At 42.7% G+C, this 72089-nt stretch overlaps 1 long non-coding RNA gene across 1 annotated transcript; it reads left to right on the forward strand.

Moving 5' to 3' along the window:
- Positions 1-1686: 1686 nt before the first annotated feature.
- On the forward strand, positions 1687-52924 carry LOC123287957 (uncharacterized). The gene is made up of 3 exons (XR_006531399.2): positions 1687-1853; positions 48751-48848; positions 50229-52924. It is a non-coding gene; the product is annotated as an uncharacterized lncRNA (long non-coding RNA).
- The last annotated feature ends 19165 nt before the right edge of the window (positions 52925-72089 follow it).

Below are 72089 nucleotides of genomic sequence, written 5' to 3' on the forward strand. Positions count from 1 at the left end.
GGACACTTTGGGAGGTTGGGAGCTGGTCGGGGATGGGTGCTGGCAAATGTCAGACTGGAGGGTTACGTACGTGGCTGACGTCGCTGATCGACGGAGGTGGTTAGGTCAGTGAATCTGTATGCATATAAGGACACATAATTTCACTCCTAAGACATTAATTCCAGGTCTATCTCATCTTTTCTTTTTATTATTTTCAGAAAATATAAAAATATATCAAGAAGAAAAAAAATCCCCCTGACCTCACCAATCAGAGACGGCTACTGTTAGGATTTTTGTATATTTCCGGTGTCTCTGTTTTTTTCCCCTAAGGTAAACACATTTTTTAAAAAGAGAAACGCTGGGATTATAAAGTTTGTACAATTTTATATGCTGCTTTTTTCACTTATTACAATTAGGACATTTTTTCATGTTAGTAATTACTTACTGAAAGTATAAATATCTAATGGTTATATCATAATTTATTCAACCTTTCTCTTGTTGCTGAATATTTAGGTTGTTTTCATTTTTTCTTGCTTATATATAATGAACATTCTTGAACATAAATCCATGTTAATAGCTGTGACAAATTGCTCCAGATACTTATTCTTGATCCCTTTCTTTCCCTCAGAGAGGCTTATAGTGACACAAAGTGTGCCCAGGATCCAGATGAGAGACCAAATGGCTTATTTGTAGCAAGAGTGTTTTGGAATCACATTGATCCAATCACATTTGACCAATTAATTACTTCATTTGCTTATTCAATGAGGTTTTGTGAAAGTCATACCTTGTGTTAGGCACTGTGGGGAGACTGCAAAAAGACTTTGAGGGCTGCACTGTCTTGTTGGAAAGACATGCTTAGACAACCTTCAAGAAACCCTTGGTTGTGTTTGCTGATGATAACTGCTCACAGTTACATGGAACTTCCTATATGTTGTTCTAGGTGCTGTGTATATATTTACCCAGTTCTCACAACAACTGCTATTATTATCATGAACTCCATTTTACAGTGAGAAAATCAAAGCACAGAGAGACTGAATAATTTGTCCAAGATCACACAGCTAAGTGGTAGAGTGATTTGAATGCAGGCAATTAAGCTCCAGAGCCCATACTCTTCACAACATACATGTATCTTGACTAGACCAATGTAGAGAAAAAGCATTATAGAAGGGTTCTGTCTAGGCAGGCATTTTCTAGAGGTGAGTTTTCTTTTGCGTTGGTTTGTAGACTTTCTGTAATAAAGTGGTTTAGGGTTTTACAGTCAAGGCTATTCTGGTGCCACTTTCCCCAATGTTTAGAATGTTAACGAGCATCACTGACTCTAGAGAAGGAAATTGTCTCATCTGATGTGAGTACGTGAACTGTGTGAAGGTAGAAAAGCCACCATTTCATTTGTCTTGTTCCAGGAAACTCCTGGGGGGAGTGCTGGAAAAATAAGCTTATTTTGTAATAAATCCAATAGGACAATCGATTTGTAATAAATAACTAATTTAAGGGATACCTTGTTCATATTCCTGGATAATAAAGAAAAAGTCCGTTGATTGGATGAATGAACAAGTGAACGAACAATACTTTTGGCTGCAAGGCTGACAGATGAAACAGCACGATGACCCAGGCTCAATGGCGTGCCGGTGCTCGTTCCTACTGGCTCCAATCTCTGTCCAACTTTGTGCTCAGTGACGTGGCGTCGGTAGCTTGAAATCAGCCGTAGTGGGACTATTTAAACTACAGAACTCTGCAGATGCTACCAATCAAGGCTTTTTTGTTTTCTTGGAGAGCTGGTTGTTAAATATTTACCGCACACCGCTATCCAGGCTTGTTAGGAAATTCCTAAGTGAGAAGATATTCTGTGACTCCAGGGGCAGAAAGAGGGAAAGGTAAGGAGAATCGCTATTTGAACCCTTTTCTCCTCCTCAGTCTTGAATCTTTACGTCTGTTGCTTTCTTTTATTGGGTTATTTCAGAGTCTGGGGAGACTTCGTTGAGATAGTGGAGCTATTTAGGTAGTGAAGGGGTGAGTGCTATTGAGGAGGAAAGGCCGTTTGGGGCAGAACAAAAGAATGATAAACAGCTGGAGGGGCCCTGTCGGTTTCAGCAGAGCTCAACTCCCCTTTCCAGTCCTACAGCATTAATGGCACCCATTACTCAAGTGAGGAGTGTTGGGGAACACCCATCTGGGAAGCCCAGGTGGAGAATCATTTGTGTGCGGAAACAAGGAAATAAACATGTTCAAGCTGGAAGAAAATCTTACACGTTATCTGGTCCGATCCCCTCATTGCCCAGATGAGGAAAAAGGGGCCCTAAGAGTGTGGAAGGGAATTTCCAAGGTCATAGGCTAGTTTACAGTAAGGATCTCGATCAGGCTGCCTGGGGTGACTGTCGGCTCCCCACTTCCCTGCTATTTGACATTGGACAGGTTACTTAACCTCTGTGTGTTTTCTCAGCTATAAAAGGAGCACGTTGTGAGGATTAAATAATGCATGTAGTAAGATCTCAATAAATATTAACAACATAGAGCCTTTGCTGTAACACTGGTCTCCTTTATAGCTAGGGAGAGAGAGAGAGAGAGTTCAGAAAAGAAGGATATGTATATAGAAAACCAGCATCCTACTAATTAATGATGTATTAATTCAATGTATTAATATATTGTAAACCAGCATACACAGTAGTAAAACATTAACATTTTGAAATCTCCAATCTAACAATGTTCCCCCAAATCAGGTTGTATAGGTGTTTCAGTGAATGATTCACCATCAGCATTAGTATTCCATTCCTTTCTATTTTTTTTTTAACTTCAAAGGATTTCTAGCTGAAGGAGGAGACAGATAATCTCCAGACAGCTTTAGACTGGCCGATGCTCCCTCGGGCCTTTTCTTGAAGAATGTTGAAAGAAACCCCTCCCCTCACCATTTAGAGGGTAGGGCACACACCCCTTTATTTTGACTGTATCTGGGCCTGTATCTTCCCTCAAGGGCCTCTGCCGCCACCAGTAAAGGTCAGAAGGAGAAGGCCCCAGGACGGGGTGTACCTGCTTCATGGAGCATCAGAGAGGTGCTGCGTCAAGGGCTCACAGTAAGACAGGGGCTGGGAGGGGGCCTAGTTTGGGCCCCTCGTCACTTAGCCGTCTCCCTCCCCAAGCACAGATAACGCTCATAGCTTGTTAGTCAGCCGGGAGGATGTGTGGTGTACAGGTTACAGGGGCTGGGCCTGGAAGCAGACTCTCGGGGTCCCCTTTCCCAGCTCTACCACCTACTCTCTGTTTCCATGGGCAAAGCATTTAACGCCTCTGAGCCTCCACTCCTCATCTGTAAAATGGGAATGATAACAGTACTTGCTTCGTACTGATGAGAGGATCAACTCAAGTAATAAGCAAAAAGCATTTAGAACAGCATCTGGCACATAAGCACTCTGTTTTATGTTATGTTTTTATTTTATTTCTTAGATGTTTATTGCGGTAAAGTCTATATAACATAAAATCTACCATTTCAACCATTTAAAAATATACAATACAGTAGCATTAGGTACATTCACGTTGTTGTGCAACCATCACCCCCATCCATTTCCAAAACTTTTCATCATACCAGACAGAATCTCTGCATCCGTGAAGCAATAACTCCCCATCCTCTTCCCTCCTCTACTTCTGCTAACCTCTATTCTATTCCCTGTCTCTATTAATTTGACTATTCTAGGCACCTCATATGAGTGGAATGGCAATACTTGTCCTTTTGTATCTGGCTTATTTCACTTAGCATAGCTTTGAGCTTCACCCATGTAGTAGCACGTGTCAGAATTTCATTTCTTTTCAAGACTGGATAATGTTACATTGTATGTACATGCCGCGTTTTGTTTATCCATTCACTTGTCAATAGACATTTGGGTTGTTTTCACCTTTTGGCTATTGTGAATAATGCTGATATGAACTGTGGTGTATGAATATCTGTTTGAGTCCCTACTTTCAATTCTTTGGCATATACACCTAGAAGTGGAGGTGCTGGATCATATGGTAAGTCATTGTTTAAATTTTTGAAGAACCACCATCCTGCTTTCCACAGCAGTTGCACCATTTTATAGTCCCACCAATGACGTACAAGAGTTTCAATTTCTCTACACCCTCACAAACACTTGTTATTTTCTTTGCTTTTTTTTGGGATGATAACTATCCTAATGGGTGGATGGTGGTATCTCATTGTGGTTTTGATTTGCATTTCTCTATGATTAGTGATGTTGAGCATCTTTTCATGTGCTTGTTGGCCATTTGTATATCACTTTTGGAGAAGTGTCTATTCAAGTCCTTTACTCATTTTTCGATTGGGTCTTTGTTACTGTTGTTGAGTTGAGGAAGTTCTTTAAATATTATGGATACTAATCTCTTATCAGATATATGATTGCGAACATTTTCTCCCATTCTGTGGGTTGCCTTTTCATTCTCTTGATAGTCTCCTTTGATGGACAAAAGTTTTAAATTTTAATCAATCTAGTTTTTCTTTTGTTACCTGTTCTTTTGGTGTCATAAGCAAGAAGTCATTGCCAAATTCAATGCCATGAAACTTCTTCCCTATTTTTTCTTCTAGGAGTTTTACAGTTTTAGTGCTTATATTTAGATCTTTATCCATCTGGAGTTAGTTTTTGTATATGGTATAATGTCAGCATCCAACATCATTCTTTTCATGTGGATATCCAGGTTTCTTAGCATGGTTTGTTGGAAAGGCTTTCCTTTCCACATTGAACGGTCTTGGCACTCTTTCTGAAAATCATTTGACTGCATATGAGAGGGTTTATTTCTGGACTCTTTATTCTATTCCATTGGTCTATGTGCCAGTATTGTACTGTTTTCATTGCTGTAGCTTTGTAATAACTTTTGAAATCAGGCAGTGTGAGTCTTCTAACTTTGTTCTTCTATTTCAAGATTGGTCTGGCTTTTCAGAGTCCCTTGAGATTCCACATGAATTTTAGAATGAATTTTTATATTTCTGAAAAAAAAAATCTTGTTGGGATTTTGATAGGGATTGCCTTGAATTTGTAGATCACTTTGGGAATAAGTGACATCTTAACAATTCTAAGTCTTCCAATTCATGAACATAGGATGTCTTTCCATTTTTTTACATCCTTTTTAATTTCTTTTAGCAGTGTTTTGTAGTTTTCAGTATACAGGTCTTTTATCTCTTTGGTTAAGTTTATCCCTATTTTATTTCTGACACTAAAATAGTGCTTAACTTGTGCTTAGCACTGTACCAAAAATTTTACAAATTTTAACTTTTTCAATCTTTATAACAACTTTCTGCAGATGAGAGAAATTGAGATAGGGATATCCAAACAAAAGGATATTAAAAAGGCAAATAAAGTAGTGTGATGAATAATATGATAGGAGAAATATGTTTGTCAATACATACAAATATTTATGTATGTGGGCAAGACAAAACGAGGTAAACAGGTATGCGTGTACGTGTGTGTACATGTGTGAGTGTGAGTGTGAGTGTGTATGATGATTTTTACACCCATGTTTTTGGGGTTAAAGGGGTGGCACATACCAGGGTGATGTGAATTGGTTTATGTATTTTCTTATACTGTAGATGAATAATTTCCACACTTTGAAATTCTCCTATCCTGTCATTATTTTCTTCTTGTAACATTCTCACTCCTACACCCTGCCTCCTCAAAGTGCCACAAAGCATATATTTAATTTTTAACATAAAGTAAATTAAGACTGTTTTGTCCATTGGGGTCTGAGTGTTTTGCAATACCTTTTGAGGTAACTGGAAACACCCAAGGGTATCAGAAAACCAGGGTTTTGCAACTGTTAGACTGAAACCTGGCTGGTTGATAATAAAGTTGACTAGTGAAAAATATTTGCTTACTAAGGGCTTCAGAACAACTCAAAGATAAATATCTTCGGGAAACTGTCCTTTGGTTCTCACCCTCGTGCTGTGAGATTGGGTTGGAAAAGCCAGTCTGGGGCGTGGGGCCCTGAGTTTCACAATATTTCTGAAGCAGGTGGGGTGATGGGCTAAAGCCATCTGCTTGGGGAGGCCTTGCTTGGGTTGATGATAGGACTCCAGCCTGAACGACACACTCCAAGAGGGCCAAGCTCTGTCCCTAAGACACCAAATCCAGGGCCTCCCAACCATGGCCTCTCTGGGATTCTGGTCATGAATCAGATAAAAAGAGAGTCTCACTTGCCAGCCTGGCTCCTAAACAACTTCCAAGCACTGGTGGAAGTTATTCACGCGTGCGTGAAGAGGCACATTCAACACGCACCTATTGAACTTTTCGCCAGGCAAAGTACAGCAATGATGTCTATGCCAGTCTCAAGGAATAGGTAGAAGTTTATCAGATGGACAAGGGAGGTGTATCAATCTGCGTCTAATCGGAGAGCAAACTACAGTATAATTTGAACAGGGGAAGCTTCCTATGAGGAATTATTGACTATAACAGGGATTGGAGTAACAAGGTACTGGCTAGTAAGAAGTGAAGAGAATGCTAAAGAATAGAAGAATAGCAGATATAAGGAGCAGCCACCATCTCCAGGGCTGAAATCCAGACCTTGTTAGAGGGCATGGCTCCAGCTTACTGATTCACAGAGAAGATGTTGTGGTGCCAGTGGAACTTGCTGGCAATTTACCATCTGGAACTTGCTAGAAACCCCACTCCTACTCCAGAGTGTCAGGGGAAAGCTGTTTACAGTAAAGTGTCTCCCGGGAGGCACTCTGCTTCAAAACTGCCTGAAGCAGAGGGATGCCGGGGGAAAGCTATCAGCCGCTATGCAATGCTGGATCTGGACACTGGGGAAGCCCACTGAGCAGGTGCTTGGGAACCAGGATGCAAACCCCTCTTCCTCCTGCAGTGTCTCTCCAGCACCCTCTACTGACAAAACTTAACATGGTGCCAGCTGGCAAAGAAACAGTAATTAAAGGGCCCAGATCCATTTTCACAGAGAAGGCAAAAAGTATGAATTTGGAGCCAAGAGGCAATAAATTGATAACCAACCCAAGAGGGGAGGGAATACCAGGTGGAGGGAACCCCACAGGCAAAGGTAACGAGGCCTGAGACAGTTTACCATGTTCTGGGAAGGGCAGGGTTTTTAAAATTTTGATAATTATAGCAGGGTCGCCCACATCTACCTATATATCTATCTCTGATCTTTGCAACCACAGTGCACGTTCCTGAGGGGGTCAGTGAAGGTGGAGGTATAACCCTGCGTATAAAACCTCAGCACAGTCAGGCTGAATAACTGTTTATTAATTGATTGGCTGATTGTTGCAACACTTGGGATTATTCTATTTGACAAGTTCCATAGGAGCCATAGCCATCAGGACATGCTACCTGTCTTCTTAAAAGTTCAGAGTTCAGAACACAGGAGGTAGCCTTCTCTACTACATACGGAATATCGTATCCGTTCAAAAATCCCCACCTAATTAAGGTTACTGAAAGCCAAAGCAAAAAAGCAACAACAAAAGATGAAGTGCTCACGAGGGCCAAGTGTTTAGAAACCTTGTGCCAGAAACAGTTGCATCCTGCTTTGCCTCACAACGCCTGGCCACTCCCTATTTTCCCTATTCTGTGCCTGTCCCCAAAAGGCTCTTTCCCATTCTCTTGTCACACTGTACACATCTGCTGCCTGCCTTCCTGCACACCCATGTCTTCAACGGCCGCCCACGGCCCTGTGACTCACACTCCTGTATCTCCAGCCCGGATCGCTCTGCTGAGCTCTGATACCACTTGCTCATCGTCTTCCCTTGGTGTCCCACACACACCACAGACTCAACATGTGCAAAGCTGCACTCACCAGCTCCTTGCTCCTCACCTGGTTTTTCTTGTCTGTTGTCTGTCTTCTTTGTCACAGTATTGCTGTCCAGTCAAACCAGAAAAAATGGACTTGATTTCCCTGTCTTATACACCGACACCCAAGTCTTCTTGAGTCAGTATTTTTCGTACCTCTCCAGTGAGTCCACTTCTTGCCATTCCACTGCTACTCCCTGAGGTAAGGCCATGGGCATCTCTCCTCTGGCTCTCATGACAGCCTCCTCATGGACATCCTTGTCTCCAGTCTTGTCCCTTTCAAATCACTTCTGCACAAAGCAGTTAAGGACATCTTTCTAAAACTGAAATAGTGTTATATCATTCCCCTGCTTAAAACTCTTTAGCATGACCTACATTGTCCTTCGCATTGCCTCTCCAGCATTATCTCTCATTACACTCCCACTCCACCACTCCCTCACAAAAAAAAACCTCTCCAGCAATGCCATTGGGCCTTTGCACATACTGTTTCCAATGCCTGGAATACCCTCTCATTCTCTCCCTCCTCACTACATGCTGCTATCTCCTCTGAGTGTCCACTCCAGATTCTCTAACTCTTCCCTTCCATCTAATAAACTTTTTGAAGTCAGAAACTACAAATTACTCATCTTTGCATCCCAAGCACTCAGGATGCTGCCTAGAACCAAGTAGGAACTAAATTAAGTTGAATTGATTTTTTCCTGAGCCTAGAGAAGAAATAATGTGAGAAATCAGAAGGAGAGGAGCACGTGGTTGCTGACTTTGAACAATTAAAACGCTATTGCATATAAGATGGAATTCTGTGTTTCTCACAAAAGAGTAGAAACCAACGTAATGGGGGGGGGGATTGTTAAGGAGATCAATTTGAAGTCCATATAAAGGAGATTTTAGCAATGACTCCTGCCTAATAATGGCAGGGATTGCGTTGAAAAGTAGTGAATGCTCCCTTCTGGAAAGACTCAAGAGCAGGACCCCACGTCCACCTCTCAGCGATCCCTGCTGCAGCAGAGGGCTTGGAGCACATGGGCTCTGAAAACCTTCTGACTCTAAAATCCCAGGATTCTAGATGCAACATTAAGAGAATTATTTTATAGTGATTCAGAATTTGTCCTCTAAGATCTTCTGATTGTCTCACCAAGATGTTTTCTGGTGAACAATGCCTTGAAGAAATGCCTTTGAAAACCAAAGGATAGTTGCCAGTGGGTGGGCATCCCTGGGGATGAATCTGGGATTCATAAAGCTGGAAAGCCCTCAGGCAATGGTGACACTCAGGATGACAGGTGGCCTGTCAGGACTGTGGCAGACCCACGTCAGAGTACAGGTGGGCAAGGGCCTGACCTCGAGGAGTTCCTGTAGGGGAGGGTGTCCTGGCCGTGGTCTTATAAATAGGTAGAGAGGAACATCCTGGGAACCTGGCTACAGGCTAATGACAGACCAGGCTGGCTCTAGAGTGGTTTGGCATTAGGTAGCACTGGGACTGCAGGTTCTAGAATAATTGGCAAAAACAAGTCAGGACAAGGGGATAGGCACAGCACGCTGGCAGGGCTCTGATTGCTGGGGCTGAGGAGGAAGAGGACGGCTAAACATCCTTAATCATTACCAGCCACATCTAAAGATCAGAGTGGGACCACAGTAGGAAGTTGGCTTGGATGCTGAAGCACCAACCTGCTGGTCTAGAACTTTTCCTTCCTCCCTTCTCTCAATGGGAACAGGGTTGGTTTCTCCACTGGGGTAGTTTCAGCTTCTTCTACTTTAGGCTAAGTGGCTGCACCTGTGGAGAGGGGCGAACTGTGGAGACATAAGAGAGTTACGTCTTCATAATTTAGAGATTAATCTCGTAGGTCATTGAGTTGATGGAACCTCAGTTTGAGAAAGAGTTCCCTCTACTGGCTGATCTAAGCCACCATCTGTTGACCCAGGTTCATTGTTGAGGATGTACTTAAGATTAGGAAGTTAAGCTATTGAATCTAAGAAAATCATTGCTAGGTTTTATTTTATTTTTCTGATTCAGTTAATGGGCCTTGGTACCTTATTTTTTTCCTTCAATCAACCTTATTGAGGTATACTTTACATAAAATAAAACACACACATACACACCTGTGTAACCAACACCATCACCCAATCAAGATACGGAATATTTCTGTCCCCCTGAAAAGTTCCATAGTGTTTTTTTTGCAGTGAGTCCCACCCCTGATCGCTCATGTCTCCAGGCAACCACAAATCTGCTTTCTGGCAGTATAGATTGCATTGCCTGTTGTAGAATTTCAAATAAATGGAATCACATACTATGTGCTCTTGTGTCTAAATTCTGTCACTCAGCACAATGTTTTTGAAGTTCATTCATGTTGTATGTGTCAGTAGTTTTAATCTTTTTATTGCTGAGTAGTATTCCACTGCATGAATATATCAAAATTTATTTATCCATCTGCTACTTGATGGGCATATGGGTTGTTTTCAGTTTGAGGTTATTATGAATAAAGTGCCATCAATATTTGTGTACAAGTTTTTTTGTGGGCTTATGTTTTCATTTCTTTTGGCTGATTACCTGGGAGTGGAATGTCCAGGTTTATGATAAGTGTATGGCTAACTTTATGAGAAAGTGCCAAGGTGCTTTTCCAAAGTGGTTGTATATTCCACCAGTGTACATGAGAGTTCTAGTTCCTTCACATCCTTGTCAGCCCTTGATGTTGTTAGTCTTTTTACCTTAGCCATTTTAGGGGATGTATTGAATATATGAAAGTCATTGTTAGATTTTGGTTTGGTTTTGCTGTTCTGATGGTAAGAGGTTCTTGTAGACTTTTTAATTAAGTTTTTTATTTTGAGATAATGGTAGATTCATAATACAACTGTAGATTCACAGTATTCACAATACGACCTGTTGATTCATAGTAATATGAGGGGTCTTACGATCCTTTACCCATTTTCTCCCAATGGTAACATCTTGAAGAACCGCAGCACAATATTGCAGCCTATTGGAGACTTTTTAAAAATATATACCTGTCAAAGTTTAATAAGTAAACAGAAACCAGGAACATCTGATCATGCCTTATGTTAAATCGTCAATAAGACAGGCAGAATATGGAGCATCGGAAGCTGCCCTAACCATAATGTTGGTGAATACTCTGAGGATGACATTTCAGGGACTGGAAGACCCACTGACTTACAATACTGGCAGCATCACCTCTGAGTGCTTCCAATCTGAAAATGCAATACGTGGAATTTCAAATTAGACAGCCCCAATGAGAAAGCAAGACTCAGAGGGGACGGCAAGGAGATAGCTAAAACTATGGCGCAAGATGTATTTACTTAGAGCTCTGCCGGTAGGATCTTCACTTAAGTGTGTCTTTTTTCTCACATAGACATTTTCATCTTTCTGACTTTGGGACTAATTGTGGGTGTAGTTCTATTCAGGGATAATGAAATAACTATGAACTTCAGTTAGCTTCCAATCTCATTTGAGCTAATAGCTTAAAATGTTTGGCTACATCCCACAATAAGTCATAAAATGAACTGATTTGGGTTTTAGCTTTTTGTGCTTCCCCTCCCCACATCTGGGGAAAGATTGATGAGCAATGAAATCGGTAGGATGCAGGGAGTCTGAGGGGGGAGGAAGAGAAAGACCCAGATAATCTTCAGCCTGGATAATTAGCCCCTATGGACTCTAGAGTTGACGGTAATAAGAGGAAGCAAATCCTTGGGATAAAGGCTATAAGATACTCCTAAAGAGAAGTAAAGACAGGGAAGGTTGGAGAACCAAATTTACTGTAATTATAACCGTAATTTAAAAAAGAAAAACCAACGAGAAAGAAAAAGACAAAAATTTGCTTGATGAAAAATGAATGGAGTGAACCTTTCCTCCTTTCCTCTAGCGTCTTCCTTCAGAAGATGACCATTTGAGCACAGTCCCCACACTATTGTGATAAGATAAGTACCTTTTGGAGATCATTTTTGATACGGCAAAGTCAAGGTTATCAGTTGCAAGTTCTTTCAACATCTCTTTCTCCGTCTTAAAATGGCTGCACCATCTCCTCCCCTCTTTCCTTGCTCCTGTCTCTGAAGTGTCGCTCCGCACTCCCAATGTGAGTTTGTCCCCCTGTGCCCTTGGTCCCTCCTGCCTGTCCTAGAATCTCACTGCATCAGGAACACACGCTTTCCTTGTATCTTCCAGTTCTCCTTTCCCAGGACTTGCAAGCATGCTTGCATCCATCTCCCCCATCCTTCAAGAATGTCCCTCAGGCCTGCCACCTCCTTACCTTACTGACCTCCATCTCTTCTTCCTTTCATTACTAAACATTTCTAAATAGCAGTCTACACTCTTCAGTTACTTTCCTCACCACCGACTGTCTCCCTGACCTTGGGCAAACTGGTGGTCACTCTTTACCAACACTGTTTTCTAAGGGCTCTCAGCATCCTCCTAATAACTGGAGTCCCAGCTTTTTCTCCCCTATCATCACTCTAGTCTCATTGGACACTACGGACATGTGCCTCCCACTTGTCACCCTGTGCTTCCTGGGATTCTGAGCTGTTACTCTCTTCCCTTGCTCCTTTTCTAGGATGTCTTTGCCATTTCCTCTGCACCACAGATTTAGGCCTCTGCAGAAGCCCCCTTCTGGACATTTTCCTCTTCTTTTCCTCTAGTCTTTCTCCTAATAACCTCACTTGCTCCCTCGGTTTCAACTAAAGCCTCTAAGCAGATATCTTTAGACTTCATTGGTTGTATCTTTCTAAGGAGACTTTTTCTTACTTGACTCTACGTACCTGTCCAAATTTAGGGTCATGTCAGGCTGAGGGTGGGCTTTTGATTTCCTTTGTATCCCCTAGCATAATGTCCTGAACGTAGTAGAGGCTCAGATGACATTTGTTGAGCAGAGTTATCTTATCTATTGGATGTTGGGAGCCCTCATTTCAATGGTCTGTTGACATCGTGGTGAAGGGAGGGCAATTAAACCCATAACCCCTCCCTTCCAAGATACCGTCCCAAGGAACACTCCTGGCCCAGGACATTTGGTAGACTTCCCCTGCACCGGTTCTCATCAATGACAGGGAAGCTCGCAGGAGAGAAGTCCTGGGAATAATTGAGTCACGATTGGCACCCCCTGTGCTGTTCTGAGCTGACAATGAGCAAGCATGGCATCACATGCCTCTTCCAAGTGGCATCTAATTTCTCGGAGGTGACTTTTATCGCTTTGCAGAGGCTGGCACGCTGATTCGGGATAGCCTACTGGGCATCGCCCCTGAGCCTGGTGCCCGGCTGCGGCAGACAGCTGCCTAGTTAAGGGGAATTTTACAGTCAAATTGCGTTCTGCTTGGGAAGTGGAAATACCGCAGAAGGACAAATGCAAATGAGATCCCAGTTCAGGGAAGGAACTTGTTAAGGGACTGCCCTGCCACAAAACCTGAAGTCTCTCAGGTTTGTCTTCAACTACTGTTTTGGGAAAACTTACAGGCCATTTTCTAAAGGGCTTTTGCAGAGGACAGAGGCGGCTTGGGTGCAATATGAAGAACATGGGCTTTGAGGCGTGACTGCGGCATTGTTATTAGGAGCACAGGCAGAGGCCGCCTGAGTCAAAGGCTGGCACTGCCACTAGGGGCCAGGGAACCTTGGGCAGTTTCCTTTAAATCTCCGAGCCTCGGTTTCTTCATCTGTAAGCTATAAATAATAATACTTACCTTGTTAGGATTAAAAAATATACAGACATAGGAACCTTAGCCCAGCACTTGCATGTAATAAGCCTTCAATCAATGCTAACAATTTCATCATAATTATTACTTAATAATTGTGAGACCTTGGGCAGGTCCCTTAACCTCATGGTGTACTTTTCTCCATCTCTTGAGGTAGTTTTGAGGAATAAGTGAAAAAAGATAGATGAGGTGTTTGGCACAGGATAAGCACAATTAATATTATTATTATAACTAGCCAGATATCAGCAAGCCTGTTTCACTTACCTTAGAACAGTGAGTACCTGCTGGTTAGGACTCTCTGGGGAGCAAAGTACCCTAAAAAGGACAGGAGAAGACAAAGTAAGTGTAGGGTTTAAGAGAAAAGGTTTCAAGTCAGATGGATTTGGCTCCACAACTAATGACTTGATCTCCCTTAAACTTGGCGTCCTTCCCCGAAAAGTGGCGATGATAATAACAGCATTAACGTAGAGGTGCTGTGAGGATTACGTAGACTGGTGCGTGTAGAGGCGCCACCTGCTCGTTGTCAGTCTCCATCAAATCCAGCTGTTGTTACTGAGATGCAGGGATTTAGTGAAGGATTCCTGGGGAAGAGCTGGAGAGAGAGGGAGCGGAGGAGGGCAGGGATGAGGAGAAGGAGGCAGCAGGGAGCACTGAGGGGGAGGAGAGAGAAGTTTGGTTAACAACAGCTAAGGGAGATCCTAACTTAGAGGAGACAGCCCTGAGTGTGGGCTGAGACTGGTTTTACCCTCTTTATGTCCCCTGCGTGCCTGCATGTATCTCCCACGGTACCAAGGGTAACATCTTATGCATAAAAAAGCCATCAACAGATATTTATGGAATTAGAGGTACCCTGGCGAGAGTTTAGCTAATTAGAAATGACCCCAGTGAGAGTAGATGTGTTTGATCATTGCTTCAAGGTTCTGGAGCTCATGCTTGTGGAGGGGCTGTGCCCTTCTAAAAAGCCTGTGTCTGGGGGACATTGAAATGCCAGCCATTCTTTCCCATCTGTCACTGTGGACTGAGAGGAGCTGATAAAGCCCCAAGGGCAATGGTTTGATTCTTTCCCAAAGAGGGTGGCAGGAGCCCGGGAGTGGGTCTTTCGTGAGAGCAACAGTCAACCTCATCCAAAGTTCACATGCAAGATGTCCCCACAGCCCAACAGGTCACAAACTCAAAGGAGGAAGGAAGGGCAGAAAGAAGGAAGCAAGACTTGGCCAGTGCAGTGCTGGCTGAGGCAGCTTCCTCCCAAGCCCCCTGCAAGGAAAGCGAGTGAAACCAGGACAGAGCCAGTCCTGCAGCATCTGTGCATTGGTCAAATTGCAATGGGAAGGAAGGGCTGTTTGTTTTCCTCCCAGAACAGGAATTCTCAGAAAATCGATTCTCCCTCATTGACAATGCATACTAAGTGATTGAAAGGCCATTAAACCCATTAATGGGGTGCTCTTTAAATAAAATAAGTCCCTAAAAGGGATCTTAGACTTGGCAAAGTCAGTAGAGCTGACAGTGTGCTGGGCCTGCCCAGGGATCATAAATATAACGGAACAAATATTGGCTGGGGGGAGGGGGGCGCGGTGGGGCAGGCAAACAGAGGATAAGGGAATCAGGAACAATGAATTGCTTGGTACATAAAGGACAAATGTTGCCAGACAAACTTACTGGCTTTTATTTTATTTTTGACAGCATTTACAAAACGAGTAGATGAAGAGAAGTTTGCATCTTGATTTCAGTTAAACATTTGGCACTGCATCCCACCAAATTTCATGCACAAAATTAATTCAAATTGTCTTGGATGGAAGTGTGGTCACATGGTTGAAAATTGGCTGGCACTCCATGGACAGCAGGGCGAGGAAGAGGGCCCCCAGGGGGCCAGCCTGGTGGTAACGCATCACTCTAATTCCTTTCGGAAGCTGGGGCTCCTTGTCCTCCAGGTCCCCCCTTAACAATAATAATAATAAATCATAATAACGACAACATCGGCTAACATTAATTCGTCACATAGAATGTTCCAGACACTTTTTCTTATTGAGACCCTTTGTTCTTTAAGCCCCTGATGTTTCCCTCTTCACTCTCCATCTTCCCTTTCAAGCAGCTAGTCAGCTGTGCTGATCGCCTCGGGGGACATGTGTGATTAGACTGGAGAGGATACACCATAAAGAAAATGTCTGGGAGATGCAAGAAGAGAGAGGGGCTTCCATCCTCAGACTAGAAACCAATTCTCCTGAGAGGCAACGTGTGTGAGCAGAGAGGCCTGTGGGTCTGAGTGCTGTGGGGCTCTGCATCCGGTTTCCCAGATAGAGCTGCTGCCTGTGTCTCCCACATTCCCCGAGAGGGAGTCTCCCGGGGACAGTCACAGAGGCTGCCTCCACCCACATGGCTCAGAGGCAGAGAGCCATTTGGGCAAGAATGTAGCCCTCTCAGCAGCAAGCTGCAGGGACGGAGGATGATGAGTCAGCTGCCCGCTGTCTCTTCCTTCCCCGAGAAGTAAGGACTCACAATCAGAAAGTGAGATGAGTTACAGGAAAAGTTCTTCCGGCACACTTAAGATTGTGGAGGCATTAGCTCAGTGATTCTTCACAGAAATGCTGTAAAATACAGATCAGGAAACTGAGGCAGAGAGAGGTAAAGTAGTGGAGGCAGATGAGAACTCAGCAGGAGTCCCCCTCTACTGAGATTTTGCCCTCACTGAAGGATGGTAGGAACCGCCTGGTTCTAGTCCAAGTTGCTGTTTCACAGAAGAGAAAGACTGCTTGGAGATTCTGGTGACTGCAAATAAATTTGGGGAAATCAAAGCTCTGCTGGGGACAGCAGCAATATCCACAAAGCTCTGTTTTGTTTTATGGTGCAGCCATAAAACTCATTCATTCATTCATTCATTCATTCATTATTCAGTGTATATTGGGAGCCTACTGTGCGTCAAGCACTGGGTGGACAAGCCTGAGTCAGTCCAGTCTCTGCCCTCCAAGGGCTGGCGCCTGGTGAGGGCACACACACGCAGAGGCAAGTTCTTTCAGGGCTGTTTTTATTTTTACAATGTCCTGAACAACTTCCCCGATTTGATCTGTCTTCAATAGCATTGAACTTAATTTTTTAAATTTACTGGATTCAAAGTTTAATATCTGGTTTTGTCAAAACCAATGAGATAGGTCAACATGTGTTTCATCAGTTGAGTTTTGACAAAGGAACTGAAGCAGTTCAATTGGAAAAGAATAATTTTTTCAATAAGTGATACTGAAACAAATGTATATTTACATGGAAAAAATGAATCTTGACCTTTATCCCACATTATACACAAAAGGTAACGGAAATGACTCATACATCTAAATGTAAAAGCTGGAATTATAAAAGATAGAAGAAAGGAAAGGAGAAAATCTTCATGACTTTTCGTAGGCAAAGTTTTCCCAGGACACAAAAAACAATAATCATGAAAAAAGAGATAAATTCTTGTACCCAGAATGTGTAGACTTCTTACTATTCAGTAATTAATAAAACAACTCTGTTTAAAAAATAGGCAAAAAATATGAACAGAAATTTCACAAAAGAAAATATATAAATGGTCCAAATGCAACAAAAAGTTGTTCAACATCTCTAGTCATCAGGGAAGAGGAACTCAAAGCCGCAATGAGATATCACTACATACCCGTGAGAACAGCCCATATTTAAAAAGACTGACAATACCAAGCGTTGGCGAGTACGTGGATCCACTGGAACTCTCACACACTGTTGCAGGAGTGTAAAATGGTCCAACTGCTTTGGAAAACCGTCTGGCAAGTTCTTATAAAGTTAATTGTATCGTTACCATATTACTTGACAATTCCACCCCTGGGTAATTAGCCAAGAGAAATAAAAACATATATCTCTACAAAAATTTGTGCATCAATGTTCATAGTAGCTTTATTCATAATAGTTAAAAACTGGAAGTGACCCAAATGGTCTTCAACTGTTGAGTGGATAAGCAAATTACAGAACATCCATACAACAGAATAGTACTCGGCATTAAGGAGAAAAGAACGACCGATGCATAAAACGACATGGATGAACCTCAAACACATTGTGCTTTGAGAAAGGAGCTAGATACCAAAGACTACATAACATATGATTTCATTTCTACTTAATCATAGAAAAAGCAAAACTAATCTATAGTGACAGAGAGCAGGGCAGTGGTTTCTTAGGATTGGGGTGGAGGAGACTGTGACTGCATATAAGGTAACTTTTGGGGTGCTGGAAATAGTCTTTTTCTTAATTGGGGTGATTGTTACATGATATGTGTATACATTTGTCAAAACTCACTGAACCACGTACTTAAAGTGGAGGCATTCTATTGTATGTAATTATACCTCAATAAAATCGATTTAAAATGAAAAATTAAAGTCAAACTAATCACAAGCATTTGAATAAGTAATAGCATTTATTTTCACTAAGAGTTTAAAACATACAAACCAATTTCTTAACCAAATTTCCTCATACAATGAAACAGAGAAATATTACATATAAGAAAACCCCCCCATCTTGACTGTGTTCTCACCACAATCTCGGCTCTGGAAAATAATGCTGCCTTCATCCCATAAGAAAGAAAAGGAGAGGAAGAGCTCCTTCGCAGTCCTTGAGGGAATTGTTCCATTCCTACTTATGAGTTTTTTTCCTACTCAGATGACCAGGAGAAGTAGGAAACTGGCCATTTATTTATATAGCACTACAAATTCATAAATACTAAATTTACTTCCTCCTCTCTCCTTCTAGAATTTCCACAGTTGTGCAGAATGTGGAACAGATTGGCCTCCCATTAGAGCCAGGAGAAGGAAACGGAACTTCCACACTGGCTTCGGAAAAGTCCCTGATGTAAATGCAACTTTCCTTTACAGTCTGGTGAAATGGCAAGGAGTTTAGATGGAAACATAACTATATTTTTTTGCTTCAAGCATTATATTTCATTGACAAATAGTGTGCATTTTATAACACAGGCTGCTATCATCTGCTATAAACAAGGCTCTGGAACAGCTTTTGGATACATTCCCCCTCGCCAGAAGCTAGATTTCAATGTCTGAATGCTGTGGGATGGACGCCCATGGTGTGCTCTGGAACACAAATAGACAGCAAAAACTGTGCCCACCAAGTGCCTCCTGGAAGAGGAGTCCTGTAGGTTCTGAAGGAGGAGGAATTCACTGTGAGACTAAGCTAAGTCACCCTTTTGGAATTTGGCAGGGCTGAATTTTCTGGTTTTGTTTTCAAAGCAAATGGCCTCTTGCATGACCCATGTTTTAAACAACAGGGGAAACACCCAGCTGTGGGTCTCCTTGGTATCTTAGATTGTGAAACAACAGATTAGATTCTTCTTTTGAAAGTTTCTTAAACAAAGGATCCCCCCCTTCACCTGGGCTCCTGTCTGGACCCGGGTGAGCAGCATCCATCCGTGATTTGCATGTGGTTCTGGATGAGGGCCCCCACAGATCCATATATTTGCCTTCACTCCTGCCTGTTTGGGGGTAGCAAACAGACCCAGCTGACGCATGGATAGTGGAGTAAAAACACTGCCTTGCATAACCGTTTATTAATATGCTGGGGATGGGTTGTGTGTGGTGAGAGTTAAGGAGAGTTTGCAGTGGAGATATGTTTCTGACCAGATAGTCTCGTGAAAACAGGGGAGCTATTTTTCTCTGATGAAACAATGGGTAAGAGAAGCCTCAAAGAAGCTCAAGGTCACCTTCTGTGGCCACCACCTGGGCAAGCAGGGCTTCTCCTCAGGATTGCATCTGCTTTTGTTTTTCTTCATACTGCCTTCAAAGTATAGACAGTTTCCAAAGATCTTTCCTAGGCCCTTGTCTCTGCTCTCAGTGCTCAGCAGTCCCACTTACCGCATGGCTCCACCTTTCATCTTTTCCATCCAGTGCCTGCTCTGGCCTGACAGTGAGTTGGTGAAGGTGACTCTATCCCAGGGGGCCCTCTGGATGCTCACAATTGTACAGGAAGCCCTACCCAGGCCCCTGATTGGGTGGCAAGTGTCTGACAGAAGCATGCTCAGAGTACAGACCCAGTGATGGCATGACAGAGGGTGAGATCCAGGGGGTCAGGGGCAACGATCTTGAAAGACAAATAGGGAGTTGGTCAGGGAGAAATGAGTCGGGAAGCGGAAGGGCATTCCAGGTAGAAGAAATCTTATAAACAAAGGCATCAAATTGCCTTGGGGAATTACAATTATATTGCCTTGATTTATAATATTAATATCAAACTCCCATGTAGCTCTTACAATGTGCAAGGCACTGTCCAAGCTTTTTTCATACTCCTACCTATCCTTCAAAGCCCAGTCCAAATGATACTTCCCCTGAGAATCCTTCCTCGATCTCTCTTCTTGGAAATGATCTCACTGTTCTCTGGACTTTCATAGCATCTGGCCTATGGCATTTATTTCCTTATCCTGTAGCAAAGTTAATGAAGTACATTTGATACCCTGTACTTGGTGATAAGCCCTGAGGGCCTGGAGACAGGCAGCTGCGTGTTCCATCCCTCCCCCATAGCACCCAGCACAATACCTTGTATGTATTTGCTACTAAAAATATTTGCTCTGTCACTGAATGAATGGATGAGCGAATGTCTCTTCAGCCTCTGTGGTGGTAGCTACTAACACTTTTTCCTTCTCAAAACCACTAGTTGAGATTTAAGATTCAAACCCCTTTTCTGAAGTGTAGGACTTCTTTTTAAAGGACAAGATGTTCCTACCCATGTCCAGGGTCATTGCACATCTTTTAAATTGGCCCAGGTTAACCTTGTGAGTCAAGCTGTTTTGGTTATTCTTTACAATCCTAAATTCACCTTCTTTCTGTAAGCCCATTCCTGGAAAAGTGCTTTCTGGAACTTCCCTGTCTTTCTATCTGCTGGCTTCCAGGTTCCCCCTTGATTCCAGGGTGACAACGCCTTTCTTGAAATCAGCTCATCTCAGCTGACGAACTCCCTGAGTTTGCTCAGAGTTGTCTAGACATTCACCCTTCTGGGGCGCAGTGTCTCTCCCCCTTCGTGTGTCGGAACCTAATTCCTTTAAGTGCTCCCTGGCCTTCCCATATCTCTCCATGCCTCCCATCTCTCATTGATCTCACCTTCCCCACTTCCCCTAAGAGTCTCCCGCCATCTTGGTGACACGCATGTCATGTCCATCTCTAGATCTCCTCATCCCCCCCCCCCCCCCCCGCCAGGAAAGCTTTAGCATATCTAAAATCAACTGTTTCTTTCTGTCTTACATTTTCGGTAATCCTGGGCTTTTTTCCATTCCATACATCATGAAAAGCACTTGGCTTAATACTTACATAGTGAGTAAAGTTGTTTTTGCTCAATTCACCTCCACGTCTTTGCTCATATTCTCTCCTATCCCCTCATAGAAACTATTCCCTTAAGCTCCCTGAGATCAATCAAAGCCCAGACTTTCATTTCATGGACATCCATAGTAACTGAGCACACGTTACGTACCAAGCATTGTGGATGGTTTTGTGGGGAAGACAGCTGTGTGGAGAGGACGCTGTGTGTTTAGTGCCCCGGGAACAGGGAGCAGGGGAGGGAGGTGTGTGCTGGGGGAGGTTTCATCCAGGAACTGACACCGGAGTTCAGCCTTGAAGAAGATGGTGATCACCAGCTGCATGGCATGGGATGGCAGAAGGTGGGTGGATAGTGGTGGAAGAGGATGGAAAATTCCAGGCAGAGAGGAGAGAATACAGGACGGGTCTCATTTATGAAACCCTTTCTCTTTCTCTGCATTCCTGCTCTATTGCCTTGGGTATTTACCTTAACGGACATCTGGTCTCCCCAGCTCTATTTTTAAGTATCTTGAGAACAACGATGCTGCCACTTCCTTGGGGTTCTGTGAAATTACTAGAAGTAGCAGGCACTATGAAGAGAAGAGATGCTGGGCAGGTGTTGGAGGAGTGAGTGAAAGGTCCTGCAGGTGTGTGCACCTTTAAAGGGAATGGAAGGTTTTGTTCCCCCGTATAAAGGTAACTCCACTCAGGCCTTGAAATGAAGAGTGAGCAGACGATCAATAGCCTCTCACTTCTCGCCTGGGTGTGGTAACGTCCAGGCCATTAACATGCTGTTGGGCTCTTTCCACCGACATTTGTTTCCCCGAAGCTGCACTGCAGCAGTTCTGAGGTGTTTGGCTTCCTCACCTACCATTTGCACACCCTCGGGGAGGAAGGGCTCTTTCTCCCTCTGTTTATGAACAAGGTAATGTGTGTCAGATTGCCTTGGCTTAACCAGGCAATTGTGCACCTTTAAAAGGTATGGGGAAATATTTCTCTGCGGTCAGATTGGCCCATAATGCACATCTGTTCTCTTGACCAAACTCCAGCAATCTGCCCTCATTGAGCCGCAAATTCCACAGCCTGCTCCTGGCCGGCCGCCCAGGTCCTGCAGGAGAGCCTCCGCGTGGCCAGCCGGCTGCATTTCTGGCTGTCTGGAGGCACTGGTGGTCATAAGACTCAAAATTTAGGGTCCCTACAGCTTCAGGGCATCCCCAGGAAATCTACAAAGAGCTTAGGAGGGACCCAGAGGGAAAGGAGGGGAGAAGTGAAGAGGATTTGCCTAGAGAGAAGGCACGTTCGCTGCTTTGGGAAAGTTAGAATGGAAGCTGAAACCAGTATTTGCATGGTTTTTCCTTTTAGAAGACAACCTACAAAGGGACTGAATTCGGTTAAAAGCCAGACACATTTTTGTCTTTCCCCAAACTCTGGCTTGCCCCAAGTTCTACGCATGAGTTCCACACTTAAGTAAATCCTGGTGAATATTGTGCAGCTGCAACTGGGAACAGGATTAAGCCTGGTCGCCTTCATGGAGGATTTCATTTCCAAAGACAGCCAGCACCCCATGACTTCGCACCACCCCACGACCTCCATTCCTTTCCCAGCCACTGTCACTCACTGTTCACCTGGGTTATCATACCTGGTCTCCTTGCTTCTGCTTTTGCCCCACCAGTCTATTCTTGACACAGGAGCCAGAATTTGCCTCTTAAAGTTAGTGCAGATTGTGTCACGTCTCTGCTCAAAACTCTCCAGTGCCTTCCCACTTGATGCAGAGTACAAGTCAAGATCCTCATATTGGCCATCAAGGCCCTCGGCCACCCCATCTTTTGTTACCTCTCTGATCTCAATTCCTCCTCTCCTTATCACTCACTCTCCTCCAGCCACGCCCACCTCCTTCTGTTCCTTTTGTTGGAATATTTTTCCCTCAGATGTCTTTGGTTCTTTGCTCAACCTCCCCGTGAGGTCACTCCCTCACTGTCTTCAGGTCTTTCCTCAAATGTTGCCTCCTCCACAAGGCCTTCCGGTCAACCCCACGTGAGGTTGCTCCTGTGGCCACCCAGCACTTCCCCTTCCACGTCCCTGTTTTGGTCTTCCCACAGTACTCATCACCCTCTGACATATCATAGATGCTTCTTTTTGGTTTTCTAGTCATCTTCCACTTGAGTTTTGTCTGCTTTTGTTCACTGCTGGATCCCCAGTGCCTAGAACAATGTTGGGTCTCAGTAAAAACTGGTGGAATGAATGGATGGCTGACAGAAAAGTGAATCAGCAGGAGCAGGAGATGAAAGATAAAAATCTTAAGAATCTGAAAAGATACAAACAGTGATGGCTTCTGAGAACAAGAGCACCCTGGACTAACTCTTAGGCTGTGAATCATAACTAGTGCAGGAAATAGTATAGGTGAGGACTGGATGGAGATTGTAATAGCACCAAATTCCACATACTGATCAAAGAAGTTAGATACTGCTTCTTGCTCAATAAGAAAGGGACTCCCCTGTGAGATGTGAGCATGAGTGATAAAAAGCAGAGAGGAAGAGTTAAATGTGAACATTCATCTGCTTTATTAATTGTTATCTGCTCTGTGCGAGTCACTCTAAGTGGGCTATGGAAGACGCCAGAACAAATCAGGCATCTGCCTCTGGCCATACACACATACTCATTTTCAGGGAGATAAGGCAAACACACATTTACAAAAGACCCAAAGCAGAATGTGATAGATGCAGAGGGTGATGCAGAGGGTACTGCAGTTGGGGGTCTGGGAGAATTCTTGGAGAAAGTGGCATCGGACCTGGGCCTTGAAGGCTGTATGTGAGTTAGAGACCAGAATGTGGGAGGTGGGGATTCTGAGCTGAAGGGGAAAACAGTAAAGAGATTCACACCTAAGAAGAGGGACTCATTCACCTGTTAACCCCATTCTCATATCAACCTGAGTCCGTTTCTCAGAGGAAAGTCATTTTCAAAGCTACCACTGAGGAAGAGGTGATGTAGACTAAATTCAGCATGCCCCCTCCCCTGCCCTCATCCCATGGTTTGAAGGTGTGGTCCCTGGGCCAGCAGCATCAGTGTTACTTAGGAGGTTAGAGATGCAAATTCTTGGATGCTACCCCAGACCCACTGATTCAGAAGCCCTGGGGTGGGGCCCAGCAGTCTGTGTTTTAACAAGCACTTCAGGTGATTCAGAGAACTGCTACTGAGGTACATTCCCCATTTACATTCCCCACTCAGCAGACCCAACTCAGGCATTGTGGGGCTCCAATGAAGAAGTCTGGCCCTCGGTAGGAATGCCGAGACCACGCTGCAGGAACCCATCATCACACTGGCCTGTGCCAGAAGATGGGCCCCACGTGTGGTGGGCTGAAGAATGACGCAATGGCTCAGACCATTCCTTCAGAGAAGCAGACTTAGAACCTCCTGGGCTTTGGGCATCCTGGAGACTCACAAAGTGTCCCAGCTGTCCCAGTTTGTTAGCAGTTTCTCTTTCTGTAGCACAGAATTAGAGTTCCACTCTTAGAACTCACCCGTTGAGTTAAGCAGCACATTCTTCAGTTCCTTGTTTAAGGTGTCTGTGTCTCTGGGAGGAGAGCAGTCTTTAATGTCTGAAGCTCTTGTCACGTCATCACCGTTACTGAGAGCTTCGCATCATCATTGCGCAAAACACTGATGGGAAATCTGTGCTGTGTTGGGTACTGTGTTCTGAGAGACTCTTCTCAGATCCCTTTCTTCCAAGGGAGAAGGAAGCCCAAGTGGGAGAGGGAGAGCATGCGTGTTTGGAGGTTCTGGAGGAGAAGAGAGGGATGAGAGGGAGGCAGGGTCTCATAATGACAAAGAGCACAGGCTTTGGAGCAGGCAGAACTGGTGTTTGAATCCGAACTTGGACTCTTAGTAGCTTTTTGATCGTGGGCAAATTGTCTACTTCTCTGACCCTCAGTTTCCTTATATGTAAAAGGTATAATCCAAAATCCTACATGTGGTTGCCATAAACAAAGGGGACTAAAGATTGTGAAAACTCTGGCACAAGGCCTAGCATATATGAAGTGCTCCATTATTGGCAGCTGCCAGAGTGATCAACGTGGAAGGAGAGATGGAGAGACATTGAGACCAACGTTTTCATCTTTCTGATTTTGCCCAGGATGGGCCTGTAAGTTACTCTCCCCTCCAAGTCCCCACCCTTGGACTTGCTTCCTGACAGCAGGGTCAAGAAGATGCTCCCCTTTTAGATCGTTTTTATTGGGATAGTGTTTCCTGAGAGCATTAAATGAGCACTTGCAAGCTACTGCGTGCTATTAGTGGCGCTAGGACAGAAATGTGAAAAATGCATCAGACCCAGTATCTATGCTCAGGGTGTTTATAGCCCAAAAGCCCGAATTCTCTTTGGATGGTGGGATTTTCAGAAAAGTCATTTCACTCCATCTTTCTCAAATCCTTAATGCCCTTCTGCTATAAAGATAAAAGGAAAGCCACTTGGGACTTAAAATTTACATCTTCTCAATTGTGAGAAATTAAGGATGTGAAAATACGTGTTGGGTAGGCTGAAGACTAATGGGGACTGTTGTACACAGCCCGTAAGAGTATAAATTGACACCATCACCGTGGAAAACAGTTTGGACCTGTCTCATAAAGTTAAACATACATAAACCTGACAACCTAGCAATTCCACCTCTGGAGAATCTCTTCACATAGGAACTTGAAGACACATACAAGAATGTTCACAGCAGTGTTAAGTGAAAATAGAAAACAAAACACAACTGGAAACAACCCAAATATTGGGCTGGATAAATAACTGGTGGTATTTGCGTATAGTGGAATATTCTATGGAAATGAGAATAAATAAACTATGACTATATGCAGCCACCTGGCTGAATCTTAGATAAAATAATACTGAGTGAGCAAAACAAGTAGCAGGAAGTTATTTAAGTATGATAATAGTGTTTCAAAGCCCTGAAAGCAAAACTAAACAATATTTTGTTTAGGATAATATTTCTATGATTACGTATGGCATATCTAGCATACCTATAGTTTTATGTATAATTTTATAAATGATAAAATTATTTTTTTTAAATCAAAGAAATGAGAAGCACAGCTCAGGACAGGACGGGAACGCAGAGCGCGGGTGTGTGCGGCACTGTTGGTAACATTCTACCCTTTGGCTTGCGTGGTACACTCAGCAGTATTTGTTCATTTTATTGTTTTGCTTCACAACGTATATTGCATGCATTACATGGCTTCTCGGGAATATATCAAGCATTGTATAAAAGTTCTTTAGAGTCTGGATTTAGAGGCAGGCAAGCAATGGTGTGAATCCCATCTTTCATGTAATCTTGGGTGTGTTTTTCACTTCTCAAACCTATAATAATTACATCTATCATTTCTTGAGAGCTTACTTGATGCTGGCACTGTGCCAAGTGCTTTTCATCCATTTTCTCCATTAATCTTTACAAAATCTTTCTAGTGGGGATAGCTTCATCCCTATTTTATAGGTGATGAACTGAAGCTGTGCAAGGCCTGGTAAACTCACCCGGGGTCCAGGTAATGAAGGGCAGGGCAAGGATTCCAAGGCAGCCTGACTCTTACTAGATGCCCTTTCATGTGTGTGAAATCGGGATCGTTTCACACTGCTGAGTCCTGAGTGTGAGTGAACCTGAGGAGTGTTAGAAACTTAAGACCTGGGGGGTTGATGCTCCTGCAATGGCTCTGCCGACCCCACCCCTTACAGGCTCAGGGGGCGGCATGGAAGTGGGCACTGCGGGGTCAGCACATGTGGCTTTTACCCTGGACTAACTTTCCTGTGGGTATTTTGGTGTCTGTGACCTTAAGGGGCCAGGCCTTGGGTATAGGGATGTAAGTATAGTAAGGAATCTTTGATCCAGGTTGGATCTTAAACACACCCAAACTGGGAACAGGGGCGATGGTTCTGGAGAATACGCAGGTCTTTGCTTTTCCACGCTTGGGAGAAAGCTGGCCTTTCCTGCTGCTCTTGCCAATGCGGTGTGAATGCCTGTGTGGAATCAATGCCAGTTGGGACGGGCACCCACCTGGGCAAGCAGGTGAATAGGCAGGTGGCCCAAGGATTGGCCACTGCAGGCACTTCGATGACCTTTAATTATAGCAGTTTAACTGGCTTCTTTCTCGTTAGAAGTATGGGAACAGCGCCCAATGCCCCCATGGTCCTCTCATCTGCTTGATAAAATCTCCCCATCTGTCTCCAGGAACCGAGTCCCCCAGCTTCTTAAAAGCTCCATCAGAGGCTTTGCCTTAACCAGGAGGGAGCTGGGGTGCGGCAGGTTAAAGGCGGGCGTTTCTGCTGGCTTCAGCAGAGTGGCTTCTGGAACTCAATGGCTTTGGCTTTTTTTTAAAAACAGACTGACTCTGAGGTTAGCTCCCTCTCTAGTTGAATAATCTCTTACGCTTGGCAATTACCTGTATTTAGAAAGTGGGTAGGATTTGCTTCTCCTGGAACAGAACTAATTCGCCATTTGTGATTAAGAACAAAACTCCTGAGACCGGGGTGTGCAAAGCCAGCATGTTTCTCTTTCTTAGATGCCGAATCTTGGCTTGTGATTGTCGCACCAACTGCAGTGAAATTAGAGCAACAGGCTTGTTTATTTTAGATAATTTATCACCATTCTGCCTTTTCTCCTGTCGCCTTAGAGAGGGAAGAGAAAGCCACCGTTTATAGAATGTTCATTATGTTCTAGGCTCTTTATGTGTATCACTTAATTTAATTTAGTTCCCATGACGTCTCTGGAGGAAAGCATTACACTCTCTATTTCGCAGATGGGAAACCCCGCTAAGAAAGTCTCTTGTTCAAGTTTACAATGAGCAGAGGACAGGGGTTTGAACTCGGGTCGCTGGGCCCAAAGCCTTCCACTGTAAACGGTGCTTCCCAGGCTTCCCAGTGTGGGCCAAAATGAGCAAAAAAGGAGGGCTGGAGCAACGGCTTTCGAACACAGCGTGGTGACAGCACGGCCCTAACGGTTGGGAGGTTGAGTGCAGATTTTGTTGCTGCTTTGTGAATAACATCTTTTCTCCTGGAAAGGGCTTCACCTCACTCTCACCGACTTGTATTCGGGGGCTCCTTTGATTGGCAGTAATTGGTAAAAGACTGAGGTAGAAGGCCTGAGTTCCAAACCCAGCTTGACCATTACCCTCCCCACATTGTAAGTTCTTCACCGATAAAATTGGGATAGTAATAGTATCGACTTCTTGGATGCTACGAGTTAAGGAAGGTACCACCATAATGTGTGTGGGTGCAGAGTAAGACTCAATAAATGTTAGCTGTTATCATGGCCAGCCCCTAAGTACACGCCTTCTGGCAGCAGATCAGAAACAGCTCATCATAGTGTACAGACCTTGAAGTGAACAAGAGGGTTTACTTTTCTGGGTCTGTGTCACAATATGTTACTAATAAAACACGGCTCTAAGGTACTCTTGCTCTTTGGAAAGTGATTACCGGCATTGAATTTTATGGTTTTTGTTTGTTTTTCATTATAGAATGTATAACTTGGGAAAAGTATACTTTAAGTTTTCTGTTCTTTGTAACGCCTCTTTCATTTTCTTGCCTGCTGCCAAATATTTATGTAGTATTGGATGTTCATTCATTTGTTCAAGAAATATTGAGCCCCTACTTCATCTTGTTGGGCTTGGACTTGTATCCCCAAGTTGCTGTGCCCAAGGGGGTCAGGTTCTGGTGCCGGGAGTCATCTCCCTACACAGTCATACCGCTCCACATCCCATAGACGAAATATGTTGGAGCTGGGAGGGGAAGCAGCTGTCTGTGTCTGGAGGAAAGGAGGAGAGCAAGGCAGACTTTGACATGGAGGATGGGAGGCAGGTGTCATTCTTCGTCCCAAGACTATAAGTGGTGTGACTGTAACCTAGGAGGTTACATGTGGCAGAGGCAGGAAACAAGCCAAGTGAGACCAACGTAGTCCAGATTATGAAGGCAGTTTCAGGCCGTGCCAAGGATCTGGGGCTTTATATGTCTATACCAAGCAAACTTTATAGGGATTTAAGGGAGTGGCAGCATCAGATTCCCACCATAGGAGGAAAGAGGCTGAGACTGGAGGCAGGAGACTAGTTAATAACAACAGCTCAAGTTTTAACCCACTTAGTCCTCAAAACTACCCTATGCAGTGGGCACTGCCATTACCACCTGATGGATGAAAAAAACTGAAATACAAAGAGGAACTACTTTGGGGTGGGGGGGGGCACTTGGATTTGAACCCTATTGGCACTACTCGAGTCTGGAGAGGAAACACTAGGAAATAGTATTTTCCTAGAAATCTACCATCTAAGAAACTATAATGATAATCCTCATAAAAAACGATGAACACCTGAACCACCTGAGTGGCACTGCAGCTTCAGGATAAGAGACAATTGTCCTCTGAAGCAGAGATTGCTACATGTTCATTGGATATCCATTCTCTCTCTTAAAACTTCCAATTTCTATCTGGGTAGCTGGTCACCTGGAATATAGACTCTATTTCCCAGCTATCCCTTCACTAGGTGTGGCCATGGGACAAAGTTCCAGCAAATGAGATATGTGGGAGTGTTGTATGACAGCTTTTGGAAATTTCCCGAATGATTGGCACATGCCCTTCGCCTCTTTCTTCCTGATCCCTTTCTCCATCCTGCTGCACGGAATGTGGATGTGGTGGCTGCCATCTTGGATCATGACAGCAGGAGCCACTCCTTGGAAGGGACTTGGTGCCTGAAGTCTTCGTGGAGCAAAGCTGCCAGACCAGCCCGAACTGGCTCCCCTGGGATTTTCCCTGAGAGACAAATAAACTTTTATTTATTTTTTATTTTATTTTTTTTAAAGATTTTTATTTTTTTCCTTTTTCTCCCCAAAGCCCCCCAGTACACAGTTGTATATTCTTCGTTGTGGGTCCTTCTAGTTGTGGCATGTGGGACGCTGCCTCAGCGTGGCTTGATGAGCAGTGCCATGTCCGCGCCCAGGATTCGAACCAACGAAACACTGGGCCGCCTGCAGCGGAGCTCGCGAACTTAACCACTCGGCCACGGGGCCAGCCCCAAATAAACTTTTATTTTGCTTAGACAATGTTATTTTGGGTCTCTGTTACTTTCAGCCAAACCTAATTCTCACTAATACGTCCTCCGATTTCCTAGAGGAAAATTATAAATGTTGGAAATATGATAAGATAGAATTACCAAAGCAGATGAAGTCAACACTGCAAGCTGTGAAACATAAAAATCATGGGTCAGTTTATTTTGCAACAGTTTAAAAATCTTAAAACTTTTGTCAAGATAGAAAATAAAAACAAGGAAAATTATGATCCATGGACGTGAGTTCCCAGTGTGTCAGGGTCAGGAGACACAAGTGTGCCAGCATTTCATTGTGTTAGGGTCACGCTATCACACCCAGAAAGAAAATGGCCACCTGTAGTGGATTTGATTATTATTGCAAAATCCCCAACCCTTCCCTGTAATAGGATTATGCGTCCACACCCTTTGCCACAGGACACTGGCAAGGCCTCCTGGCAGAGCAGGCAGATTATATGCCCTCTTGTCATTAATTTTAGGCTTGGCCAGGCTTGGTCTATTGAATGTTAGTGGATACAGGTAGAGGCTTTAAATGTGCTTGGGTGGTTTTGCTTGCTCTCTTACACTTCTGCCATCCACTGTGAGAAGGACATGTCCTTGAATGAAATGCTCATGTATGAAAATACACGAATGCTCCTTTTAACTCAGTACAAAGATGTGAAGATATCAACCCGGAAGCCCTATGACCCAAAACTGTCTCAGTAATCCCTTTATTTGGTAGCAGCATTATTCAGACATAATTCGATACCATACAATTCATTAAAAGTATACGATTCAATGATTCTTTATATATTCACAGATTTGTGCAGCCATCACACGACCAATTTTAGAACATTTTCATCGTCCCAAAGAGAAAGCCCATAACCTTTAGCATTTATCTCCCACTCCCCAACTCCCAGCACACTTCCCTGGGCAACTGCTAATCTACCTCTGTCTCTATGGATTTGTCTATTCTGGACATTTCATGCAAATGGAATCATACAATATGTGATCTTCTGTGACTGGCTTCTTTCACTTAGCATGTTTTCAAAGTTCATTCATGCATGTGTCAGAAATTCATTCCTTTTTATTGGCAAATAATATTCCATTGTGTGGCTATGCCACAGTTTATTTATCCATTCACCAGCTGATGGACTCAGTGGTACTTTTAAGTAACCACAGAAATTCACAGAAGGAAGAAGAGTGGTACAATGTGCTAATGACTTCATGCGACAAATGACTTTATTATAATGTACCTATCAGGTACACATGACTGTTTCATCCATGCAATAGTTCCATTTCTCATAGTAAATAAACAAGTTTGCATATGATTTAACATACCAGTCTCTCTGAGACTTAACATGAAACAGTGTCCCCAGGTGCAATCAACTTGCAGTCATAAACGCAATGACATTTCTATAGAGCTGAGGCCAGTGTTTAGATGGGTGAAGTTTCCAAGGTAAATGCCACCTTCAGTCTAAATAACCAGATGGTCTTTCTGGGTCACAGCTTGTAGTGTTCATTATGTGCTCAAAAAGAAAATTCTACATAGCTCATGGATACTGAAAGTTTCTTTCCTTGAAAGCCAGGTAATTAAGTCATTGCCCCCCTCTAGTCCATTGTGTATAATGATGGCATTAAAATTCTGAGTGTTAATTTCCTCCTTCATGGCCTGGATTCTTGGACATCTTTATTTTACTGAACCAGCAAACTTACCAATGCCCAGATTCAAATATATTTGTCTCTATCACTCCCATTCCACCAAGGAGCTCTGTCATCTCGATCACAATGAGGACACTACAGTGACTAAGGAGCCTTGGAGTCCCACCAGGCCAGAAATGTGACACACTAGACTAGAGCAATTTTCTCTGGAGCAAGACTGTCAACCCTAGGGATGGAATGTCACTATCTCAGGAGTGTGCACTTTGAAAACAGAGCAATTTTTTGTCCCATTGTCTTGATTTATTTTAGTCCCAATATTTAATTCAGATCGAATGTCAATTATTATTGAAGGAGGGCTAGAGGATTTGATCTTATCAAAAGTGTTTGGGGACTTACAACTAGTAGATAAAGAAGTCTTGGAGACCTAATGTACAGCGTAGTGATTGCAGTCAACAATTCTGTATTAAAAACCTCAAAGTTGCTAAGAGACTAGATCTTAACTGTTCTCACCACAAAAAAGAAATAATAATTATGTGACACGATAGAGGTGTTAGCTAACGCTACAGTGGTAATCATACTGCAATAGATCAATGTAGCAAATCAACACGTTGTACACTTTAAACTTAACAAAGTTATATGACAATTATATCTCAACTAAAAAGATAAAACAATCTTTCATGACAAAAAAAGTGCTCAGGGGAACATGAGTTTAGAAAGTTTAAAAACTACTACATGGAAAAAAGTAGTACATGGGTAGTAAACCCCAAAGCCTACAGGACCAGACAGGAAGAGCCAGTAGGGTGGAAGGACTGGAGGGGTCCACATCGAGCTGGAGGATAGAGGTCTGCCACATTCTCTTGTTATAAGCTGATAACACTAGACATGACTAATCAAAGGTGGGTAAAAATATAGTCAGACATGATGAAAGGCACTCTTGAATAACCTTTTGATAAAAGAGAAAATAAGATAAATTATGAAGTATCTAATAAGCAGCGGGAAAGTAGAACACTTCATATGCATCTACGGGACAGAGTAAAAGCTGTGCTCAGAAGGAAAAGTATAGCCTTAAAGGCTTTTATCAGGAGTCAGCAAACGTTTTCCATAAAAGGCCAGAGGTTTGTGGGCCATATGGTCTCCGTCACAAATTTTTTTTTACAATGTTTTTAAAATGTAATAACCATTCTTAGCTCCCACATTGTACAAAAACAGTCTGTATGGGTACCTGCAAAGGTGCTCAACATCGCTAATCATTAGGGAAATGCAAATCAAAACCACAATGAGATATCACTTCATACCTCTTAGAACAGCTATTATCAAAAAGATAAGAAATAGCAAGTATTGGTGAGGACATGAAGAAAAGGGAACCCTTGTGCACTGTTGGTGGGATTGTAAACTGGTGCAGCCACTACGGAAAACAGTATAAAGGTTCCTCAAAAAATTAAAAATAGAACTACCATATGATCCAGCAATTCCACTTCTGGGTATTTATCCAAAGAAAATGAAAACATTGACTCAAAAGATATATGCACTGCCATGTTCATTGCAGCGTTATTCACAATAGCCAAGATATAGACACAAACTGTGTCCATTGATGGATGAATGGATAAAGAAGATATGGTATATATATATATATATATATATATATATATATATATACACAATGGAAAATTATTCAGCCATAAATAAGAATGAAATCTTGCCATTTGTGACAATATGGATGGACCTTGAGGGAATTATGTGTGAAATAAATCAGACAGAGAAAGACAAATACTGTATGATCTCACTTATATGTAGAATCTGAAAAACAAACAAACTTATAGATATAGAGAATATATTAGTGGTTGCCAGAGGCAGGGGGTTAGGGCATGGGCAAAATCGGTGAAGAGGATCAAAAGCTACAAACTTCCAGTTATAAAATAAGTCGTGGGGAGGTAACATACAGTATGGTGGCTATAGTTAATAATACCGTATTATATATTTGAAAGTTGCTGAGAGTAGATGTTAAAAGTTCTCATCACGAAAAAAAATTTGCAAGTATGTACGGCGACAAATGTTCACTAGACCTATTGTGGTGATTATTTCACAATGTACACAAATCAAATCATTATGTTGTACACCTGAAACTAATATGTCAATTATACCTCAATAACAATTTTTTTTTTGTGAGGATACTTGTCCCTGAGCTAACACCTATGCCAATCTTCCTCTTTTTTTATATATATAGGACACCACCACAGCATGGCTTGATGAGCGATGTGTGGGTCCACACCTGGGATCTGAACCTGTGAACCCTGGGCCGCCAAAGCAGAGTACACGAATTTAACCACTATCCCACTGGGCTGGCCCCCCCAAAATGTTTTTTTAAACAGGATGTAGGTCTGATTTGGCTCATGTGCAAGAATCTACTGACTCTGCTTTAATTATTAAAGACTCCTCCCCCCCAAAAAACTAAGCACTAATCTTAAGAAATTAGAAAAAATGACAACAATAAACGAAACTACAAAGAGAAATTAATAAAGACAAAAGCTGAAATAAGTGGTTTAAGAAAAAAAAGAGGATAATACAAACAATGCATAAATCCAAAAGCTGGTTATCAAGACCAACAAAATAGAGAAACACTTCAAAGTTTGACTAAAAAAAAGAGAGAGCAAAAATATACAAGATTAGCGATAAGAAAGGAGCTATAACTACAGATACAGGAGGGATTTAAAAAAACCTAAGAGAATACCACGTGCAACTCAATGGCAATACATTTGAAAAAGCAAAATAAACAATTTCTTAGCAAATATCATCGAAATCAGTCCAAGAAGAAATGAAAACTTGAGTAGACCAATTACTGTAGAAGAAAGTTGATTAAAGACTTACCATTGAAAAAGACACCAGAACCAGATGGGTTCACAAGTGCTCTAAAAAACAAACAATTCTACTGTCTTTTAAAAAACCACCAGAGCAATAGAAAAACATGTAAAGTTCTGTAAATTCCACTTCTTAGAAAGTAAAGAGCTGGGGCCGGCCCCGTTGGAGTGGTTAAGTTCACGAGCTCCACATCGGTGGCCCAGGGTTTCACTGGTTTGGATCCTGGGCACGGATATGGCACCGCTATTCAGGCCATGTTGAGGTGGCGTCCCACATGCCACAACTATAAGGACTCACAACTAAAAAAATATACAACTATGTACTGGGGGGATTTGGGGAGAAAAAGCAATAAAAAAATCAAACAAAAATAATAATAATAAAAAAAGAAAGTAAAGAGCTAAGAGTTCTAGAAAAGGAGCAGCAAATAAGTTTCATCTCGAGTGCCAGCTCAGATCAACAGGGGGTACCTGCTTGGAGGCCCTGTGAAAGAGACTATGAGGCATGGTTGAGATCCAGTGGGGAAAAATTGAGGTTTGATTTGCCATCCCTGATTCAGCCTGGAATATAAAGTCGAATGGATCCTATGAGCTATTTCCCAGCGATTCAGCCAGGAATTACTCTATGATGTCTTATGGATTTCTGGTCAATTTATTTGACAAAACTTACACATTTAGTAAAACATATTCCTCTAATGACCATTCAGTAGCTATATGAAAATCACCCAGATTAAGTTTCCAGACCCAAATCTAACTTTGTGTTAACCATCACTGCTATGGGTGTAGGGAATATATCCGAAGAAACCAACAAACTCATGGGATACTTTTCAGTTTGAGGACCCTCATGGGAAGATCATCTTCCCTGGCTTTGGTACCTTTGCTGATTTGTAGCTGAACAGAAATCTTCCCACAGCGACCTCAGGGCCTTCTCTTCCTAATTCACCAAATGCAGAAGCAACCAGACAACATCTCTTCCATTGCCAAGGGGCAGCTCATTCTGGTGGCTGCCCTGGCCAACCCTGCCTGGGCTCAGCAAGTCTGTCACAGCTCCCCCTGCAGGTAGAAAGAGGGACAAAGGGCCAGACTTCATAGAGAGGAAGAAAGAGGAACTACCACTGCAATGAGTAAATTTTCATTATCACAAAGAAGGGAATCACAGTTTTACTACCCTCCTTTTTATGATGAGGTAAAATAAAATGGAGAAGAAGAGCAAGAGCAATGATTGCTCGGTAAACGGCCTCAAACCTAGCACGTGTTTATTTAAGCGTCTCTGTGCAAACATAACCCTGGGTGTCCGTTAAATCAGCAGGCATGTCAGTTGGCACTTCTGGTTACAGACCATTTTACGGTCATACATCATTCATAGCTGTAAAAGCCATTTGCCCTCTGTCACCCGACCAATCGGGATCCAGCCAAGAGGAAGCAGAGTGGGAGCCTGGCAGTTTTCTCTGGGCTCCTTTGAATTTCCACAGCCTGGTTCAGCAGGATGTCACAGAAAATTAACTCTCCTGAGTCATTAAGAACCCCTTCTCTCGTCCGTCCCCACTGGAAAGCAATATATGATTTCAGTCTAATATCCACCCCGTCACAAGCAACACCTTGTGACATACGGGGCAAAAGTGCGGTGGGCATCGCATACAAGTCCCATGTGATATTTGCTGCTCTGAGCCACTGGAATGACAGGACAGCGGTGGGGGGCTGCTCGCCCATGCCTCTGCAATTCGCTCCTAATGCCCACTTTGAGAAGATCTGAAATTGCTGTCCGTGTCTAAGGCATCCAGCTGGTAACCTTGATCTGCCCTTGCTTCACTCTTTTGAGTTCCCATTTTTTCACTCTTCGCCTCCTCACCATTATTTTGTTATGGAAACTGAGATGCCTGCCAAGGCCTGATGACTGCCTCAGGCCTTGCAAACCATGCATCTTTGGGTTCTTCCCAAATGCCTTTGCCTCTGGGATAGCATTTCGGCTTGAAATGCCTCCCCAAATCTAGGGTCTTCCCTTTATATCTATTATTTCTTAACTCCTTCTTAGTGCATACCTTCATTTATGAACAAGTCTCAGTAGTGGTTGTCGTAACCCCAGTGGGCGCCAGGACAGCCCCCTCTGGTCCCCCCACTCCATCTCCGCTTGGGCATTTCGCGTGTCTTCCGGCCTCTCCAGTCATAACAGGCCAGGATCAATTTTCCAGTGGCAGCTTGGAAATAATAGTGCGAAATGTATATTAATACAGAAATATACTGTGAAACTGTCCTTAAACAAACAAATGAGCCACTTTAAAATATTACTGCTATAAATGACCATGACAGTAGCACAGCACATATAATAAAAAATAACTGCTGAAGAGAAGCTGCTGAATTACTATAGTAATAAACCAGATGTGATTATTATCATTTAACACGGTCATTGAATACCATGAATCCCTGAAGCCATTAAAATATTTATGATTAAACATTTGCTATTCCTTATAACAGAACATATAGTTAGGTACTAAAAAACTGTTAAAGTATTATTTCAGCTAATATATGCCAGTTCTGTAATAGAGGTCAACCGACATTGCCTGAATCCTTTAAAAGAGGGATGAACAGCTGCCTCTCCATAGCTTGACATATTTCAGGATGTTTATGCTAGTGTTATGTACTCTCATGGTACTGAGGAGGCTGTATCAACTACACACTACTAAGGTAAAAATATGTTTCTATTCTGTATGTTCATGCACAGATGTGGGCTTAGGGCTGTTCTGGTCATTCTTCTAGAAACAAAGCAGATGTAGCAGATGCTTTCAAAGCCCTGCTCATCTCCCCTTGGCACTTGTCTTGAGCATCCTTCAGCAAACATCCCCACCAGAGGGCTTTGGCTCGGCCAGCCGGAGCCAGAAGTGCCAGGGAATTAACGCCCCCGGGGAGCAGCCCTCAGCCCTGGTGGAGGAAGTTGGAGAAAAAAATATCTTGGCCAAATTTATGGCTATACCTCTCTTTCGAAATCTGTCCCTTGGCTGGGCTCTCGATAAGCTCGTTGCTTCCCTGATGGTTGTTTACAGTTAAAACTTCAGTTCTGTTACACATGAGGTGGGGTTCATTTTGCTGAATAAAAATGTTAGAATCAGTGTCTGCTCAGATTTAACTAGAGACACTTCTGCCCCACAGGGTCAGTCTTCCAGGCGTTTTCTCCTCATCTCTCTCCCTGTCTCTCGGCAGTTCCAGCTTCATCGGTGGATGAAGGTAGCTGCCGGCAAGGGAACTCATCCACCCTCCAAGCATCCTGGTGACAGCCCCAGAGTGGAGGGCTTAGTCCAGGGAAGAAGAGCTGAGTGTGACTTCCTTATCACTATCGTTGAGGCTTACCTGAATATTTTAATTGTTCATGCTATCAGAGCTGGGTATTTCTTTTTAAATGAATACCAATTGTAATCATCTTTCCTTATATCTTTAGAGACACACATTTTCTAAGAAATAAAATGACTGAATTCTTTGAACCCTGCTAGGGGACAATGTGGTGAGAAACAAAAAAAGCAAGAATTTTGGAGAGAGACCTGGATTTGACTCCAAGATCTCTTCCTTATTTGCTGTATATATATATATATATACACACATATATATATATAAAGCACACGATACATAACTCTTTTGAATCTCCTAACTTGCCAGAGGCTCAATTTTCTCATATGTGAAAGGACCATTGCAATTGTATCAGTTGATATAATGTGTATAAAGCACTTATATATACTACCATATGAATAATAGGTACTTAATAAACATTAAGTTATTAAATGACGAATGAATGGTGAATTTACCCACTCTGAAGCTGTTTCCACAAAGTGGTCATGACAACTCAATTCTTGGCATAAGATATTACCTACTGGGAACCCAGTTGGTTCCCAGCGGGTCTCTCTCTAGCTTGCCGTCATACGATTTTGGCAGTGTTATACATCTCTGTCACATGGGTTCCATATTTGCCCTTGTACTCCCAAGTTATATTCGTATAAGTCTGTCCTGTTCTTGCCGTGGTTTCACATTTGTGGGTTGAATAACCTGGGCAGCGGTCTGATGTATGTACAGGAAAGCTCACAAAGCCTCAGAGTGGAATAAAAAACATTTTCAAAGACCCCTGCTGGCTCAGTCAACCCTAATGAGCTATTAGGTCATTAGAGACTCTTTGCCATCAATTTGTCATTAGATCAACAACCATTCATTGATGACAGGGTTCTCCTACTTAAAGGGATAGTTCTATTAGAATGCAAACGAACCATTGCTGGCTTCTCTGAAACTCTGAAAAAGTAGTTCCAATTGGCATTTTCAACTTGTCAGTTATCCCAAAACCTGAAGTGAAGGCTCATCCAGTATAGCTGTTTAAATTTTCAGGTTACCTTGACTTAGTAAGAATTTCCAATGAAAGAAGAATTAAGGGCTTGCTATAGTTTATATGTAGACACATAGCCCAGCTCGGGTAAAGGTGGCTCAAAGTCTCTTGTCCATGTGCTGTGTGAGTGTCATTACCTTGCTCATGATTTCTGTGACTTTCTAGGGGCTCATGTTCTTGGATTTTCTTCCTCCTATACCTTGTTCCTGCTGACTTCTGGATCTTTCTTGGACCCCAAGGCTACTCTCTCTTCTCTGCCCTATGGCCACCGAGACATCCCAAGTATCCTTAAGGGCCTCCAATAACTATTCATATAATGCAATGTATACACACAGACCTATGGTGACAGTTCCATGTGAGTGTGTGGGCTCCAGCATAGCAAATGTTACCTAGCAGTCCGGCTTGGCAGATATGAAATGCTAACTAAGAATTGAATATTGGACACCATGTTTGGTAATACTGTAGTCCCCCGTTATCCACGGGGGATGCCATCCTAGATCCCTAGTGGATGCCTGAAGCTACAGATAGTACCAAACCCCATATATACTGCTTTTTCCATACATAGTACATACCTATGATAACATTTAATTTATAAATTAGGCACAGTAAGAGATTAACAACAACTAATAATAAAATAGAACAATTATAACAATATACTGTAATAAAAGTTAGCAGAGATCTTAGCAACCTCAGCATACGATTTTTTTTTCTTTCCTTATTAAGTCAAGAACTTTTGCCTTTTCACTTAAAGGAAGCACCGTACAGCTCTTTGGCATATCCGAATGGCCAGCATCACTGCTCTTGTGCTTTGGGGCCATTATTAAGTAAAGCAAAGGTTACTAGGACACAAGCTGCGATACCACGACAGTCATTCTGATAACCAAGGCACCTACGAAGTGACTAATGTGTGGGCAGCGTATACAGTGTGACACTGGACAAAGGGATGATTCACGTCCTGGATAGCACGGAGTGGTTAGCACAAAATTTCATCATGCTACTTAGCACAGTTCACAGTCTAAAACTTATTAGTTGTTTATTTCTGGAATTTTTCACTTAATATTTTTGGACTGTGGTTGACCATGGGCAGCTGAAACTGTGGAAAGCAAAACTGCAGTTCACTGGGGACTACTGTAGTTCCTCTGTCATACCCGTATCAAGGTAAGCTTCTTTGTCAGCTTTCCTCCTAAATATCTCCCACCACCCGCTCTGTTCCTCTCCATCAAAATACTCTTCCCCTCTCTCTGCTTTGCAGGCTGCTCCCAGAACCTCAAAATTCTTTCAACGTTACTAAGCAGAGCAATTCACCTCTGTCATGGGCCCCATTTGAGGGTACCAAAATGGCCCATCTAAGTATTTGCTAAAGTGAAAACAGTTATCTCCCCTAAGATGAATTCTACTGCAGCTCAGCTAACAGGTGATTTTCCTCAAATATTTGTGTAAGTAACCAAAGATCATGTGCACTAATGCTTGATTAGCTTATTATTTTCAAGAATTGTGTTGGAGAACTCCATTACCCATAATGCATCCACCAAGACATGGCACTTCCTCGAGTGAACTGTGGGCTCCTCAGCGTGGTTTTGTATGGTGATAGGTGGAGCCAAAATTCGTCTCTGTGGGAATGAATTTCTGAAGTTATAATGAATAAATATAATTCCCAATGTATAAATACTCATTACAAATGCTTCCTGACGAGACAGGGGTACCCACTCTCACCACTCCTATTCAACATAGTGCTGGAGGTGTTGGCCAGAGCAATTAGGCAAGAAAAATGAATGAAAGGATTCAAATTGGAAAAGAAGTGAAACTTTCACTGTTTGCAGATGACATGATTCTATATATAGAAAACCCTAAGGAATCCACCAGAAAACTATTAGAAGTAATCAACAGCTGCAGCAAAGTTTCAGGGTATAAAATCAATTTTAAAAAATCAGCTGCATTCCTATACACTAACAATGAACTAGCAGAAAGAGAAATCAAGAATAAAATTCCATTTACAATCACAACAAAAAGAATAAAAGACCTAGGAATAAACTTAACCAAAGAGATGAAAGACCTGTACACTGAAAACTATAAGACATTATTGAAAGAAATTGAAGAAGACATAAAGGAATGGAAAGAGATCCCCTGTTCGTGGGTCGGAAGAATAAACATAGTTAAAATGTCCATACTACCCAAAGCAATCTACAGATTCAGTGCAATCCCAATCAGAATCCCAATGATGTTCTTCACAGAAATAGAACAAAGAATCCAAAAATTTGTATGGAACAGCAAAAGATCCCAAATAGTCAAAGCAATCCTGAGGAAAAAGAACAAAGCTGGAGGCATCACAATCCCTGACTTCAAAACACACTACAAAGATATAGTAATCAAAACAGCATGGTACTGGCACCAAAACAGACAAACAGATCAATGGATCAGAATTGAAAGCCCAGAAATAAAACCACACATCTATGGACAGTTAATCTTTGACAAAGGAGCCAAGCACATAAAATGGAGAAAGGAAAGCCTCTTCAATAAATGGTGCTGGGAAAACTGGACAGCTACGTGCAAAAGAATGAAAGTAGACCATTACCTTGCACCATACACAAAAATTAACTCAAAATGGATTAAAGATGTGAATGTAAGACTTCAAACCATAAAACTCCAAGAAGAAAATACAGGCAGTACACTCTTTAACGTTGGTTTTAGCAGCATCTTTTCGAATACCATGTCTACTCGAGCAAGGGAAACAAAAAGTTAAAAAAATGGGACTACATCAGACTAAAAAGCTTCTGCAAAGCAAAGGAAACCATGAACAAAACGGAAAGACAATCCACCAACTGGGAGAAAATATTCGCAAATCATTTATCAGACAAGGGATTGATCTCCAAAATATATAAAGAACTCATACAACTCAACAAAAAAATCCCAAAAAAACCCAATCAAAAAATTGGCAGAGGAAATGAACAGACATTTTTCCAAGGAAGATATAGAGATGGCCAATAAACACGTGAAAAGATGCTCAACATCACTAATTATTAGGGAAATGTAAATCAAAACTACAATGAGATATCACCTTACACAGGTGAGAGTGGCTATAATTACCAAGACAAAAAACAAAAAATGTTGGAGAGGATGTGGAGAAAAGGGAATGCTCATACACTGCTGGTGGGGATGCAAACTAGTGCAGCCACTATGAAAAACAGTATGGAGATTTCTCAAAAAATTAAAAATAGAAATACAATACAATCCAGCTATCCCACTACTGGGTATTTATCCAAAGAACTTGAAATCAATGATCCAAAGAGATTTATGCACCCCTATGTTCATTGCAGCACAATTCACAATAGCCAAGATGTGGAAACAACCCAAGTGCCCTTCTACAGATGAATGGATAAAGAAGATGTGGTATATATATATATATATATATATATGTATATATATATATATATATATATATATATACACACACACACACACACATACACACAATGGAATACTACTCAGCCATAAAAAAGACAAAATGGTCCCATTTGCAACAACACAGATGGACCTGGAAGGTGTGATGTTAAGTGAAATAAGCCAGACAGAGAAAGACAAACACTGCATGATTTCACTCATATGTGGAAGATAGCAAATACTTGAATAAAGAGAACAGATTAGTGGTTACCAGAGGGGAAGGGAGTTGGGGGATGAGCGAAAGGGACAAAGGGGCACATATGTATGGTGATGGATAAAAATTAGACTACTGGGAGGGAGCACGATGAAGTGTATTCATGAACTGATAAAAAACAATGTACACCAGAAATTACACAATGTTATAAACTATTATAATCCCAATTACTTAAAATACAAAAATACTTAAAATTACTTAAATTGCTTAAAAATTACTTAAAAAATAAAAATAAAAAAGCTTCCTGGCCATCTTTAAATGAAGGTAATTGTTATTATCTTTTATAAACTGGTAAGAACACTTTGGAGGAGCAGCCTTCTGCTGAGAATGTCCATGACTCAATGGGGAGGAGGAGTCTTCTTTCGAAGTGAGTAGAACTGAGCTGTCAGATCCTTTCTTCCCTAGAGAAGCTGGTGTTGGATAAAGACTCAATTGCTAGTGATTGTTACTTAAGAGTGCCTATTAATTTTAGTTTGTTTATCTTCAAATTTACTTTAATGTTCTACAGACAACATTATTGTTTAGTTCTTTCTATAAAAAAAAGAATTAGTACTACAGGGTAAAGCTTGCGTCTTCTTAAAGGTAAAATGTGGTTCCCTAGCATTAATTTCTTTGGGAATCCTGGGATGGTAGTTAGCAACAATGGCAATAATCACTTTCTAATTCTTTTTTTTTTAATAAGCTTTTACTTTATGTGGGGAGCAATGCAAAGCCCTACTGTACATTATCTCGCTTATTCTCATAGCACCCCCGTGAGGCAGGTATTATATTGCCTCCTATTTTACAGTGAAGGAAACTGATCACGTCACTTATATATCCCTTTTTTCCAGAAGCTTCTCTGGCTTCACCTATTATCAGGCCTGTCACATTGCACTGTAAATGTTTGTCTATCTGTCAGTCCCACTAGATCAGTGAGGGCAGGAACCACATCTATGTTGCTACCTATTACCCGCCATGCCTAACTGGCCTGGCATATGGTAGGTGCCTAATAGATATTTACTGACTGACTGGATCAATGAATCAGTGTAAAGAGGAAGAGTAACACACTCAAGGCCACTGGGTATGAGGTAGAACCGAGGCTCAAACCCATGCTTGGTGGACTGTCAAGCCTAAGCTCTTGGATGTCATGTGGAAATTTCCTCCACCCCATGCATAGCACCCAAACAAAAACAATATGTTGACTTGAACAATAATATCCTTTCTGCTGCCAAGGCACACATTTTAATCTTTGTGAAAATTTAAGCTCCATGACGAAGCATCTTTCATCATTGGGGAAAGGCTGAATTCCTCCAGGGCCCTGTAAAAGGAGCTCTGTACTGGGCAGGGCATGAAGTGACAAAGGAAGGAAAAGATAGAGCCTGTCCTCAAGAAGAGGGTAATCCAAAGCACTGGGTGGCTGCCACCCCGGGTGGTGTAAAGAGCCCCCACCTTAGTGTGCCCAGAAGCACCAGGCCAAGCTTCCTCCACACTCTAGTCAAAGCTCCAAAGAAATCCATTCAGAGCTCCACAGTCTGGCCTTGAGAAGTCTTAATGTTCCAAATACAGAGAGGTGGAGTGGGGTGAGATGATGCAGAACCGAGGGTGGTGGGGGTGGTACAGAATTTCTTTTCTTAAATGAAAAGCCCAAATAAAATAAATAAATGAAAACATAAATCACAGTGTCTTCTCCAGGCTCCTGGCTGGAGGAAAACAAATTAGAATGGGCTTGAATGAAAGGAGTATTGAAGAAGCTTGACTTGAATTAAGTGGTTATATATTTTAAAAGCACTTTGTTGGGTCCTGTAAAAATAGCAAATAAAAAGGCAGTAATATCCCCTGTCTCTTCGAGGCAAATACCAGCAATAAAGTCTGCTTGGACGGGGCGGGGGGGGGGGGAATGGGAAACGGTGCGCGGAATTTAAGAGTGTAAACATCGGTAGAAAGGAAAAGGAAAGTATTCAGTTTAGAAACACTTTTATTCCTCCCTTAATAATTAATGACGAGGTGCTACGTTTTCAAACAGATATCATGTGTCTTTCTAACACCACTCACTTTCCTCTTAAAAGGGCCCCAAATGAAATTTAAGGACATAATTTGAAATTTTTTTCTCCTGACAGGCAACCTAAAGGAGTTATTTCAGGGTTCCCAAATAGTTATAATTTAGGATCCACTGTACAATCCCTTTATACATAGTTGGAGGAAAATTTCACAATGAAAATTGCAGCAAGCATCTACCACAGGCATCAACAGGCAATTTGCAACTCCTTTTGACCTGCTGTGCTGTTATTAATTTAAAAATAAATGTTAACTGGAGAGCTTAGATACTTTTACAAATATACAGAGGCTTGAGCGACCAGTCTTACAAAAATAGCTATGGGAGAAAATAACACAGGAAAAGTTAGCAGGAAAGAGCTAAATGAACTTTCTCCTTGTTAACAAATGTTTAGGTCCTTTTGTTTGTAAATGGCAGGTGGGTTGTACAATTCCAATGTAATTTCAGAAAGCCATCTTCTGAATGTAATAAACATGTCTGCAATAATAGGATTCAGAAAATAGCAAAATGCATTCCAGACGCCCTTTGATTGTGCATACAGAACAGAGAATTTAGCTGTAATTGGCTATAACACAGTTATGGACAGCAAATGACACACTGGAGTTGGGTGATGTGGCAGCTCTGATTAGGAATGGAACGTTTCAGCCAAACACCAGGAATAAAATAGCAAGTGTATGGTGACACAGCACCTTCCCTTCCTTGCTTCCTTCCTTCCTTCCTTCCTTCTTCCCTCCTTCCCTCCCATTCTTCCTCCCCCTCCCCCCTTCCTCCCCCATTTCCTGCCTTCCTCCCTCTATCCCTCCCTCCTTCCCTTTCTCCCTTTCTGTTTAATTGAAGTATCATAACTTAGACTAGAAAACTTATTCTATTATTACTCAACTAATCAATCGTCAGCCAAGACTCCATTCTTTTCAGAGACTAACAATTGTATGAAAAGGGGAAGTAAGAGCCCATGGAGAATTGACTTTTGGAGAACCAGATGTAATTTGAATCAAGAATTATAATAGGAAATAAACCATTACAATAAACAAGGAAACATGTACACAATTACTTTCATGGTGTAATTTTATTCACTCTAGTTGAGAAAATAAAGAGATAATACTGACCGTAGCACCTGGGTATTTAATGCAAACTGTAAAATCTATTATATTAAACAAAGTCAAAAGCAATGTGAAAGATCTTGAATCTATTCAAGGCATGCACCTCATTACAGACTTAGCAAATTAAAACACAAATAGGATTAGAAAAGAATAATGTAACAATCTCCCACTACAGTCCCTAGAGCATTAAGTCATAAATTGGGTTTGCATTAAATTGTGCCTGCAGTATTGAATTCAGGGAAAGAGCTGTGGGCTGGAGATAAACCATCCTGGGCTACTCACCAACTTTGGAAAAGCTATGTGTTTTCTGAGACGTGTAGTAAATTTGTTAGAATATAGCAGGTCCACAGAAAAAATGAGCACTTCATATCTTAATTAAAAAAGTGTCAGCGTCACACCTTATGTGGCCTGCAGAGATATAAATGCAGACAAAAATCCACATGTGAAATGGAGCTGTGTTACTTCCATAAGTTTAAAGCTATTTCACTAAATGTACACCTTAATACTAGGCACAATGAGTTTTTTCAACTCTCAACAGAATTGTTGATTAATTTTGTTTTGCTTTTATTTTTGTTTGATTGATTTTGCAAAGGAAGAAAGCAAAGGAGAAAGGAAACTCCTCTTTAGAGAATACATGTGGGCTTTTAGAATATCCACAGAAGTGTTCTCTTTCATTCCGCGTGAAGATTAGATCTTAACTATTCTGGCTGATCAATAGAAAAATACATATGAATTATTTTAGAAAGCAGGTGGATGTACTTTAATTTTTTAAATGATTCAGGCTTTGAAAAATGCTGTCCGCTACAAAGCATGTCCCTTCCATTACAGGCTTACTTTATTTGGTCTGTTTCCTAATCCTCGGTGTGAGGGAGGCTAAATCAGGAAAAAAGGGAACCGTTCTGATGATTGTATGGCACCTTTATGTTAATTCCTACCTGCTGCTTCTTTGCAAATGGCCAGGCCAAAAGCAGAAGGCGGCCGGGTGGTCCCATTTCCTCAGGGCCACTTTCACATGCAGGACTAAATTTATTTTATTTTCTCTGACTTCCTAAGGCTGTTATGAGAACTAAAGAAAATGGATGTAAAATGCCTAGGTGCTCAGAAATGTTAGTCTCCTTGCTCTCGCTTCATCGCTGAGTCTTAAGTCATGAAAGCAACATTTGCAAGGTGACCCAGCCTCACAGGTTCCCCTAGTGGAAGTGTAACTTCGTGTTCAATGGTGCAGGAACTTTTTGGTTCTGTAGTGATATATTTCTAGACCTCCCTGTTGGGGGAAGTCCATGCCTTCTCTTCCTTGACACTTTCTTTTCCCTTCCTTGCCTCTGGGCTCCCACCCTTTCCCTTCCAGCTCTTGCAGCTGTCTGGGCCTCCAGGCGAAAGGTTTCTACATCACACTCAGCAGCAGACAGTCTGTTTCAACAGGCATTTTCTATTTTTAAAAGCTTATTTGAAAGGCTAAACGGCTCCCATTTTGGCTTTAGTAAGACAAATATGGACTAAAACCCGCAGTGCCCCGTAAGTGTGATGGATACTTAGGACCCGCTGAAGTTTCCCGTAGCCGAAGTCTGGCTCATCCTAGTGGCAATTTTTCTGCCATGTTATTTATGTGGTGGTTTTACTCCTAATTATGGCTCCTGATGGCCGTTAGTGCTGAGCAGTAAGAGAGCAAACTGCATTGTACTGTCGTTAACTCTAGCCCATAAAATGGATGATAAAGCTGAGGGCTTAAAACCAAAACAAAACCAAAAACACGTAACTTTCTGTGACAAGCTGGGATCTGCTTGTGCCATGCTGAGGCTGAAAACTTTCATTGAGGGAGCTCAGGGAAGGAGGTGACTTCTGAGGCTGGCACCCTCGAATTCCAGCTCAGGCTTCACCCTGAAGTAATCCTTTACTGTAGGCAAAACACCCTCAGACCTCAGATGTAATTAACACATGCCAGGTTTAATCAGAACCAGTGTCCTTGTTGTTTGGAAACTAATGAAAGCAAATAGATGTTACTTAACACCATAAATAATGAAAGGTCTTTTGTTGTTCTCAATTTTGATTACTATTTTTTGATGCTAAGAAGAATGCCACTTGGTGTGTGCGTAAACAAAGAAGATAAATGGCCAGGACGAGAATGAGTTGTCCATAACCTGATTAAAGCAATAGAGCTGGCTCCTAGGAGAACCGCACGGGCCTTAATGATTGGGTTGTTGTTCTTAATATGTCTAATGTTCACTCTTAAAGAAATCAAGAAAAATGTTAAGAGGTTACTGATATTTCACTGTGGTGGTGGGCTGTCGGAGCTTCTGACAGGAAAAGAACATTCTCTGTGGCTGGAACACAATGTCCATAATAAATATAATGTCCATAATAAGCTGATTTGCCCAAATGATATTAGAAGGCATTTAAAACCTATATCTGTCCCAATTCACTCACTGTGCTGGCAGAGCCAGCAGGGACAAGGCAAGGACAGGCTTGGTTTTGTGGGAGTTGCAATGCAATTGAATAGCTGCAAAATGCCACTTATCTTCCTTTTTGTTAGTTCCTTTTCCTGCTTGACAAAACGCTTCTGGATTTCAGTAAAAGGTCTACTGGTCTTTGGATGATAAATACGTTATTTCAAAGCTTGTGAATACTCTAGCCTGTTGGGATATTAGGGAGAAAACTCACACTCATTGTTGAGCTCTACCGGAGCTCGTGGGCGGAATGTAATGATTTGCCCCTCTCACTCCTTTCTTTTGGTGTGAGTCCTGTGGTCCTGTGTGTGAGTGCACACGTGTGTGTGTGTGTGTGTGTCTGTGTGTACATTCACACATGCCGTTACTCATAAGTGAGTGATCTTGCAAATTTAAGTTGGTCTAACAACTTGAACAACATAAGGAGGTCTGACTATGTGCATTGTGCGTTGCCTCCAGGATATGATGATAGCGGAGCTTGCAGGTATCCTAATCAGTTTTAAGATGACCCCAATGACATTCTGCCGTTAAGGTCTTTGTTGCCTTTGAGGCTCCAAACTGCATAACTGGATGGCAGATGGACAGGAATTGGGTTATTCTGCTTATTTTAAACCAGTGATCCAAATGATTTTTAATACTCGAATTTAACTTCATCAAATATATGTTGAGTGCCCACTGTGTGCTAGTGTCTCCTTTTACAGATGGGAGAGCTGAGGTTCAGAGAGGTTAAATAACTTCCCCAAGAGCCCTAGCCGACTGGTTAGTCAGTGGCTTAGTCCCAACTTTGAACACAATCTGATTCTCAAGTCCATGCTCTTTCCACCACCCCGTCTCAATCAACAGTTAAATCTCCATGTTTCAACAAATACTAAACGTCTCTGTCTGCTCTCTTTTCTTGATAGGGTCTATGAGTCTGATAGAAACGGCGATTGACCCTTTCCACACAAGGAGAAGCAGCAACGGACAGGGCCTTGGCTGACTGGCTCCCTGCACCATGGGGGTGAGCTATGGTTTCAAAACGCTCGTCAGGTCCCTCATGTGTCTGCCTCCTCTTTCTCTCACAGATCAGCCTGTGGCTTTGGTCTCTTCCCAAGCCCAGCATACTGAGGCTGGATTCCCAGGGACACAGCAAGGACATTGAGGTGGAAAGGAATTGAGAGAGGGAGAGAGAGAGAAAGCTTCGATCCTCTTCCTGTCTTTTCCAAGCCCTCTCCTTCTCCTGCTGGCCCATTTTAGAGCCACGTTGTCACACATTGACACCCCAAAGAAACGAGATGAAACAAAACCACAGCTGTGCTGTTTATTAGGCCTCTGGTTTAAAAAAAAATGATGGAGAAAGAGGTTGGAATTAAGCTGCTTTCTCTTAGAAAATGCTGGCAGTGATTTTAGTGGCAGGTTTTTGGCATCTGAATGTAATATACTTTAGTATTTGAATATAGTGAGCTATGCAGGGTGGCAGAGTGGAGAGAGCTCAAGGCTAACTGGCATGATCAGGGTAATTTTGGGCAAGCCACTTCACCTCTCTGGGCCTCAGCTTCCTCTTCGGCACCAGGTGTACATTAAGCCAGATGATCCCTGAGACTTCTGAGGAAAGCAGCAAGGAGCGGGGCAGATCACCTGCTCTGGAGTCAGCTGACTGGGCTGAATCTTCGCTCTGTCACTTAGTTCACACAAGAGCTGTGTGACCCGGGGTCAGCTATGCAACTTCTCTGAGACAAGGTTTCCACCTCTGTGGAACGGGCATAAGATCCCTACCTCAGAGGGTCATTAAGAAGTTTAGATTGACTAATGCACAGACAGCTTCTGGAGAATGCCTTTTCCCAGGACCAGAAGGAAGAACTGGTGAGTGGGGTGATTTGAAGGCGAGTAAGGGAGGAGAACTGGCCTATGAAGGAGTGCAGGCTGTGAGAGGCCTGGCCCAGGGGTGGGGGCTGGGGCTCTGCGCGACCCTTCCCAAGGGAGGAGAAAGTGAAGTAACTTAGTAGCAGGACAGAAAGCAGGATGCCTGGCAGCCAAGCTTTGTCAGGAACGTTGCCTTGGGGGCGGAAAAAAGAAATCTTGGAACACTCTTGCCTCCTTGCCTACTGCTTTTCATCTCTTAACTCTTTATTTTTAATGAAGATGGGAAGGTTTACGACTTTGACAATTCCATTTATTTCTACCATTTTCATCTAAAACAATACAATGAACAGCAATTATTTCCATCCGGGTTTCAACTGTAGCTGGATAAATGTCAGTATTAATTAAACATGTTCTGTGTACTCTGTGTTGTCCCTTCTGTTTCTCTGTCTGTCTGTCTGTATCTCTCTTTCTCCACCACCAACCACCAAACCATGCCTCTCTCCTTCTTCCTTCTCATCCCCTCTCTCCATCCTCACAGTGAGGCACAGGAAAACACCAAAGAAGGACCCAGCTGAACTGAAGGGGCTGAACCCATGACTAGGAACCACCAGCATGAAGAAACCCAGAAGAGCAAACCCTCTGCAGAAGGGCACGTGGAGGACCCTAACGAAGGAGAGAGGACACCTTGGGTCCCTGGGCTCTGTCCAATGCCTCCAGGCCACAGAGGGCGCCCTAGCTGCTCCTCCAGGCGGGGAAGTTGACCTTCCCTATAGTGCCAAGCAGAGGACAGAGGATCTTGCGCTTGGGCAAAGGGAGAGAGATGACTCCCAAGCTTCAGTTCTCCTCAGGGTTCCTCCTCAAATGTCACTCACCAGGTGTAGGGGGACTGTGGACACACCAGGTCCTCAAGAAGCAGCAGGGGGTTTCTTTGCATAACTGTCGGCAAATGTTTCTATGTTTTGGATTTACTTCTATAGAATTTGTTTTTGTAATTCAAACTGATTTCTAAGTGAAATCTGAATCTCTTTTATAAGGAGACACAACAAAAACAGAACAACAGAGGAAGAAAGAGCTGAACTTATTGAAAAGGAGCAGAGGCATAAGATGTTACCAGACACCTGAGATGAGATCATTAGAACAGTTAGGCACTGCTCTGAGCCAAGGCGGAAAGGAAAATCTGGAGTGACATAGTCCACATCATCTGACAACATAAGCATATCTTTTTTTTTTTTTTTTGCTGAGCCACTGCTTCCTGGAACAAACTCAAGGAGTCATTTTATTACCTGGGTACTTGATGAGTGCATGTTGGATGACCAGTTGAACAAAGTCTTCACTAAAGTCTTGCAAAAAGACAAAGACTGTGACATAGAATATTGCCCCTTTCTGAAAGGACAGCAGAATTAAAGTGGTATCTTTTTAAAAATAATCACTTTTAAGATATATTTTTCTTATATCAAAGGTAATGTATGCTCATTGTAGGAAATTTGTTAAGTGCATATTTTTAAAAAGAGAGAGAAATCTATAAACTCACCATTCATTTAACCACTATTAACATTTTAGTGTCATCCTCCCACCTTTTTTTAGTGTCATTTTCCTACCTTTAAAATAGGCAGGCATGGCTACTTTAAAAAGATAAAAAATTACTACACATAATGTTTTATTAAACATTTTTTCATTTAATAATATAACATGTACATTTCCCATTCAATAAATTTCTCTACAGTGTCACTTTGAATGCTTGCAGTACTGTGTTGATATTAACACTATAGAATACCTAGGAAGATGTTATTTCAATATATTTAGGCAATCCCCTGCATGCTAGATATTTGGGTTTCTAACATTTCACCTTTTTAAACAAGTGTGTGGTGAACATCTTGTGCTAACTCATCTCAAAGTATCCTCCTTGACTAGCTGAGTTTTGGGGAGGGCAAATCTAGTCCTCTCAAGACTGGGGTGCCCCAGAGGTCAATGAATTGTTTGCCCTATGACTCGTGAGCACAATCTATACTTTTTGCATTTTTCCAGGCAAGAAGGAGGAAACAGTGCTGGGAGCCCACAGTCTTGATTTGAAGAGCATTTCCTGGGCTGCTTAGTGAAAGCAATAGAATTCTTCATTTCTGTCCCTTCAACCTGCAGCCTCAGGGTAGCATGGAAGCAGAGAAGACGGAGTGTGGGGATCAGTGAGGAGGCAGACAGGATGGGGCTCACGTTGGCCACGGATTAGAGCCCTAACACTCCGTGAGGGGATGGGAACACGTCTCTGCATGCGCTTCTCTCCCTGAGGGTCTGCCTCCTGTCAGGAGCGCGGTGGCCCTAGGCAGAGGTGAAACGCACTTGGATACTTTTGCTTTTGTGTAGTGAGTTTGTTACCCCCAAAAGCTGTGTGGCGTTTGGAAGGAGCTCTCACTCTCCATGGTTCTTTGGAAGACTCAAAGATGTTTGTGATCTAGGCACCAAGACTGGAATCACTTCCAAAGAGCCACACAAATACACAAACTCCCCTTCCAGCAAGTTCTTCCTACACATGGTGATCCCTAGTTAACGCAGACAGATGAGAATTTATGACATGTTTGAACACCAGTAAGGAAGGATTTTTCTGGGTAATGTGGTATAGTAGCAAACACAACTAAAAATGTCCCCAAGTATGTCTTTATGCATTCGCACATGTCCAACAACTTTGCTCTGAGTACACGAAGGTGGACTTAAATATTTAATCCTTACAAATCTGAATTTATTGTAATCACATTCCCAGCACCATTCTTTTTCCCTAAGTATTTTTTATTTTCTAGATTGTGCTTCAACCCCAAAGGACATACTTTTCAGAAAATGCTCCATTAGAGATGTTGTTGGAGCAACTTTTATTATTCATTAGTATGTTTTAAAGTTGACCCAAATAGAAATGCTTTTTGCTAAAGTAGAAATACATCCGTTTCTGTGATCTAATTGTACAATTGGTTAGAATTTCTATCTATTGGTTCAAAGGGGAACTTGGTTTCAGTGCATTTGTTTTTAATAAAAATGTGTTATCTATGATAAATATATTTCACTTTGCTCAAATGGATTTGATTGGGAAACATATTGAGCAGAGGTACTGGTAGAGCTTAATTTCATTGCTTTGAGAAAGCGTATTGAATGCTGCTTTGAATTAAATTCTATTTGTTTTAATAAAAGTGTATTGGCCTGAGTGTACATATATTTGTTTTAGTGGCAGTGCATTGGATCCAATAAAACTATATTGGCTTCACCGCTTATGTCTCCTTTTCAGTGAAAATGGATTGAATGGGAAAACGAAATAGGCATGAAGCAGCCAGCCCCAAGGTCTCCGCTTGGCAGGAGTATCCGGATAACTGGAAGGGAGAGGGTTTCTATAGACTTTATATCAGAATACACTTTTAAATTTAAATACTTTTTACTATCAAGGACTCAGATGTGAGACTGAACTGCTACCCTAAAGAGTGCAATTTTCTGAAGCAAACCTTTCTATGGACAAGTTATGGGACTATCCAGGACACCAGAGGAAGAAATTCCAAAAGAGCGAAGAGCAGTTTTGTCGACATCCCAGAAGCTTTAGAGGGGCCTCATTGGTTCCAATAAGATGCTGTCTACCAGGCCTTCCTAAGTCCCTTAAATGCGCAGAAGAGATCGTGAGCACTCCCTGAGGATGCTGCTGGCCCATCAGCACCGAAATGAGCCTGACTTTGAACTGATTAAAAGGGGGAAGGATCAAAACAAGTGTTACCCTGAGACACATATCAGATTAGCATATTTCCTGTGGATTATAGACCCTCAGAGGAAAGTCAGCTCTGCAGAGGGAGGGGACGCTAGTACTGCAGTCTAGAAAGTGACAGCCTATGCAAAGTGTCATGACCACATTATGTAGCTGTATATGGCTCCCAAGTGCCCAGACCTAGAGATATTCCTTTGTATAGGTGCTCTGACCCAAAAGCTGGAGTTAAATAATGAGGATTAATAATAATATTGGCTGTTATTCTTATGTGACTGTCTCTCTGGTAAGAGAATATGTGCTCTAAATTGTTTTTTCTCCCAGAAGATGAACTTGACCTGATCTTCTACCCAGTTTCATTTAGCCTTGATGAGAAATAAATGCAAATACTACTTTCATTAAAACCTTTGCTCCAACTAATTGTGCTAACAAGCTCTAGACTTCAATCTTCCCACTAATAACTGCTAATTCTCCAGTAGTACCATTCTCAAGCAACCCTAAGCCCTTGGCGTATAGCTGCTCATTTTTTGAATGCTTGAATTCTTACAAGACCCTATGAACTTAAGAGAGGAAAACTGATTCATGAAGTTTTTTTCCCTGTCGAGATATTCCCAATTATGTACTGGAAGTCAAGAATAGAATGAAATTTGTGATAAAGAAATTTGTTGTACAGTCCTTGGAGCTGTGGGATTGTGACCCTGGAGGACAGCAAATGGATCACTTTGCCAGAGTGTGGTATTGATCCAACACATCGTAGAAGTACCAACACTACCATGTGTTGATGTAGAGCTGAGTGTGTCAGTTTCAGAAAGGAAACCGCAACGTACAGCCTAATTCACTGTCCTAACAATAGAGTTTTCAGACGACAATCCCAGGATATTTCTAGTGTCAAACAACACTAATACAGAAACTTACAGTACTTTGGGAAGGGTGACTGCTGGAGTTTGAAGATGGCCGTGAGGAGAGACCAAATATATCTGGGAACTGGGAAATCTCCTGTGTAGATTTGCGGTGTCTCCCTGACCACAGGCTTTAAAAAAAGCGTATCTACTAGGGGGACTGATTAGAAACAGGTAGCCCCCACGCCTCTCCAGGATGAATGAGAAAAAGGCAACCTCTGAAATTATCTGGAATGTGATTTCAGGAAACCCCAGAAGGTGAGTGGGGAAGTGAGACAAAGAAAGGAGGCAGCTAATAAAGGGTTTGTTATTAAGTAAGTTACCACTGTGGTCAACGAGAGATTGATCCTGCTGTAGAAATCTGGGAGTCAGTGTAGAACCTGTGTCTTGATTTGTCTCACTCAAGGGGCAAGGGAGTTGAGGCGTTTATATACCAACACCAATTTACACACCAACTCCCATTCTTATTGGTTGAGAGTTGCTCCTGGAGAGCACTAGTTCTCTGGTGCATCCAGCCTGCTAGGTGAGATGTCACAGTGTGTGGGCTCTGATCACCAGAAAAAGCTTTAAGGCAAAGAATGCAGTTGGAAGCAGTAAGGTTGAAGGTAAGGGCAGGACACTGACAAGATCTGATAAGATGAAGCCCATTTTACAGATGAGTAAACTGAGATGTAGAGGTTAAGTAATTTTCCGAATGACACACAGCTAATAAGCAGCATAGGCAGAATGCAAATCTAGCTTCTGTTTCACTTGAAAGTCCATGACTTACACCACTTAGCTACACCGCCTTGGCCTTGCAGTCCAGCTGAAGAAGCTGGCATGCCTCTCAAGATTTAAAAACCACACCTCCAGGCCAGCCCGGTGGCACAGCGGTTAAGTGCGCACGTTCTGCTTCGGTGGCTCAGGGTTCGCTGGTTCAGATACTGGGTGTGGACACGGCACTGCTTGGCAAGCCATGCTGTGGTAGGCTTCCCACATATAAAGTAGAGGAAGATGGGCATGTATGTTAGCTCAGGGCCAGTCTTCCTCAGTAACGAGAGGAGGATCGGCAGCAGCAGTTTGCTCAGGGTTAATCTTCCTTCAAAAAAAATTTAAAAAACAACAAAAACCACATCTCGAGGGGTTTACCCTGCATCAGGGCTAGGTGTTGAGTATCGCAGGTAGGAGAGGGGAACTGGACATGCTATTTTGCCTGAGCTTCTGCCTCTAAGAGTGGCCAGATAGTGATCTATCTTAGGCTGAACTGAATCTTAGTATCTTATATCTGTTTACTAGACACTAAACTCAGCTTGTCCTGTGGAATGTCTTTGCTTAATAGTTCATTGCAAATAACCATATGATCACATGCTCCCGGCTAATTTTCAGTGAGCCAGTGGGCTCCTAGCTATCTCCCAATTCCTCTAGCCCCCGGGGCATCCCCTTCCATGCTCATCCTTTGGCAATCGTCTTTTCCATTTCAGTCGCACTTGCTAGCTGCTAGCTGCTTTGTGAAGTAAGTTATGATGACTTTGTGCCATAAAATAAAACAGCAATCCTCACAGCTGTTTTGATTCCATTTAATGAAATGGTGGTGACATCTGAATGTCACAATTGCAGAGAGGCGAGTGGGTTGTTGTGGTTGCTGAGAGTAGAAAGATCAGTATTATTCCCCAGGCTAACATCTCATATGACAGTTCTGCAGTTATCATTGTTCTGTGTCAGTCCGTGGCTGCTGCTATGTCCCTCCTACTAGGGAGAGACTTCAGGTATAGCAATGGACCTCTAGCTATTTTTCATTACCTATAAATACAATTGGACAGCCAGAGTGGAGAGGATGCATGCAGCATTGGGAAGATAGTAAAATATGTCAGCGGAAAGAAGCACTCAACTAACAATTCCTGCCATTCAAGAACTCAAAAAGCACACTGTCTCAGGAAGGCCAATAGTGTGTATGTCATTCCATGAGAAAGTGCCAGAAAAATCTTTGATTTCTCCTTCTTCATCACACATAAAGTGGAGAGAGCGGTGCTCGGAAGCTATGAGACAGCAAACATGGAGGCAAGTCGAGAAGCCAGTCTCGTCCTCAATCAATTACGCTGGAGTATTATCAAATCAATGAATTCACAGTGTGAATGCTTGCGGCAGATGGACGAACACTTGTCGGCTATCTGGAGCTGCGAGAGAGGCAGATTTATTTTCGAAGCTTGTTTGTCTCATTTCTCCTGCCTGGTGCTGGAAGGCAGAGCATGCATCTGTGATTTTTCAAATGCAAGAGACCTCCAACTATTTTATAGTGTGTGAGATTGGGCTCTGTGAGCTCAACTCGCTAGAACTTCTGGCTTTTTTCTGCTCAGGATGGGGACGAAGGGGTGCAGATTTAGTAAGGGGTCTCCCTCTGTGCTTGTAGTTCTCAGCAATGGCAGAACAAGGTTGTTTGTTCCATGAACTGGCCTCCCAGACTTGGCTGTGATGGTGGGGGTTTGCTCGACTGCGACCTCAGGGATGGGCTTAAAGGAAGCTTCTGCCTGAGGTGTAGCGGAGGCAGGAAGACATGCCCTCTTGCACACAGAAGTGTTTCCCATGGTCGTTGGGCAGTGCTTTTACCTGTTTCAACTACCAAGAGTTCTGGCATTCTTAGTTGGCAGAGAACTTGAGAGGAGGTCTCGCCTGAGCTGATCGAGGAGGAAAGGGGCATCTTTTGAGTCAGAATTGGCAACTCCACAGCATCTCCATCCAGCTCCAGAAAGCATTTTTCAGGTTTCTTCTTATGGGAGGAATCATCTTTTCCATTTTAGGTATTGGGACAAGCGAAAGTTCATTCATGTTCTTGAAGTCAAACCAGGAGTCCATGAACATTCTGGGTGTGAATTTGCAGCCTCCTGACCTCCATGACTAAGAAGCTTCATCAGACAAATTCTAAGTACTTTAGGGCAGAGCAAGTCATAAGTCTCCAGGGCTGGTGGAGGCTGGCCAGGGTCTCAGGCTCTGTACCTCATTGTGTTCATTCATTCATTCATTCAATCAGTTGGTCAACAAACCTCAATGAGGCTAGAGGTTCTCAACCCTAGCCCACCAGTGACCAACTAAATCAAACTTTCTGATTGATTTTATCATGCAGGCAGGGTTGAACCACTGTCCCAGGGGCTAAGGATACCATAACGTGGAGAAGGGCAATGAAATGCAATAAGGGCCGGGATAGAAGTAAGTCCAGGCTTCCATTAGGGCAGAGAGAAGCAGCATCAAACCAGGTAGGGCAAGGAAGTGAAGTCCACAGTGACTTTCTGGAGGAGGTAACAATGAGCTTCCTTCAAAGAAGCAGCAGGAATTGTGCATTATCCAGTCAAAGAATGGGGAAGGCAAATCATGCAAAGTCTAGGAGAATCTCCAAGGAGCCCACTGTGGTCGACGTGTGTAATGCAAGTCAGAGAGGGGAGGTGGGCTGTCAGAATTAGAAGTGAACTGGGCCCCACAATGAACGCACCATGCTGGGGAGTTCAGTCCATATTTTATAGGAAAACCCTTTGAAGTCACTGATCTGATCAGATTTCAGTTTCTGAAAGGGCATTCTGGCAGCAGAATGGAAACATAAATAGGAAGGAGTTATAACCTTTTAGCCAAGTTGTTAAGATTTGGCATGGTTAAGATTTGGCAATCTCAATACCATGGCCCTGGTTTGTTTCCTGGTTAGGGAACCACATCACCCATCTGTCAGTTGTCATACTGTGGCGGCTGAGTGTGGCTGTGATGCTGAAAGCTATGCCACCAGTATTTCAAAAGCCAGCAGGGTCATCCATGGTGGACAGGTTTCAGTGGAGCTTCCAGACTAAGACAGACTAGGAAGAGGGACCTGGCCACCCACTTCTGAAGAAATTGGCCATGAAAACCCTATGAATAGCAGTGGAGCATTGTCTGATACAGTGCTGAGAGGTGAGAAGGTGGCGCAAAAAGACCAGGCAGGGTTCTGCTCTTCTGTCCACGGGGTCACTAGGAGTCAGAATCCACTTTATAACACTAACAACAAGAATTAAAGAGGTATAGAATGAGCAAACCAAAGTCATTAAAATTTGCGACCTTTTCCAATTAGGGCTCATATATAAATCTTGAAAAAAAAGATAGATGGTGAAATTTTCTTGAAAAAAAAATTACCATATAACCCCCATTGGATTGTTTTACAGAAGTAGTTTTAAAAAGTTGAAAAACTGAATTTGAAGTTGAAAAATTAAAAGTTTGCTCCAAACATATATCTTTGGAGATATATATTTTTGTTTGATTCTCTAAACGAATCTCTTCTGGCTTGGGGTTTTTTGGGTGATGTTTGATGAGCCCAGCTGTGCCTCACCTTCAGCTGAAAGGACAGTACTTCGTAGGGTTAAGAACCTAGCTTCTGGGGTCAGAGAAATTTGGATTTAAATCCCAGCTCTGTCCCCAATTAGCTGTGCGAACTTGAGAAATTTACTTGACCTCTTTGTACCTCAGATTATTCATCTGTAAAGCAGGAAGACAATAGCATCTCCCTACCAGGCTTACACATGAAATACAAGTAAATACACATGCATATGTGTGACGAGCCTGGCACATTGAAAGCACTCAAAAACAAGAGGAGGAACCAAAAGGCAAATGACTAAACCCAAATGACTCAGAAAGGAATCGTGACAATCCACTAAGTGACTCCTAGTCCTGTTTTATTCCCCTCTAGCATGATCTAGCAACTTTTTTTTTTTTTAACAAAAAGGGAAAGAGGGGTTGGCTTCGTGGCATAGTGGTTAAGTTCACGTGCTCTGTTTTGGCAGCCCTGGGTTTGCCTGTTCGTATCCCCGGTGCGGACCTACACACTTCTCATCAAGCCATGCTGTGGCACCATCCTGTATACAAAATAGAGGAAGATTGGCAAAGATGTTAGCTCAGCAACAATCTTCCTCACCACGAAAAAAGAAAGGAAAGAAACTCATCGTCACTGTGTGGGTCAGTCTTTCCAACCAGTCATTATCACCTCTGTGCAGAAGAGCTGCATTAACCTGATGATTTCTGCTCTAAGCTCCTCAGCCAAAACCTGACCTGCAAAATGACCCACGTCTGCTCCCCCAGCTCTCACTTGTTCTGGTGAAGTCAGAGGAGAATTTGGTTCCTCCGCTTATGCTATCTACAGTAACCCATCAGCCGCTGAGCTGAAGGATGTGTTCCGTGCTCCCCTTTCCCCTTTAATGTGCCATTAAATCAAATACTCTATTAGCAGAATTAGTTCATTCGGTGTCTGCACTGAAACGTCCTGCGAATTGTGTGATGTCTCTCGCAAATGGCCCTGCACTCTGGGGTCTACTTCAGCAGTTTATATCCTGTGGAGGAGGGCCGAGCTGCCCAAGGAGCTGACTGCCTTCCTCTAAGTGAAATATTATGGCTTCCACAAAGGATAATTATTTCGATCATTTTGCCATGTGCAAACCTGGTGCATCCAAACGCTGTCGATCAGGCTCTGGCCCAAAGCCTGCTGTCCTCACACCTGCAGCCCCGGACCTGCCTTGGCCACGGACTTCCCACCCTCTCGGCTCCTCTGCTCTGCGTAGGTCCACTGCAGACACTGTGCCAAAATAGACGCATTTGCTGAGAGTTAAAACATGGACAAATTCCTTTCCTCAAAGAATTTGGGCAGGAACCAAGAGTGTCTCCACTTTTGTGGAGAGCAAGAGCTGTGGGTTGAAACTCGGCATACATCCCCTCTTATTTACACTTGTCGCCCAATAAATGTGAAAGTGAGCAATGACAACTGCTGTGGCTCCATCATCATAATCTCGCGCTCTGAAGATTAGCGAAGATGTTGAGCACAGTGTCACATTCGGCTTGGGCACATTGAGCATCCGCGTGACTCTTCATTTGCCAGTACTCCGGGCTGCTGCTGTGGGCACTCTGGCTGCTTCTTCTGTGCTGAGCTGCATTTAGCCAATGTGCATTTAATCTGTTATGCTCTCTTTTCCTAATGTAGAAAGTCAGTATGTTAGGCAAGTATTTACCCCGGTAACAGATAAACCTTAGAATGGCGTACTGGTAAATGTTTAACTTTTTCCAGTGGAGGGAAAGCCTGGTTTGTGTGTTTGCCAATTCACGGTGTAAATCCTGCCACCGTGGCTGATTTCAAGCCACAATGTGACATTACTGACTGCAGAGTTGGGAAGAGATATTCGTAGCACTCTCATTGCACAATATTTCCACAAAAATAACCTCAAGAGCAGTACATAATAGTTAAATATGGTAAAACTGTTAGGTTGGGAAGAGTTTTGAATATTACTATCTTTTAAAAATATAATGTATCTATAATTGTTAGTTTATAAAATTTAACTTTTAGTAATGACCGTATTTAAAAATTGACTTCCAAAATTCCTCAAAATTTAATAATTGGCTTTCACAAGCTAGTCTCAGGTAGCTCCAGCACATTACTGGGTTTAAAAGTATAAAGTGATATTTCTCATTTACAGTGCAGTCCAACGTGTGTATTAGCAGTGACTCTCCACATGGTGATTCCGGGACCCAGGCTCTCTCCACCCTGAACCTCTGTTACCCTCTAGGGACCTAACAGGGGTGACAGTGCCTACCTTCCCTTCAAATGAGGAGTTTGTGAAAGAGCACACAGGATCTCACATGGGTGGTTTGCGTGGGCCAGACTTGGAAATGAAATATATCACTTTTGTCCATGTTCCATTGGCTGAAATTCTGTCACACGGCCACACCAAACTTCAAGGGTGGCTGGGAAACGTAACCTAGCTGTGTGCCCAGGAAGGAAAGGAAATGGGGCTGGCGAGCAGCTAGCCAGTTTCTGCATAGCACTGAGGGACTCCTCCCCTAGCTGCTGTCCGGAAGCGAGTGGACTAAGGGAAAAGAGCGGCTGGCCTTCATTTCCTTATAAAGTGTTCAAGAGTTTAATGGGCATGGACAGTGAAATGAATTGTTATGAAGTTGGCAATTAACAAATAGAATTATGCCTGTGTAAGAACCAAGTTATGTGTTATTTGCCATTACTGTGACGTGAAAGTGAGTGACGCCAGCTGGGCCAGGATGCTGTGACAAATGCACGAGCTGTTTTTCTAAGCACAATGGTCCATCTGTTGGTCTGTATGTCCATCCATTTACCTACCCAATAAGGCTTTATTCAGGCCCTGTGTCAGCTTATGGACAGACAGAGGTATTTAGGAAGTGCTCATAGTCCAAGAAGGAAGAGAGAATCAGACAAGCCCAGGTCAAGAGAAGAGCTCTAACCGAGCAGAAAGCAGCTAAAAATATGGGATGTGAAAAAGCTTTCTGAGGAGGAGACACTTGATGTGGGTCTTTATAGATGCGTGGGTAGAAATTTCTAGGCATAGAAGGGAGAAATGCATTCTAGGCAAGAGGAACAATTTGTACAAAAATCCAGAGAAGTGGGAGAGCATAGCTTGTTCCAGAAATGGCAAGAAACACAGTGTGGCAAGAGAGGGAGCTGACAAGATGGTTTACATTAAATTGTGAAGATACTTATTCGGAGTACATAGGAGTTTGGAATTTACCACACTTCTCAAAATGGGGAATATGTCACCTGGGGGTACCCAGTGGCCTGCCAGGAGTTATGTAAATGTGAATGCAAACGTTCTTTATTTCCTCCCTTGATGGTAAGCAATTAAAAATGAATTTTGAGAAGTCCTGGCAAAGGTTTCTTTCCGTCTCAGTGGGCCAATGTCTAGTCCTGAAGGAATCCTGCGGTCAGTGGGATGTGATGCTCTGATTAGCTTTGGTTGAGCCACATGCTGTACCCTGAGCCTGGGTGGAGGCGTGTGCCCACTCAAAGCTCAAGGGTTGAGAGAAGAGAAGCAGTGACTCCTTAGAGGAAAATCCAGACATGGGACAGAAGAAGGGGGAATGGCCGTCAGGTGGCCCACCAGCAGCTGACCTATACAGGTGGAAAAAAGCAACAGGACAACTGCCCCTAGAACTACCATTTGCAACAGAGACCAAGTCAGGTATGAAAGAGGGAAAAATCATTTTCTTTCAGTTTTTAGTTCTTGAAATAATGGGAAGACCAAAAGAATAAAGAGATGGTTGCTTTTACTAGATACAATCAGGTGGGAAGTCGGGAAGCTGACCTCTTCATCCCCAGCCTTTGAAATCTAAACCAAGGTGCCATCCTGCTTCCTCTCAGGCTCCTTGCCCGGGTGGCTCCCAGACAGAGCCAGTGGCTTGCTTGTGGTCACTGTAATTCTGCCAAGTCATGAACCCACAAGGCCTGAGCCAGGAAGGCCCTGCCCCAAAGCAGATAAGCCAGGCCGGTAAGTGAGCGCCCCACACTTCACATCCTGCCTAGCAAAGGGCTCCGGGGTAACCACAAAGCCCAGAGCAGACCCTGCCAGGCTGCTCGTGGGAAAGGACCCACAGCAGGCCATGCTCGCTGTCTACAGACCCCGAGCCCAAGAAAGAGGGATGATTTACGAGGCCAAGTTAGAATTCCAGTTCTACACCCAGCCCCCGTGGGTCTGGGGGCAAGTGGCTTTACCCCAACCTTCAGTTCCCTCTCGAGTACACAGGGGTGACAGCGCCTACTCTTCAGGGTTGTGACGATTCAGCAAGACAGCACAAGATAAGCACGTGGCCTGGGGGGTGGCACAAAGCAGGTGCTCAGTAAGTACCAGTCTGCTCAGTAATAAGGATGGACATTTAGGAGGAATTACTAGGTACACCCAGAGCCTTCCCATACATTATCTCGTTTAATCCCCACCACCAGAGGAGGGGAGTCTTGTTATCCTCACCCCGTCAGGAACGGGGTCTCCCAGAAGTCAAGCCATTGCCTGGAGTTACACAGCTGGTAAGCAGTGAGCTAGATTTGACACCAGGCAGCGGGGTCTAAGGAGGCCAAGAGAGAGTGGCTTCTCCACGATGGCAGAAGCAGCTGGTGATGAGTCTGCTGGCCTGCCCGGTGGTCAGAGCCGGCGGCAGCCACTCCTCAGCGAGTAGAACTGATAGCACATCAAGCCGCGAGTTCCTGGCAGCTTTGAGCTGTCCCAGCTGAGGAGCCCAGGAGGTAAAGTGAGAGTGTAAATGGTGCAAGGCACCCATTAAAAATTTACGGCCACCATCTAATTTTAGAGGCTTCATTTTTCAGTATAAAAACACTAGTGTACACGCCACCAAACTATGAAACTAACAGAACAGTGCTGTCAGAAAGGGCCTCTCTTAAGTATGATGCTATAAAAATGTCCAGTGGGGAAAACCTTCTGAGTTTTAAATTACCCCACTCCCTCCCTTTCCTCTCATTTTAGATCAGAAACTCTCGTGAATTCATGCTGGAAAATGCTGAAGGCTGGGCTAGGAGAATTCTGGAGAACTGCAGTGAAGGCACTGACTTCAGGGCCTCTCCTATATCCGCAGCTGGGATGGGGAGCCTTGGAGACACTGCCGGGAGCACCAGATTTAACATAACCCTGCTACCCGGCAGCCCCCCACCTACACAAGTGAAAACCACGGAGGCAGCAAAGGCTGGCAAACCCACTGTCAAGAACCAGATTGGCAATTTCCTGCCATTGTCATGATAAATTGCTACACTGCTGAACTAACAATTGTAATAATACTAACAGTTAACATTTATGCAACATATACTACGCTCCAGGAATATATTCTTTTAAGGTCACAATGTACCTTTATCATGATATTGTCATAGTATATCTATAAAAATAACAAGCCAGCTAACATTTATTGAATAATTACTGTGGTTACTTTACCTCTATTATCACATTCATCTTCAAAACTTCAAAGTGATGCTTTGATGCTTTTATTATTCCCATTGTACAGATAATAAAACAGGTTTAAGTCGTTAGTAAGTGGCGGAGCTGCATTGCAAACTCAGATGTGTCTGAATCCAGGGCTGGAGGTCTTGCCTACAGTGGCTACTGACTCTTAGAGAAGCCCCGGAGTGATGACCATTCTGCTTTCATTTTCCTTAAGGACTTATCACTCTAACAGCGTGTCTTCCTGTGTGTGTGTGCATGTGTGTGTGTGAGATGTGCACAGGCGTGTATTTTCTTTTCTTTTAACAGACCGCAAGCCCATTACTGCTTATTTGCATGGTGTGTTGGTGTCAAAGGTGGGTTGCATGTCTTCTCCACACACCTAGCTACATTCCACAATAGGAATTAGATTAACGTGAGAGACATTATAACGGGGTCCCTGGAGACCTCAATTTCTCCTCTCCCCTTCATCCGGGAAGCCACTCGAAGCTTGAGCTATTGTGTGAAGCATCCTCGACCTTGAGCCGGTCAACAGGGTGAGATTCTGGGACCAGTGGAAGATGGTCTTAGCCTTGGGCAAAAGGGGTGGGAAGGAGGGATGGAAAGGATGGGGGAGGACTGACTGAGACTCAAGTTGAGATAAGAGGGCTAAGACATTTCCGTGATTGTGCAGAGACAGCAAGACCGGGAATGGACCACAGCTGCTATGCACAAGGACGAATGGGCCAGCTCTCTTCCTTGGGCCTGGCAAGACACAGGCTTTGCTGTAGTCTACGGTGACTATGTAACTTATCATCCAAACTCAGATACTGGGTGAAGGGGTGGGGGGATGTTGTTAATAATAAGTAGAACAGAAGAGATAACTAGGACTATCCCGGGCAAGCAGGATGTGTGTGACTCTGCTCTACTCCCTTCCTTGCAAAGTGATGTGAGAAAACCAACACATTACGAATGTTTCGTTTTGAAACTTTCCCATCTCTCAACACGACAGGCAAGCCCTGTTACTGAAGGCGTGAGGTTGGAGGGTGCAGCCAGGAGAAACCCAGCGACAGACGGCAGGCACTTAATTGTTGGCTGCCTTTTCTCTCTCTCTCTCTTTTTTTCTAATCTTTTAAGATTAGATGCCTTATCTTGACACTGCATCATTTCTTCTACATTTACTAAGTTTTGCAGATTTGTCTCCTGGAATCTATGAAGCTTTTGTGAGTTTCTTCCTTCAATGAAATGAGGGATAGTTAAGTGGCCCGTTCCATACAGCTGCCTCCCGCCATCTTGGTGAGATGCCTACGTGTATCTGTACGCACACACGTAGGTAGATAGAATATTTAGTTACTTTGGAGTTATTTACTTGTCTTCAGAATGAAAGTTGTAAAAATATGTTTATATCATTGGATAACTACAACATCCTTATTTCTACCTAAGAACCTGAAGTTTCTGCTTCTATATATTTAAAAAAATTCATTTTTATATTTAGAAAACAATATAGGGATACAATATTATTATAAAAGATTCAAAGAATATCAAAGGGACATAAGGGAAAATATGAAAAATCCCCCTATATATATAGCCCATATTCCAAAAGACGCTCATTCCCACCCACCCCACCCCACTCCACCTCCCCACCCCCTTGTAGTGTAATAGTTCGATGTTTATCACTGTGTTCCTTTTTCTATGTATGTGTAATTGTCAGCTTAGTGTGCAAAAAAAATCTAATAATCTTTTTTGAAATTGCCACTCTCACTTCTTTTTTTTTTTGCTGAGGAAGATTTGCCCTAAGCTAACATCTGTCACCAATCCTCCTCTATTTTGTATGTGGGTTGCCGCCACAGCATGGCTGATGAGCTGATGAGTGATGCATGTCTGTGCCTGGGATCCAAACCCATGAACCCAGGCCACCAAAGCAGCGCATGCTGACCTTAACCACTATGCAACCAGGCCGGCTCCCCTATTTTTTTTAATACATAAACAGGTGAAAAATAAAATGTAAATGGTTCCTCCTCAGAGTTACACATCATAATCACCAGAGGACAGACACCTGGGTCCTGTGGACCCTGGAATCAGAATCTCTGCAAACACGTATTTTGGAAGGTGCTCCCTAGCAATCCTGATAGACCTGGTTAGAACTCTGCTCAGGGACCAACCCACTTGAGTTAACGGCTCCCTATCTGACCAGTGTTACCTGGCTTTGTCAAATTGCACTTAATCCTTTTGTTTTTCTAGAATCCTGACAGTAGAAACACAGCTGTGCACTCACAGGAAGTTGAAGTATTTTGACAGCACAGAAGAGTGGTGCATCTGGAGGTTTGGGGTCCAGCTATAACTAGACTTGCCTGTCCTAAATAAATGGATTGACTGCTTCCGGCTCCATCACTTAACTTTTGTACAATGACTTGCTTCCGGAGCTTAACTCCCCGACAGCCAGGAGGAAGGAGGCAGAAGAAAACCTTTTAATTTATAGTAAGAAAAAATCAGAGGTTTTTTTTTTTTTTTTTCTGGCTCATTTAAAATGCCAGGCCACTTGAAACAGTAAAATCTTGCATAGTTTTCCCAAATAAGAAGCGTCTCACGTTTTTACTAAAATCCTAGAAAAATACATATTTGTTACTATATCACAATTCCCACAAGAGATAAACATTTACAAAACTTGCTTTGGGCAGTGATGCTGAAAGAATATTAAAAAGTATTGACTTTATCACCAAATGAATCTTTCCTCAATTTTTTTAAAAATTAGGATCACAATTGGTTTGAAAAGCTACAGTAATAGGAAAACACCTTTGCTTTAAACAAAAGCTAACTTCCCCAGCAAGAACGGAGTTACTAGGGTGGAAAATCAGGTTAATTTCAGTTTCACTCATAATATCTGAAATTAAATAATGTTACAACTCTCCCTTGTAGCTTGTAGCTAGACACCCAGAATATTTATATTTATTTCCCCTCCAGAGAAAATAAGGGTGGATGTTACCTTTAAGCTACATACACATTTAATTAATGAATGCGAGGAAAATTATTCCGGCTGCATTTAAATAAGGTGCTGGCATGCAGAATTTAAGAGATCTGACCTTAAATATGAAGAAAATATTATTGTAATTACTCCATTTGCTAAAAACAAATGACGTGGCATTTGAATTTAAGACTTCTATCAAAAGCAGTTGACTGTCTAATCAGTTCACACCTTTCCATTTTAATGGAGTTGGGGTTGAGCCACTGCATTTACAATTATCCAGGCTGACTTCATCTCTTTGAAATGACTTAAAAAGATTAGCATTCATGGATTATTTATTAGCTCCTCGTGAACGTATTTCCAAGAATGGAAACAACATATTGCATCAAAGTCTAGTTTCCAAGTTTAACTCTTTTAATTAACAGCGTGGCTGCACGTTGTTGCAAAAGGCGTCTCTGAAGTCACTGGACTGTTTTGTCAGGCTTTTCCTCCACGTGCGTCTTTAGGAGCAGTCTTTGTTCCCTGCAAACTCAGAGAGAATGCTAATCCCAGCGCTGGCGGTCGCCTGGGATGCCCCGTAAACACCACGGCTGCAGGGAGCAGGCTGCTGGGAGAGGCAGCTGAGCGCAGTCTGCTGCAGCTATCACTGATAGAGGACGCCTGTCTCGGGCTCCGCAGAGGACTCAGTGACATGGTGGCACTGGCAGTTTAACCCAAACACACTTTCTGCCTAGATAACAAAAATGTCATGCATGAGTCCCTGACAGCAACCCAGAGGAGCTTCAGGTTTGAGGCGGCTCTGGTGGCACATGGTGTGTCTGCCATCTGAAGCCCTTCATCGCCTGCCTGGCTGCGAATCTCACCTCCATGTGAGTGGAAGACAGTCCAAGCATCCTGCGCCAGACCTCCTCACAGGCAGGCAAGGGACGGTGAATCTCACAGGGAAGGTCTAGTGCACAAGCCAAGCCAGGCCCTTGCGTTAGAGCTAACAAAGGCTTTCTAGGCTGGCTTTCCAGGGGAGCTAAGATTCTTCCAAGAGAAAGCAGAATGAGAGAGCAATAAACAACCGTGGTGGAGAGCCTGGAAGAAAACAGTGCCAGGGCCTGGATCCTGCCAGAATCTCCTCTGGAAAAGCAGGGGAGGTGAAAGCAAGGAAGGAGTAACAGTCACTGCAAGCCTGGGATTTGTGTTACGAAATCCTGATTCTTTGTGGTGGTTTGACTTGTGCACACCTTACTTGCAGAGGCTGTGAATATACTTTGTACATTAGGTTTTTTTTAACCTCATGGAAAACTGATAGATAAAACTTCACGCCACACTTTTAGAAAATCTGATACAGCAAAATTTACAACCAGTACAAATGATGTCTGGTTACTTGCTTTGCAAAGCTGTTTAACCCAACCCTTCTAGAAAGTTCCATTGGAACAGTGATACCCCATGACATCCAAACTATAATTTGATTTATGAAAAGTTTATTTAAACAAAGAGGCATCTCTAATATATAAAAGAGGACCCCCTTGTAACTTTTCCCCTAGAAACCAGGTTAGAGACTTACAATAGGACAGGACCATTTTGTAATACATGCGCTCTGTCTTGGTATAAAATGTCTGAGATCCACGCTAAAGCAAATTTATGTAATGAAAATCTGCCTTTACTGAGGTAAAAATGCGTTCATACTATTTAAAATATGAAACTGAGATGACACGGTTATAAAAATTATAATTCATACTATTGTAATTTTTACTTAGTGCGAGGAATAAAAATTGGAGTGATCAAAAAGAAGTCTTGAGAATTTCTGTTTGGGATAAAATAAGAACCAACTCAGAACTCGTGAGAAACTTCTGCCGTAGCTGTCTTGATTTGTTGATGTGCTCACTGAGAGTTCAGTGACCCTGTCATTCATTCATTCCCTCCCTCACTCGTTCCATCACAGTCATTCATTCGGCAGTGATCCTTCCAAGAGTTGCTGTGAGTAGGCACTGTGTTTGGGGGCTACACACGTGCATCAACACGGATCCTTCTCTCAAAGAGTTTATAATCTAATCAGAAAGAGAAAACAGGTCCACCCAGAACTATTACACAAGGCAGAATATGACAGATGCAAAAGAAAGACGAAAAACGGTAAAAGGAGGTCCAGGAGGAGCTGCATCCCACCGGGAGGTTTTACTGGAGTTGACTTTGGGCAGCGGGTAATGAAGGTCCAGCAAATCCTGCTATGAAACCATCTGTGTCCACGAACGAGGAGCAGAGAGGAGCCCTTTATGTTTGTTGGCCTCGCTGGTGAGCGACTGACTCAACACTGACTCTCTGTGTCCTGGGGCAAGACACTCATGGGCTGTGGGGTATTTTTATAAGATGTCGTTACTATGACAAACTAACTTCTGGACAGAATTCCAATATATATCGCTACAGAGAAAAATTACAAATAAGTATACAAGAAGAGAAAAACTAGAAATTGTCATTCATAATTCTAATACTGCTAACCTTGTACAGGGTATTCCTCTAGACTTTCCTATTTATATAGCTACCTCTATGCATTTTTTATTGTAGTAAAAACCACGTAACACTAAATTTACCATCTCAACCATTTTTTAGGTGTACTGTTCAGTGGGAAGTGTATCCACAGTGTTGTGCAACAGATCTGTAGAAATTTTTCACGCTGCAAAACTGAAACTCTATACTCACTGAACACTAATTCCCACTCCCCTCTTTTTCCCCCACCCTTTGTACTGTTTCTATGATTTTGACTACTTTAGGTGCTTCATATCCAAATCATACAGCATTTGTCCTTTTGTGACTGGCTTATTTCGCTTAGCATAATGTCTTCAGGGTTCATCTATCTTGTAGCATGTGACAGGATTTCCTTCTTTTTTAAGGCTGCATAGTATTCCATTGTATGTATACATCATATTTTCTTTATCCATTTATTGTTGATGGATATTTAGGTTGCTTCTAGCTCTTGGCTATTGTGCATAATGCTGCTATGAACATGGATGTACAAATACCTCTTCAAGATTCTGCTTTCAATTCTTTTCAAGATATACCTAGAAGTGGAATTGATGGATCATATGGTAGTTCTATTCTTAAATTTTTGAGGGACAATCATAGTGTTTTCATAGCAGCTGCACCAGTTTACATTTCTACCAACAGTGCTCAAGTGTTCTTTGCCAACGCTTAGTTTTTGTACTGTTGATAGTGGCCATCCTGATGGGTGTGAGGTGAAATCTCATTGTGGTTTCGATTGCATTTCTCTAACCTAGAATGAAGCCTATACAGGAAGAAGAAGTACCTGTCTCAGGGACAGCCAGACTCACAAGACAAAATTTGGGAATCAAGTCCCAGTCATAGCTTTGATGTTGGCTCACAACTCCACACAGCCTCATCACCAGCTCACATCTCCCAGCCACACAGTGGAGGACTCTGACCCCCACCCTACCTCTGTTCTCGATGTTACCACCAAGGAGCTTTGAGCTAATCTTCAAGGATGGCAAAGCTAATAACTTTGTTCCAAAGAGCCAGTCGTGTATAAACACAAGGTACAGCAGGCAACTTGTCAAGATCTCCTAAAGGTGCACGGAGCAAGGCAGAACCCTGAAGGCCCATCATGGTAAACATTATTAGCGGCTCACTCTAAATCCTTTGATGACATCTCTTTTAAAATGTAATCCACTCTGAACCCAGCACTTATCACTTTATCTGCACTGTGAGTCTGACCATATGTCTCTGTTATTCCCCCTTCCATGACTAGAAACAAATTTAGTTTTGAGTTTCAACTGTTTCATTTTTGTGGCTGCTAAGACAATAATAGATTAAATAGGATGAACCAAGCGGTCATACTTCTTGTAAAGTTATCCCCAGAGATAAATGTACAATGTTGTTTCGGAGGCTGTGGTGGTGTCTGTAGTGGAACTAAGGTTGACAGACTGCCTGCATGTGGGTGGCTGTCTCCTTTCCAGCTGTGACCAACTGAATTATATCACCTGTCCCATTTGATGTATTAGGATATGCCCAAGCTCAAGATGCATGTTGCTGCAATTGGGAAATTAATGTCCACCACTGGAGGCAATTAATAATGATTAGGAGCAAAACAGCGGGGTTAAATCTGTGCTTTTAACAAAGTGTTCATACACTTTTATACTATATTTCAGTCTAGTTGCTCAAAGGGAAAAAAAAAGCCTTTTGAGGGCCTAGAACAATCTTATCTTAATTAACGTGTAAACTGAGATGAAATGTCAAAGTCGCTTCAATAACACATGTTTATTCATTATTTATTTAATTCTCCTCTCCTGGGGTTAGAGAAAATCTTGCACAAAAAGTAGTATACTAAGGAGAGAAATGTTTGGATTCAGTTGAGTAGCTAGTAGAATTCCTGGACTTTTTGAACTGCCTCATTTGAGTCCTGGATTGGGGTAAGAAATTCTCACCTCTTTTATTTTGCAATTCTGCAGTTAATATACTGAAAAACAGCAGCAAATTGACACACTGTGGATTTGCAATGCTAGGTCTCATGCAACTCCCTAAAATCTGCCTGTGAAATATTTAGCGGTAGATAACTCATTTCCGTTTGGTGACTAGCATCTAGATATAAATTTAAATCTTAGAAATTTAAACCGAACAAGGGATTTTGCCTGAAAAATGCAGAAAACATTGAAAGCAGATTGGTTACAAATCTCTAAGACAGAAGAGCCTGAACAGTATTGATGTATGTAAGCACACATGTGCCTCTGACTAGGCATTTATGTCACCACATATTAGTGTAAAGTATACACAGTACAAATATTCATTGATCAGATATTTCATTAGGAAATTTCATTTGACAGATTAAAATGTAATTGGCCTCCAACTGGACTTTACAGCCCTGAGAAGATTATATACTTGTGATAAAGCAATTCTCATTAATTAAAAACTATGAGATAAAGGTCTTGGAAAACTTCAAAGCCCTGTTTTATTATGATGGAATCTAAAAATAGAGACTCTGAAGGGGCTGGCCTGGTAGCATAGTAGTTAATTTCAAGCACTCTGCTTCAGCAGCCCGGGGTTCATGGGTTTGGATCCTGTGCATGAACTTACACACAGTTCATCAAGCCATGCTGTGGCAGCATCCCACATACAAAATAGA

Source organism: Equus asinus, chromosome 1 (genome assembly GCF_041296235.1).
Source record: "Equus asinus isolate D_3611 breed Donkey chromosome 1, EquAss-T2T_v2, whole genome shotgun sequence".
Classification (NCBI taxonomy): domain Eukaryota; kingdom Metazoa; phylum Chordata; class Mammalia; order Perissodactyla; family Equidae; genus Equus; species Equus asinus.